Source organism: Moschus berezovskii, chromosome 8 (assembly GCF_049115385.1).
Source record: "Moschus berezovskii isolate FMDL1 chromosome 8, NW_MosBer_1.0, whole genome shotgun sequence".
NCBI classification, from domain to species: Eukaryota; Metazoa; Chordata; class Mammalia; order Artiodactyla; family Moschidae; genus Moschus; species Moschus berezovskii.
In genome coordinates this window covers 68,487,244-68,550,087 of record NC_142467.1, presented here as the reverse complement: position 1 = coordinate 68,550,087, position 62,844 = coordinate 68,487,244, and the positions used below count along the sequence as shown (strand labels likewise).

At 61.0% G+C, this 62,844-nt stretch overlaps 5 protein-coding genes and 1 long non-coding RNA gene across 16 annotated transcripts; 5 read left to right on the top strand and 1 right to left on the bottom strand.

Moving 5' to 3' along the window:
- Window positions 1–2,629: 2,629 nt before the first annotated feature.
- ATP5F1D (ATP synthase F1 subunit delta) lies at window positions 2,630–4,867 on the top strand. Its single transcript, XM_055429640.1, has 4 exons — window positions 2,630–2,892; window positions 3,515–3,668; window positions 4,149–4,237; window positions 4,328–4,867. Exons 1-4 carry the CDS (start codon window positions 2,752–2,754, stop codon window positions 4,448–4,450), a joined length of 507 nt encoding a protein of 168 aa, XP_055285615.1. The 5' UTR covers window positions 2,630–2,751; the 3' UTR covers window positions 4,451–4,867.
- A 3,048-nt stretch (window positions 4,868–7,915) lies between these two features.
- MIDN (midnolin) lies at window positions 7,916–15,578 on the top strand. Of its 4 annotated transcripts, XM_055429636.2 has the most exons (10): window positions 7,917–8,021; window positions 9,196–9,287; window positions 9,459–9,826; window positions 10,840–10,927; window positions 11,115–11,177; window positions 13,160–13,288; window positions 13,373–13,678; window positions 13,858–14,005; window positions 14,227–14,472; window positions 15,143–15,578. In XM_055429636.2, the coding sequence occupies exons 3-10, from the start codon at window positions 9,594–9,596 to the stop codon at window positions 15,418–15,420; spliced, it is 1,491 nt and encodes a 496-aa protein (XP_055285611.1). In that variant the 5' UTR covers window positions 7,917–8,021; window positions 9,196–9,287; window positions 9,459–9,593; the 3' UTR covers window positions 15,421–15,578. The 4 variants fall into 4 exon arrangements, with proteins under 4 accessions (XP_055285612.1, XP_055285611.1, XP_055285614.1 ...); XM_055429637.2 differs by having other exon boundaries at window positions 7,916–8,021; window positions 9,196–9,826; window positions 13,861–14,005; XM_055429639.2 differs by lacking the exon at window positions 13,160–13,288 and having other exon boundaries at window positions 7,918–8,021; window positions 9,196–9,826; window positions 13,861–14,005.
- A 1,501-nt stretch (window positions 15,579–17,079) lies between these two features.
- LOC148777088 (uncharacterized) lies at window positions 17,080–21,110 on the bottom strand. 3 transcript variants are annotated; one of them, XR_016038039.1, is made up of 4 exons: window positions 20,990–21,110; window positions 20,111–20,228; window positions 17,950–18,034; window positions 17,080–17,136 (listed from the first exon to the last, which is right to left on the bottom strand). It is a non-coding gene; the product is annotated as an uncharacterized LOC148777088 (long non-coding RNA). The 3 variants fall into 3 exon arrangements; XR_016038040.1 differs by lacking the exon at window positions 20,990–21,110 and adding an exon at window positions 20,694–20,801; XR_016038038.1 differs by lacking the exon at window positions 20,990–21,110 and having other exon boundaries at window positions 20,111–20,715.
- Window positions 21,111–26,165: 5,055 nt separating this feature from the next.
- CIRBP (cold inducible RNA binding protein) lies at window positions 26,166–30,951 on the top strand. Of its 3 annotated transcripts, none has more exons than XM_055430423.2 (10): window positions 26,166–26,309; window positions 27,382–27,490; window positions 27,576–27,682; window positions 27,776–27,914; window positions 27,991–28,072; window positions 28,157–28,224; window positions 29,748–29,862; window positions 29,986–30,036; window positions 30,452–30,585; window positions 30,743–30,951. In XM_055430423.2, exons 2-10 carry the CDS (start codon window positions 27,388–27,390, stop codon window positions 30,934–30,936), a joined length of 993 nt encoding a protein of 330 aa, XP_055286398.2. In that variant the 5' UTR covers window positions 26,166–26,309; window positions 27,382–27,387; the 3' UTR covers window positions 30,937–30,951. The 3 variants fall into 3 exon arrangements, with proteins under 3 accessions (XP_055286398.2, XP_055286397.2, XP_055286399.2); XM_055430422.2 differs by having other exon boundaries at window positions 30,740–30,951; XM_055430424.2 differs by lacking the exon at window positions 29,986–30,036 and having other exon boundaries at window positions 30,740–30,951.
- A 1,096-nt stretch (window positions 30,952–32,047) lies between these two features.
- Window positions 32,048–34,893, top strand: FAM174C (family with sequence similarity 174 member C). Its single transcript, XM_055430426.2, has 3 exons — window positions 32,048–32,345; window positions 33,643–33,759; window positions 34,526–34,893. Coding segments are annotated over exons 1-3 (387 nt in total). The 5' UTR covers window positions 32,048–32,076; the 3' UTR covers window positions 34,527–34,893.
- Window positions 34,894–39,353: 4,460 nt separating this feature from the next.
- Window positions 39,354–57,114, top strand: EFNA2 (ephrin A2). Of its 4 annotated transcripts, none has more exons than XM_055430513.2 (5): window positions 39,354–41,542; window positions 41,661–42,393; window positions 52,092–52,405; window positions 54,628–54,693; window positions 55,683–57,114. In XM_055430513.2, exons 2-5 carry the CDS (start codon window positions 41,858–41,860, stop codon window positions 55,802–55,804), a joined length of 1,038 nt encoding a protein of 345 aa, XP_055286488.1. In that variant the 5' UTR covers window positions 39,354–41,542; window positions 41,661–41,857; the 3' UTR covers window positions 55,805–57,114. The 4 variants fall into 4 exon arrangements, with proteins under 4 accessions (XP_055286488.1, XP_055286489.1, XP_055286487.1 ...); XM_055430514.2 differs by adding an exon at window positions 53,465–53,558 and having other exon boundaries at window positions 39,354–42,393; window positions 55,683–55,822; XM_088838691.1 differs by lacking the exons at window positions 39,354–41,542; window positions 41,661–42,393 and adding exons at window positions 42,401–50,989; window positions 51,328–51,411.
- Window positions 57,115–62,844: the final 5,730 nt, after the last annotated feature.

The window sequence follows — 62,844 nt, the reverse complement described above, 5'->3', positions numbered from 1 at the left end:
CTTTCCTGTGCAGTGAAAGTGGAAGGACCATTCCAACCTCAGGGTTTTGTACCAGCAGCTGCCAGGCCTGAACGACCTGCTCCCTGCCTTGCTTCCTTCAGCTCTTACTCTCACCCCATGTTCCCATGCCCTGCTACACTTGGCTTCTCTTCGAGGCCCTGCGTGTCGTTGCCTGCTGCTTGTTCCTGTGTGTTGTGTCCCTGCTCACCTCTGCCTCCTGACCTCCCAGAGCAGGAGTTCATTTGTGTTGGGTCCCTGAGCATATCCCCGGGGGGAACACAGTGGAGGGAACATGTGTGTTCAGTGGATGAAAGGGGGACACTGCCAAAGGAGGACAAGGGGCAGTTAGGGGGACAACTACCCAGGAAGGCTGGCTCTGGGCACGTGTGAAATGCATGTGCGAGGTCCCAGAGTGTGTGGGCTGAAGATGAACATGCCGGAGGAGCAGGGGGAAGCCAGTTTGTGGTTCCCAGGACGGGAGTGATATTGTCCCTCTTGGCTGTGCGTGAACGAGGCACTGTGGTGAGGCCAGGAAGGAGCGGTGGGGCCATCCAAGTCAGTAATGGCTGCAGTGGCGGAGCTGGGTGGAGGACCCTTGTTGACCGGTCCAGCAGAGAATTCCAGGATAACCCAAGGTTTGGGACCTGGATAACAGATAGCCCCGTCCCCTTGGCTACCCTGGAAGGGGAACTAGAGACCAGTCCAGTAGATGGGTTTGAGGCGCGGATTAGAATAAGCCTCCATTCCAGTAGGATCCAGGGCTCCGAGAGGCGCGTGGACAGGACACACCCCTAAGAAATGAGAGTACAGGTTCCCTCTGCGAACATCCAACTAGGGCTAGGATGCCCAACGCATAGGGACTGACTCCCTAGGACCCCTTAACAGCGCTGGTCTAGAGGGTCTGGCGGGGGTCTGGGCCCCAAGCCTCGGGCCTCCCTGGTGTGGGAGCCTCTATTGGACACAGCACCTGCGCAGCCACGGGCCCAGGTGTGACACCTCTCCCCTGCGCTCTGCATCCGTCCGCTCCTCAGCCAAGGCCCTTCCCGATGTAAGTCCCAGTACCGCGGAGGACGACTTCGCGTCTTCCCGGAGCCCAAGGTGGGGGCTAGGACCAAACCCCTGGAGACGACCTGCCAGAGCGCGGGGGCGGAGCGGTGACGTCAGCGCCGCGAGCGAGCGGCGCGGGCCGCGGTGACGTCAGCGCAGCCCTGGGCCGCCCGCGCGCACGCGCCCCTGCGTCAGCAACGCGCGGGGGCGGTGGCCGGGCGGGGCGGCGGGAGCTCACCTCTGGGCGGAGTGCGCCCTCTGCCGGCGCCCTTAGGGTTACAACCAAGAGGTTTCCGCTGGACGCTTGCGGGAACTGGACACTCTACCTGGGTTGCCGTCCCTGGTTCGCCGCCTGCACCTCCCACAGTCACAGCCTGTTCTATCCGGCCCTCGCCCCTTTGTTATTTTTATGTATTTGTTACCTCCTAACGTACTGCAAGGAGATCCAACCAGTCCATTCTAAAGGAGATCAATCCTGGGTGTTCATTGGAAGGACTGATGCTAAAGCTGAAACTGCAATACTTTGGCCACCTCATGCGACGAGTTGACTCACTGGAAAAGACTGATGCTGGGAAGGATTGGGGGAAGGAGGAGAAGGGGACGACAGAGAATGAGATGGCTGGATGGCATCACCGACTCGATGGACATGAGTTTGAGTGTACTCCGGGAGTTGGTGATGGATAGGGAGGCCTGGCGTGCTGTGATTCATGGGGTCGCAAAGAGTCGGACACGACTGAGCGACTGAACTGAACGTACTGCCCAATTTATAAACTATGTTGCACGCGTGCTAAGTCTCTTCAGTCGAGTCCGATTCTGCGACCCTATGGACTGTAGTCCACCAGGTTCCTCTGTCCACGGGATTCTCTCGGCCAGAATACTGGGACGGGTTGCCATGCCCTCTTCCAGGGGATCTTCCCCACCCAAAGGTCGAACCCGCGTCTCCTGCATTGGCAGGTAGGTTCTTTACCACTATTGCCACCTCGTACGCTCATATGTCGGAGAAGGCAATGGCACCCCACTCCAGTACTCTTGCCTGGAGAATCCCACGGACGGAGGAGCCTGGTAGGCTGCAGTCCATGGGGTCGCGAAGACTCGGATACGACTGAGCGACTTCACTTTCACTTTTCACTTTCATGCATTGGAGAAGGAAATGGCAACCCACTCCAATTTTCTTGCCTGGAGAATCCAGGGACGGGGGAGCCTGGTGGGCTGCCGTCTATGGAGTCACACAGAGTTGGACACGACTGAAGTGACTTAGCAACGCTCATATATTACGTTAACGTCTGTTAAACGTCCCCACCACCCCAAAATACAGCAGGAATCTCGCTACTTCCTTGATGTCTCCCCAGCGCCTGACATCCAACGAGCGTCCCCCAAATCTTGAATTAAGTGTTTCCGTAACTTCTCCCCGCAGGCTTCTGGTCCTCAGGGTGCAGAGCCGTGTAACCGATCTCCCTCACTGTACCACCAGGCTAGGAGCGTTCGCCGGAAGGAAACTACAATCCCCAGCATGCCACGCGCCCAGGTGGTGCTTCGTCTTCAGCATCGCGCGCAGCGCGCCGGGAGTCGTAGTTCGCGCCTGCGCTCTCGCCAGGATCCGTCTCCCAGAAGTCCTCTCGCGTCGTCCTCCTCGCCCTCCAGGCCCCTCGCGTTTAACAGGAGTGAGCTCGCCTCCGCGTTGCCTTCCGTTGTCCGCCAGCCGTCATGCTGCCCGCCGCGTTGCTCCGCCGTCCGGGTTTGGGCCGCCTCGTACGCCAGGTCCGCGCCTACGCCGAGGCCGCCGCTGCTCAGGCCCCTGCCGCGGGTCCGGGACAGATGTCCTTCACCTTCGCCTCACCCACGCAGGTTCGGACGTCCGCGGTGCTCGGGACCACATTCTGGACCCCTCCCCCATGTGACCCAGGATCCGAGCCCCCAATCCTCAGGTCGGCGACTCCCACGCCAGACCCGCGCCCCTCCTCCGTGTGATCCGGGATGCGAACTCCCAACCCTCAGGTCGGGGACACCCGTTCCAGACCCTCGCCCCACCTCCGTGTGGTTCGGGATCCGAGCCCCCAACCTTCAGTTCGGAGACCACCGCCATTCTGGACCTGGGATCTGGGATCCGAGCCCCCAGTTCTCGGGTCGCCTGCCCTCAGCCCCTGTTTCGACATGCACCCGTCTTCGCGGGGTTCAGAACCTGAGCCCCTTGGCCCTTCTGCCGAATTCAGTGTCTTCTCCCCTGCGGCTCGCTGGTGGTGCTTTAACCGTATCTGCTTCCGCGAAGGCTAGGGTGTCTGGGTTTCATCCTCAAGTAGAGGAAAGTGCTGCACTCCTCCGAAACATTGGCCGCAGCGGAGCCGCTTGTGCCCCCCCCCCCGCCCCCAGCTGTCAGTCCTGTTGTAGCTGTTTAAAATACAGAGGACATCGACTGCTGGGCCCCGAGGGACTGGCCTTAGGTGACCCTTTCTTCACGTGTGTTCTCTAGGTGTTCTTCAATGGCGCCAATGTCCGCCAGGTGGACGTGCCCACGCAGACCGGCGCCTTCGGCATCCTTGCAGCCCATGTGCCCACATTGCAGGTCCTGCGGCCAGGCCTGGTTGTGGTCCACGCTGAGGACGGCACCACCTCCAAATACTTCGGTGAGTCGACTGAGCACACAGAGAGTAGGGGACGCACGTCTCAGCAGACTGTTTTCAGTCCTGTTTTCAGGTGGCAGCTTGAAAAAGGGCACCAGGGACATAGACCGCCCCCATACGGGTTTGGAATGTGGTTTGGAATGTAACTCTCAGTGGTTGAGACTGACTGACTGGGGAAAGAGACCTAAGAGTGCTGCCTGGCAGGGGTCTTTTGGAGAAGGGGGTCCTTGGTTCTGTAAAGATCTCCCACCGCATGGTTCCTGTCCAGCAGTGGAATTCAGCTGGAGATCACCCCAACCTTAGCTCAGCTGCTGGGCAGAGAGAGGGGTCTCTGTCTCCATGTCCAACCCCCAGTGGATGCACTTGGTGGCCGCCTGTCCACTTGTGTGCTGGGGCCTTTCGACCCTGGAGCCAGGTTGTAGGGTCAGCCTCCCAGCCTCACAGAGGCTTGGGGGCTGACTCTCAAGCTCCCTCTTCCTGCAGTAAGTAGCGGCTCTGTCACAGTGAATGCTGACTCCTCCGTGCAGTTACTGGCTGAGGAAGCCGTCACCTTGGACATGCTGGATCTGGGGGTGAGTGTCCCGGGGGAAGCTTGGGTTTGGTGGGAACAGGTGCTGGGCTGGGGTCCCTGCTCAGCCCTTACCCACCCCCACCCCCTGCAGGCAGCCAAAGCGAACCTGGAGAAAGCACAGTCGGAGCTGTTGGGGGCAGCAGACGAGGCCACTCGGGCTGAGATCCAAATTCGCATCGAGGCTAACGAGGCCTTGGTGAAGGCTCTGGAGTAGGCGGTGCCTGCCTTGCACTGGTCCAGCCAGGAGACCGGGCCGGAGCTGGGCAAGGGTGGCCTGGCATGAAGACCCAGCTCCCGGTGGGTGCAGGCTGACAGGGAGCCGGCCTGCAGGGAGCTGTCCTGTTAATAAGCCGCTAGGGAGCAGCACAGTGCCAGTTTCTGCCCAGAGGGCCCTGCCCCTTTACGCTAAATAAACCCAGGGAAACAAGCCAGCTCTGGCAGGTCAGGTGGCTGGGGGCAAGCTGGGACACTTGCCCTGCCCGTGAGGAATGCTATCCCCCTGGGGGGGGTTTCTTGCCATCTGTACCACCGCTCTGCCCCTGCAGTGTCTGCTGCAGAGACCGCTGCTCCTAGCCACCGCCAGCAGACAGCCTGCCCCCTGCCCAGCCCATATTAAAGACCTAGGATCCAACTTGTTTACGCTGATTTTATCCTGCTTGGTGGTGGGCTCCGGATCCAGCCCAGCGTCTCGCTGGCTTCCTGTGTCTGCCCACTGAGGTGGGGCGCTGAACGCCAGCTTCAGCTTTCCTAGGGCCACAGACTGTCCTGAAACATCCTGAGTGTCTGCAGTAAGCTGGGGGAGGTGGGGGCACTGCTAGTAAAACCAGGCTGGGTTCTGGCCTTCACCCCGAGAGGGTGGGGACAGGCAAAGGTCACCAAGCTGGGGCTGGGGATGGTGGGCAGGGGTGTGGTATGCCACTTGTGGGCTGGGCCTGGGCTGCCCAGCGGACAGCAGGGCTTCACCAGGTTCCAGACTGACGTGTGCCCCGCAGGCGCCCCACCCTAGCTGCACTGGGAAGGGGCCGGCTCTGCCTGCTCCCACGGAGGCCCCGCCCTGTGTTCGCCTGGCCTGTGGGTGGCCCCAGCTGGCCGGGCGCCCAGTCCCTGGTGGTGTTGGCACCTCCGTGGCACCCCGGCCCCTGGAATGGCCCCAGATGGGTGGGGTGGCTGGGCGGGGGCGGTCCTGGCACCTGGAAGCTTCAGTGCTGTCCCACCTCCTTCAGCCAGTCACTCCTTTTTTTTTTTTGCAACCGAGGGGTGTCCCTGGAGCTGGCTTCAGGTGGCCGGCAGGAGTCGCCTTGCCCCCTTCCTGGCCCTGGGTCCAAGCAGAGCTGGCAGGGGATTCCAGGGGAGTGAATGTGTGGGAGAGCTTGGGCCTCCCTGTGTGTCACTGGCAGCCAGAAGGTGACAGAGAGGCCACTTCAGGGCTCTTCATTGGTACGGATGGGCTGTGCAGTCTTGTGTCATGGTCCCATGCGAATGACTGTCCCATAGCTGTTTCTGAGGCTTGATGTCCCGGGAGCTGCCTGCCAGCTTGCAGCTCTGAAGAGGGCGTTTGTCTGGTCTTGATCCTTCTGGGCAGGTGAAGCCCAAGCTTGCTCAGGAACCCCCAGCTCAAATAAGGCTGGAACTGCTGTGGGGGCTCAGGTGCAGCCCCACCCGCCCCCCGCCCCCTGGCTTAGGGCACAGGTTCTCCAGTTCCTGGCCAGCTCCTTATCTGGTCTGTAAATAACAGTGAGGACACGGCAGGGGGCCTGCGGAAAGAGACCATCGCCGACCACTGAAGCAGCGGACCTGACACAAGGGAACCTGCCTCCAGCCCCTCATCCTGAAGTCACATTCTGGGACTGGGACACAGCTGGGCCCCACAGTGCAGAGCATGCCCCCTGAGGGATGGGCAAGGCTTGGAGCCTGGCCTGGGGACCCCTGTGCTGATAGACTGCAGGGATGGCCAGCACAGGCCAGGCCCTGTCCTGTGGTCAGGGCACCTGGGGTGGGAGTGGTCACAGGGCCAGGAACCAGGGACCATGACCCCCTACTGAGAGCGCAGGCTAGATGGTGCCCAAGGGCTCATCTCCTTCCCAGGAAGGGATGCCCTCATACCTGGAGTGTGCCCGTAACCTGGGACCAGCAGCCAGGTGAGAGGGGTCTTCTGAGGAGAGCCTGAAGCAGGCTGATCTGGCACATTTATCAACTTGGACTTGCAAAGCCAGGCAGGGGCTGGTCCCCTCCTGTGTGTGTGACCCTTAGGGGGCCCATGCTGGGACCAGCCCACTCCCCACAGGCAGAGGAACCCAGCCAGGTGAGATCGGAGACCCACCTGAGGTCTCCACAACACCCCCACCCAGTGCCACCTGCTCACTTGAGGGTCCCACCTGGCCTGCCCACCCTGGAGCCCTACTGTGCTCAGATGCTGTGGCCTCAAAGCCTACATCCCCCATACTGCCTCCCTGCTCTCCCTGGATGCAGGCCAATGGCCTGGTCCCACACCTGACCTTGGGGCGCTCTTTCAAGCCTCTTGTGCTTGGCGTGGACTTGCTCCTCCCTGGAGCTCTTCTGTCACTGGCAAGCTCTTGTCCATCCCTCAGGCCCAGCCCTGACCCTGTGGGACTGGAGTGTCTGGGTGTGCCTGTGACAGGGTGGGGGGCAGAGGCTGGAGGGCCTTGGGTGGGAGCAGGATGAGGACTGGCTCCATCCTAGAAAGGAGCACAGCTCTGGGAGGGGCCCCAGGGCAAGGGTGGAGGTGGAGGTGGTTGGGTCAGATAAAGGAAGGCACAGATAAGTGGATGGGGGTGGCCTGGGGTCCCCTTCCTCTAGACAGAGAGGGAAGGAGAATGGAGAGGGCCCTGCCCTCAGTCAGGGTCACTCTTAAAAAGCCTCCTACATGAGGCGACCTGCAGGGACAAAGCTGCAGACGAACCAATGGCTGTATGCCTTCTGTTTCATCACCTGTAAGATGGGTAGGGTGAGTACACCCACAGCCAAGGCTGGACACCAGCAGGTGAGCTAACCTAATGGGCTGATGTCGATTGCCAGGCTTAGGTGAGGGCCCTGTATCCCTGGGGTTCTGGAGAGATCTGGTGTATTTTCTTACTCCATACCACAGGAGCTCACGAAGGTCACTGCCCTCCAGAGTCACAAAGCCCAGCAGGTAGTGACGGATGCACAGGGCAGGCCTGGAGCTGGTGAATCGCTCCATAAATACCCTCTGAGGTCACCGTTAAAGGATGCAGGAGGCCAGGGCAGCTGGCTGGGGCACCCCCACTGCAGGCAGGTGACTCGGGCCTGTTTTCCTGGACGCAGGCCGCTGACTCAGGCCCCCCTTTCCCGTTCCCCAATGCGGGTGCCCCCAGGCGGAAGCACCGGGCCTGGGGTAGCAGGAAAGGGGCAGGGCAGCAAATCCAACCACGCACCCCCAAACCCTATGGTGGGGGCCGGAGTGCGGGTGCCCTCAGTCGTCAGTGCTGCCGACCGTGACCCTTGATTCGTAGCATTCAAAGAGGGCTACACCCCTCCCTGTTTAAAAGGGCTAAGCTTAGGGGGCGTGTGGCCCAGGCCAGACAGTGCCCCAGGGCCCTCGCCGACAGGCAGGGGCGGGGGCCGGCCTGCGTCACCGCCCGCCCGGCCCCCCGCCCCCTGGCCGCCTAAACTCCACCCCGAGGGAAGGCGGTGCGGATAAAGGCTCGGGGGCCGCCCGCTCGGCCCCAGACCGGCTCCGCCACCGCGTACTCGTTCTGGACGTAGGTAAACTCACGACAGTTGGGACCTCGGACGGGCCACTCCCGGTGAGTGGGGGGCGGGACCTCGCTGGCCCAAGAAGAGGGTTCTTACTCTAGGCTCTTAAGAGTGCCCTACTTTTCTTTGTTCTTTGAGCAAGCAGGGTTCAAGGTGTCTCCAACTATGGGGAACCCCTTGGGACGTGGAATGGGAAGGACTCGGCGCTGCCGGCAGAGTCCAGTCTGGACCTCTGCCCCCGCCCCGCCCCCGGAGCACTCCCACTCCCCGCGAGTGACCTTGAGTTAGTTTCCGTTCTGGCCTCTGTTTCCCCGACTGTGTAGCCCCAGTCTACTCACACAGAGGTTTCACGCTCTTAGGCTCCCTAAATGCCCGCAGTCCGGTTTGACTGCCCCCAACCTCGGGCTGCATCGGCGCCCCCTGCCCGGGTCTCTGGGCATCGCTCCCGGGCGGGGCCGGCAGAGGGCGCGCCAGCGCTGCTGACTCACCGCAGCCCCGAGCGGCGCGCGCGGGCGCAGCCGGGGACGCCGCGTCACGTCACGGCTCGGGCGGGCGCGACTCGGGAAGCGGGCCCGGCCCGCGGGACGGGGGTGGGACGCGAGGTGGCACAGGCGCGGGAGGGGCCGTCCGGCAGCGGCCACGTCACCGGGATGCAGGCCCCGCCCGCAGCTCCACCCCTTGCAGGGGCTTCACTCTTCGGGAAAGGGGGCGCCGCAGGTCCTTCAGCGGGGACTCAGCCACGAGGCGCGGGGATCGCGTCCCGCTTCCGCTTGCAGCGGTTTCCCGGACGGGCGCAGGGGGAGGCCCCGGCTTCCTGCTCTTACAGCTTTGGGGCCGCCGCCTTATCCCATGGCAAGCCACCCCAACCCGGGATCTCAGGCCCGGAGCGCCCCGCCGCCCGCCGTTTGTTGAGGGTCCCGGCCTTATGAATGGCTGCGGCGGGGCGGGGGCGGGGGCGGGCCGGAGCGGCGCTGGCCCCGCCCCCGCCGCACTCGGCTTGGCCACCGGGTCGGGGGCGGGGCGAGGGGGCGGGCCCGTGCGGCCACGTGGGGCGGTGCCTCGGCGGCTCCCATTGGCCGGACCACGCTGCCGACTGGGCGTTCGGCGCACGCTGATTGGTCGGCGCGGGCCGGCGGAGTAAGTAGTGAATGGGAGGGGGCGGCGGCCCCGCCCCTCGGAACGTTGATACATTATAACTTTTTTTTCTGTTACTTTCACCCCCAGATCCTCTGGCGGCGGCGGCGGCGGCTGTTGCTAAGGGAGGGGACGCGAGGGGAAGCACGGCCCGAGGAGCAGACATCCTTGAGCGCGGCTGGGTGAGCGGCGCCCCCTTCTCTGGGACCCTTCCCCGAGCCCGTCGCCCCGGAAAGGAGTTGGGAGTGTAGTCCCCACCTAGGAAGGCGCCCCTGCGAGCCGACGCGACCTCGGAGCTCCACTTGGATTTTTGATTTCTGATTCGCCTTCCACTCCTGGGACCTTCTCCAAAGGGACGCTCGCTGCCCCCCGCTTCCAGGGACGCAGAGGAAACCAGTTTGGGATCTCTCCCCCAACCCGCCCTGCCCGGAGGCTCGGCGAGAATTGGCGGCGACCCGCGGACCCCAGCCCCTCAGCGCGGGCCGGGGATGGAGCCGCAGCCCGGCGGCGCCCGGAGCTGCCGGCGCGGGGCCCCCGGCGGCGCCTGCGAGCTAAGCCCGACGGCCGAGACGGCGCCCATGAGCCTGGCCATCCACAGTACAACAGGCACCCGCTATGAGCTGTCGGTGCCCCCAGACGAGACGGTGGATGGGCTGCGCAAGCGGCTGTCCCAACGCCTCAAAGTGCCCAAGGAGCGCCTGGCGCTGCTCCACAAAGACACGTAGGTACCGCGCGCCCCCAGCCCCCGCGCCGCCCCCTCGGGCCCCGGCCCCGGGGCGGGAACAAAGAGCGCGCCGCTTGGGGAAGGAAGGGGGCGGCCAGACGGGGGACGGGGGCGCGCCGCGCGCTCACGGGCGCCCTCTGCTCGGCCTGCCTGTCTCGGCCCCCTCCCCCGCCCGGGGTCGCTGCACAAAGGCGGTTGCGAGGGCGCCTCGGGTCGGGCTTAGGCGGCGTACCCCACGGGAAGGCAGGAGTCCCGGGAGGAGTAGGGGTCTCAGTTGCGAGAGTGGGGGGCTCTGTGGCGGCCTCCTCTGCCTGCGACCCGCCGGCTTCCGCATCTGTTCAGCGGCCCCCTCTGCGTCTGGCTGTTTCACCCCCACTCGCGTCTCTCTACCCCCCTTTGTTCTCGCCACCGAGTGCTCTCCGCAGTCTACCCCTCCCCCCTGCCATTTAAATCGCCTCCAGGCCGGGGAGCCCTCCCTCCGCGGGCCTCCCGGGACACGCAATGTCCATCCCCAGCGGAGGGGCCCGGTGGGGGAGGGGAGGGTGGGGGAGGGTCTCCTTTGTCTGAGCGGCGGAGGCTTGCGCCTGGGAGGGAGGAGGGGAGCCCGCCCGGCAAAGCCCCGAAAGGCTAAGCGCTTGGCCCGCAGGGACAGCCCAGGCCCGGGTGGTTGAATTACAAGGGGGCGGCCCCGGGGTGGGAGGAGGGTGCTAAGGGGCGCGCTGTGCCTGGATGGTGAAAAAGTGCCTTGCTGAGGCACAGTTGGAGTGTCCCAGTTCAGAACTGGGGTTCCTTGGAATAAGGGGTCCGAACTGCCAGCGTGGGATTCCCAGGGTCTGACCTCCACCCTCCACACAAACTCGGGGCCCTGGATCTGGAAATCAGGAAGGGGTGGGGGCGATGGACTCCTGTCTCTACCACATGAGCATGGCCCTCCCCCGCGGCCTCTGCTTCCGAGTCCCTGCCTTGTCTCGGCGGCATAGCCTCACCCTCTTCCTTCCTCCCCCCCTCAGCCGGCTCAGTTCGGGGAAGCTGCAGGAGTTCGGCGTGGGGGATGGCAGCAAGCTGACGCTCGTGCCCACCGTGGAGGCGGGCCTCATGGTAAATGGCTGGGGTTAGCGAGCCCCGAAGCCCCACGTTAGCAGGCAGCCCCCTCCCCTGCGAGCACACCCCCCAGCACTGACACGGAACCCCTTCCCCGCTGGGCTGCCCACCCCACCCCACCCCACTCCTCTCCTCCTCAGGGCCCACCCTCAGGGTCTTCTCTTCTTCCTTCCTCTCTCTGTAGTCTCAGGCCTCCAGGCCAGAACAGTCTGTGATGCAGGCCCTGGAGAGCTTGACGGAGACCCAGGTAAGACGCGCGCTAGGGCCCTCCAAATCCCTGGGGGCAACCGGCGGAGTGCCCGGCCACTCGGGAGAACTTAGGGGTTGTTTGTGCTCCCAGGAGGCCTGTGGGAAGGGGAGGGGACGCGCCGCTCCGCCTTCGTGCCAGCTTGGCCTGGTCACCCAGCTTCCTCTTCCTCCTCCCCACCCCCCCAGCACTCTCCACCTGACCTTGAGAGTCTTCTCTCCCACGGTGGCCTCCATGGGGGAGGGGGCCCAGCTTTCACAAGCCTGCCTGCGGGGTGACCTTGGCCCATGCTCTCACACCACTCCCACACATCAGGGCCTGCGTCCCAAGCCCCACCGGCTTTGTTGTGGAGCTCCCCCTGCCCAGACTGCGGTTTCCCCAGAGCAACCTTTTTAACATTTCTGATGGGGGGGTGGTTCTGGGTGACATTCCTTCCGCCTTCTGTGACCCCATTGTAAGGGGTGGGGAGTCACCCCTACTCCTCCTTCCTCTGGCCTTTGTTCTCTGCCCCAAAAGGGGGAGGGGGTGGGGGTGCCCGGCCCTGGGGCCAGCACAGCCCAGACAGGATGTTAGGAAAATATTTAGTAAGCGCGCGGGAGGGCGATGAGGAGGAAGGCTGGGGCTGGCCCACACAGGGTTCCCGGTTTTGTTGCAGCTTTTTTTTTTTCCCTCCTTTCCTCATTTTTCTGGCAGTGGGGCCCTCCTCCCAGGAGGGTGACACAGGCCTCAGCTATCTGCCTGCTGCCAGGGTGGGGGTGGCAAGTCCTCGGCCTTCCTCGCTGGGCTGGCCCCCGGCCTCAGAACCTGCTCAGCGGCTTCCCTTCCTCTTGCCCCGAGGCCCTCGCCCCCTCCCCGGCGTGCTGCGTCCTGCCCTCACCAGCCGGCTAGCATAGGGGAGGAGGAGGGGCCCTGGGAGCTGGGTGGTCCGCCATTGGGAGGGGCAGAGGAGTTGGGGGAGAGCTGGGAGCCAGCTGAGGGTGTGCTTTTTGGGGCAGATGTGACCTGAGCTCCCAGCTCCTGGGGAGGGGGGAGGTGCTGTGGTTGGCAGGGGGCCCCTGGGGCGTGTTGGGTTCACATCCGCCCCAGGGTGCCTGCGTCAGGAGGGAGCCTGGGAGGCGCTGGGCGGAGTGACTGGGCTCCCAGCACTGCTTCCCTGCCTGGCACCAAGTCATGCCTGCCCCTTCGCCCTCCCCTGGGAGGAAGTTTCAGGGTGGAGTGCGGGGGGGCAGCCACTCTTACGAAGCCACCCAGGCTCTTTCTGCAAAGGGCATCTCTGGGGCTGGGGAGGGCATATGCAGAAGGGGCTGCGGGGAGTGGGGAGTGCACTCTGTCCGCCTCCTTTGCCTCCTCCCCACGGCCCCCAAGCAGGGAAGGTTACACCAGCCGCTGCCAGCAGAGAGCAGGGAGGAGGTGGTTCTGAGTCATCCCGGCCTGTGTCATTTCTCAGAAACCTCCACCCCCCCCCAGTCCCGGCCCCTGGGGAGAGTGCAGTGCTGGCGGGTCCCCAAAGGAGGGGTCCAGTGCAGATGGGGGGATCTTACGGGCTCCTTACCTGCTCCAAAGGGGTTGCCAGGTTGGAGATACATGTTTGCATGGGCTGTATTGAGGCCTTGGGGGACTCAGGACACAGAGTGAATGGTCAGGGCCCCCACACTGCTGGCAGAGGCAACGCCTCCCCCTCAGCCTCAGCCCCGCCCAGGACAGATAAATATTTATCTTGAGAAAGCAAAGGTTAGGACAAGAATTTGTCCAGGAATTCCACCCACTCGCTGCCCAAGTAGCTTAGCTGGGAGGGGGCCTGAGCCCAGCCCCTGCAGTGTGCACAGGCAGAGAGAGGGTGGAGAGAGGTGTGAACTGGGGGTTATGTGAGAGCAGAGATGCCGGCTGGGCCCCGCCCCCTCTGGCCTCGGTTTCCCCTTGAAAGAACCAAGTTGGCCAGGGTAGGCCAAGCTCCCATCTCATCTGCCTCTGTCCCCCCACAGCCCCCAGCGGCTCCCGACCTGGGCCGGGCTGGCGGAGGCGGCTTCCGGAAATACCGATTCATTTTATTTAAGCATCCGTGGCACCGACAGGGACCCCAGAACCCACAGAGGGGCGGCGAGAGGCCCCAGGTCACACAGCGTTGGGGGCCGGGCTGGGCCGGGATGGGGGCACTGAGGGCTGGGGCCCTAGGCTTGACGGGCCTCTCTTTGCAGGTCAGTGACTTCTTGTCAGGCCGCTCGCCGCTGACCCTGGCGCTGCGTGTGGGGGACCACATGATGTTCGTCCAGTTGCAGCTCGCAGCCCAGCATGCCCCGCTGCAGCACCGCCACGTGCTGGCTGCTGCTGCTGCCGCCACCCGCGGAGACCCCAGCATGACCACCACCCCTGTGTCCTCTCCCTGCCGGCCAGTGTCCAGTGCCGCCCGTGTGCCCCCAGTGCCCACCAGCCCTGCCCCCACATCCTCACCTGTCACAGCCGGCTCTTTCCGCTCCCATTCAGCCTCTACAACCTGTCCCGAGGTGAGTCTGGGGAAGGGTGCAGCGGGAGGATGGCAGAGCCCCAGATATGTCTTCTGTATCCAGAATCCCATAGTTGTCCCCACAGCCTGGGCTCGTGTGGTGTGGTGGGTGATCTCCTGGCCCTGAACCCCAAGGGTTACCCTCGCACCCCAAGCTCATGTGCCCTCCTCCCCCATCAGCAGATGGACTGTTCCCCCGCTGCCAGCACCGGTGCCAGCCCCACATCCCCCACTGGGGGCAACCCCACCTCCCGCTCCCGCAAACCTGGCGCAGTCATTGAGAGCTTCGTGAACCACGCCCCGGGGGTCTTCTCAGGGACCTTCTCTGGTAGGTGTCAGAGAGTCCCCATGAGTGGTAACACACACACTAGGGATGAGACACTCCCTGGGGTGGCCATGCATGTGCCTGGCTATACAGCCGGCCACAGGTCCACCCATCGGGGTGCAAGTCCCCAAGTCAGCCAGGGGTGCCCTCTGTATATGTGGAACCCCATGCTGCCAAGGCCACACGTCCACCACTGCAGTGTTCTCATCTGTGTCTCCCCACAGGCACGCTGCACCCCAACTGCCAGGACAGCAGTGGGCGGCCGAGGCGAGACATTGGGACCATCCTGCAGATCCTCAATGACCTCCTAAGCGCCACACGGCACTACCAGGGCATGCCCCCATCACTCACACAGCTGCGTTGCCACGCCCAGTGTACCCCAGACCTCGGCCCCAAAACTACCTCCTGTGAGAAGCTGGCAGCCGCTGCCCCAGCCTCCCTGAGCCAGGCCCGCTTGTGCAAGCCCCCGGGTAAGTGTCCCCCTTGCACCCTCTCTCCATGGGTCTCTCAAGGCCCCCTCTGTGTGCCTCTTCCAGCAGCTGAGCCCCCGGTGGTGGGGAGGGGGCCGCCAGCTGCAGCTTGCCCTGCTCTGCAGGCGCTGGTAGAGAAGGGAGTGTGTGTGTTGGGGCACACAGTGTCTTTGTGCCCTCCAGAGGGGGCTCCATCCGCACTTCCTCCTCACCCCCCTCGGGCACCTTCTCCAGATGGTGGGTAAAGCCACTGTGAATGGCCCAGTCAGCCTGAGGGAGGGAGGGGGTTAGCTTCTCCTCCTGCTCAAAGGCAGCTTGCACCCCCCTGCCCCTACAAAACCTGGTTATTCCGGACACATTCCGAGTCCTTCAGAATTGTGAAGTGGGCCCCCAAGCCCAGGTTCTGAAGGGAAAACAGACACAGCCTGAGCAGCTAGTGTTTATGACAGCTGAGTCACTAAGGGGTGTCTTGGGCCAGCCCTGCCCTCATGGAGCTGACAGCCCCAGTTGACGGAAAGTTCAGCAGATATTCTTGTCCGGCTCCCTCTCTGGAGGGAGTGTCCTCGGTTGGGCCTGATATCCAGGGGCAGCTGCTGGGGGTCTTTTGAATTTGCTTGGGACTCTGGCCTCCAAGGGACCCTCAGGGTCACGCCCACTGCGTCCTCTGCAGGGGACCGGCTGCGGCAGACAGAGAACCGAGCCACTCGCTGTAAGGTGGAGCGCCTGCAGCTGCTGCTCCAGCAGAAACGGCTCCGCAGAAAGGCCCGGCGTGACGCCCGCGGTCCCTACCACTGGCCGCCCAGCCGCAAGGCCGGCCGCAGCGACAGCACCGGCAGTGGGGGAGGTAGCGGCCCCAGCGAGGCGGCTGGCTTGGGCCTCGACTTCGAGGACTCCGTCTGGAAGCCAGAAGTGAACCCTGACATCAAATCAGAGTTTGTGGTGGCCTAGGAACCCTGTCCCTCGCCCCAGCCCTGGGTAGCCGCCAGCGTGGCCTCACACGGGAGGGCAGGCTGTCTGTCGGTGCAGCAAGAGGCTCTCCCCTCCCGGTTCCGTGTCCTGGTGGTTTTTTTTTTTTTTAATTTCAATTCCTACCATGGATTTCCGAACTCTCCGTGGACTTGGGTTCTTGCCTCCTTGATTTGGCTCACGCTCCCCGCCCCTTCCTCCATTGCCTCATCTTTCTCCCGACCTGCACTGGGTCCCTCCCGCCCACCTTCCCAAGCTCCAAATATGTAGCAGTCTTTCCAGATGGTTGAGAGAGAGCGGAGACAAGGAAGCCGCCCCCCCCTTCCGTTCTGCCGCCCTCCCCACTCCTTTCAGGTTTAAGTCAAAAACGTAGATGCCTCATTATGCACTTTACAGACAGGGGATGGGGCCGCGGAGAGGAGAGCCCCCACTGCAAACCCTGGTTCTGAAACCACCGGGCAAGGAACCCCACAGTCAGGTGCGCATCAACCACCACCAAGCCCATGACGGCCAAGGATTGCTTCTCTTCTTCCATGTTCGAACTCTTGTTCCTGATTTCGTTTTCCATGTACCTTTTTCCTGGAAAAGAAAAGAAAAGCCGTTTCAGGGGAGAGGCTGGCCAGAGCCTGCCTTGGGGTGCGGGCTGGGGTGTGGGACCCTTTCCTGCCAGGAAAGGAAAGGGGGGGAGGAGCCTGCCTCCAGCCTTCGCCGCCGTCCACGCACTGTGCGTTTCCTCCCACCCCACCCCGTTTTTCTGCGCTTGGGGTATTTATAGACTATTAATTTTCTGACTGAGCCAATAGTGGTTGGGAATCTCTTGAAAAATAGGGAGAGAAATGGTTGGGGGGGGCGGGGTTGGTGCCCCACCCCCGGCCCTTCTTCCCCACCCAACCTGAGGGATCTGGGCCTGTGGACTGTGTCTGGGGGCCCTTCGGCAGCCAGGAGGGGCGGGGGTGCTGAGCTGTGAAACCCCAACTAGGGGCAAAGCTGTGTAGCATTAACCCCCCGTGGGGGGGGTTCGCTGCTGGTCTAATTTGGACCCCCCCCACTCACGCCCCTGCCCCAGGGGCATCTCCAGGGCAGAGGGGCAGACCTCCCCACTATTGGGGCCATTTCAATGGGGGGTGGAGTTATTTTTTCATTCACTTATTTTTTACTGATAATGGAGACGTTTGGGCCCTGCCCCCGACCTGTCAGTCTTGTCCTGGCCCCGCCCCTCTGCTGCGCAACACTCCCCCCACCCTCTGCCTGCCCCTCCTTGTTAGATGAACCCCAGAACCTCACCCTACCCCCGGTTATGTGTTTAAAATTAATGGTTTCAGATGTGAACATCTTGTGTTAACTGTAGCTCTGTACATTTTTTGTGGGGGGGGGTGGTGGGAGGGCAGGGGGTGTCAGAGGGGAGGGGTCAAGGATTTTGTTTTTATTTTCATTTTTCCAAAAAAAAGAAAAGGGCGGGTTTGTTTTTGAAACGCTGTCTTGGATATCTATTTAATGTGTGTTCTGATGATTTTTTTTTTTTTTAACGATTTTTAAATAACGTATGTGCCTCCGCTGGTCTGAGTGAGGGTGGAGGCCCCAGGCAGGAACTGTCCACCCTTTCTGCCCTTGGGAGGGCCCATCCCCAGAAAGCATTACCCACCTTCGGTGGGGGGGGGGGTCGGGCTGTGGGGTGTCCCAGCACCTTGCGGGAGTTTCCTGTATGAAAACATGAAATTGGAAAAGAAGCCTACACAAACACCATGACTTCAAGGAATAAACAGAAAATGAAACACAAGTGTACGTCCGGCCTGCTCGCCTGGAGGGTGGAGTGGTTACTGAGGGGGTTCTGAGTAGGAGAGAGGGTGGTCTTCCCCAGGAGGGCCACCAGATCAGGTGCTGCGGTAGCCCACCACCCCGGAGAGTGGAAGGGCTACGGGTGCGTCCCATAACAGTTCCCACACCCCCTCCCCGCCCTGGGGTGAAGGTGGGCAGGAAGCTGTCTGGCAAGGGAGGGAGGGGCAGGCCACTTCCCGGTACCCAAGGCCGGAAGTCCTGCAGGGTGTGGGCATGGGGCTGCCCGAGGGCTGTGTGCCCTGGGTGGGGCCTCTCAGTTCTAAGGGCTGCAGGCGAACCCAGAGACTCAGTCTCCAGGGAGACCTGGCCACACACTTGGGCCCACGGGTTCCCCAGCCACAGAAAGGGGGAAGTAGTTAAATCCGCCCGCCCACGCGAGGGGGGCGGGGGGTGGGCAGCCTGAGGACCCTTGACCCAAGGTCCATCCCTGGGGGGGTGGTGCCAGGCCTCCTGGAAACCCATCGCGCCCAGAGTCAGGCCAGGGCCTAGGGCAGGCACTCAAGTCCCATCAGTTTGGCTCCACCCTGGCCCTTAGTGGACTCCTTTCGGCCTGCCAGGTCTTGCATTCCAGCTCTTCCCCAGCCCTGACCGTTGCGATCAAGCCTCCAGGCCTTTGCTCGGGCTGTGCCCTACTCAAGAACACTCCTAGCGCCCCAGGTCTGGCTGGGAACTTACCCAGTCTGCGTCTTCCACCACTGCCCACCTGGGGCTCCCTGAGGGCCGGGCCAGGTGGCAAGTCCCACCTTCATCCACTTTGGGGCTGGGCAGAGACACACCATAGTACTGAAGATAGTTTTACATGTATTTTCTCACTTAGCGCAGTCACCTAAGAGAACTAATTATCCTCCCACTTGGTAGATGAGAAAACCCAGACCCAAAGAGAAATACCATTTGGTCCAGAGCACTGGGGGTGTTTGTTAAATTAGTGACCACCGTCCCTAGGCTCATTTCCTGTAGCCAAGACCCAGCCCTCCTAAGCCACAGTTCCAGGAGCCCCACCCAGGGGGAAGGGAACAGGTGCAGTCCAGGAGTGTCCTGGGAGCACTTACTAAGGCCCTTCTGCCCCTCCTGCCACCCAGTCACCCCCAAATCATCGCACAACCAGGCCGGGAAGGTAGTATGCCCGGGTCCGCCTTATCCCTTCAAACCTTAAGGTCAAAGCGCAAACGTCCCCGGAGGACCACAAGGTGGAGGGGATGGGACAGTTAAGGTCGAACACCCTGCCTACGCAGCCGAACCCCCGGAGGTTAGGGCTGTGAACCAGCTGGCCACTGCAGGGCTGGGTGGGGGATAAGGAAGGAGGGTGCAGATCAAGGCACCTGCTGAATCACAGGAGCTGTGTCTGCACGGTGCAGGGCAGGGGGCACTTGGTCTACCGCCGGGTACTCCTCAGCGCCCAGCCCTGAGGTCCGAGGGTCACAGCCCTACCCGGGAGTCCTAGAACCCCACCCCGGGTAGGGGCTGTGGCTTTTGGTCCCTTCCCGCTGTGGGGGCCTGAAACGCACACGCCTGCGAGGGGGGCGAGGAGGCAGAGGCGCCCAGCTGAAGGGGTGCAGCGACCTGAGAGTCGGCTGGTCAGGCTACATGGGCGTGGGCAGCACAGAAAGGTAAATTGAGGCCCAGTGTAGGCAGGGGCTGCGGAATCACAGGAGGCGGGGACGGCCCTGCACCAACCAACCCCTCCTCCCAGGGAGGAAAAAGTTGAATGGGAGGGGGCGGTCCCCGGAAGCCCGCAGGGATGGAAACGCGGCTTCCATGACAACGCGCCGCGAACCGGGCCTGACGTCACTATGGGGCGGGTGCCCCGCCCGCCCCCGTGCTAGCGTTGAAAAGCTCAGGCCCCGCCTACTCTTGGAACGCCTCATTGGCGGCCACCTCATCGCTGCTCTACTCGCACCAATAGCCGCGCGGGATTGCTGCCCGGAGGCGGGACTGCGCCGTGGCCAAGCCGAGTGCGCAGGCGCGACGCGGGGGCGTGTGCCCCCCCCCCCACCTCCTTTTCCCTCTGGCCGCACGTCCGCAATTTGGGGGCGGGAGGCACGCCAAGGGGTCTGACGACCGCTGCGGCTCTGAGACGGAAGAGGGGGTGTACCTGAGGGTGCCGCACGTGGACCCCCGCACGGGCGCGATCGCGTGCACCCGCCTTTCAAGCCCGGCCATTGTCTGTTGTCTCTTCCCCACGACCCTGTATGTGCGAGCTCCGGGCTAGGGGAGCACAGGGCGGGGAGCGGGAGAAGGGCAGTTGGACTGAGGCTCTGCCAAAGGAATAGGAGTTTGCCAACTACAGGAAGAGGGAAATGGTGCCCCATGTTGGCGGCACGGCATGCGCAGATGTCTGAAAACGTGAATGCGGGTGCATTTGGGAAATATCTGAAAGTCAGTTTGGGGGACCTAAAACAAAAGGCGACGGCAAGGACCCGACAGGAATGATTCCTGAAATCTGGATTGGGGGCGATGAGATGGGGACCCCAAGGAGGAGGAGCAGAGGCCGGAACATCCCAGGAGGTGTCTGGTCTGGACGCTCTGCTTAGACAAGCCTGGGAAGGGACAGATGAGGCATTGTCTGAAGGGGGCCTCTGGTTCACAGTGCGACGTCTGGCAAGGGGGCTGCAGGGAGTTCGGAGGCTGGGGACCCAGGAGGGGTCATAGCGGCAGGAAGACTTCGTCGCTGCCTGGCTATGCCTCAGTTTTGCTGTGACCAGTAGTCCACTCAGAGAAGGCAGCGATTAGTATGAACAGGGTGGCCTTTAACAGGTGGGGAGGATGTGAGCCAAAACCTCTGGTCCGAGGTTACCCCTGGGGCTAGCTGGGGCGGACAGAGAGCCCCGACACTTACATGGAGGTTGGCACTGGAGGTGTGGACAGGTGTGGCTGCCAAGGTGTGGAGTCCAGACAGAGGCCTGGATCCAGGTGCTGGCTCACAGATGGGCCGTGCTTCTGAGGTGATGAGGCAGCTGTGGGCGGGCAAGAGAAGGTCACTGGGGTCACGTCTTTTTGTTCAAGGCCAGAGTCCCCTGCGTGTGGCCAAATGGGTAATTGGGGCTAGCTGCACGGTTTTGAAATGCCAAAGGACGCGGCATTGGGGTGGCTTGGGAGGAAGGCTGGGAGAAGCCAGGTCTCTGAGGAGGTGAGGGTGAGTGTTGCGCCGCTGGGGCCAGCGCCAGCACCCCCAGCATCGGGCGTGTGCCCCAGCACAGCCACCCCCGCCCAGGCCTGGCGGGAACGCCCTTCTCTCCAGGCACCTTGGGAATGGGAGTTGCCAAGCTACAGCCAAAGGTGCTAAGGCTCAACTGAGGAGTCTCCCCTCCAGCCCCACCCACGGCCGCCCCCACCGGGCACGGCAGAGGACAAGGAGCCTCCGGTGTCACTCGGGACAGGTGAGCCGCCCAGCTCGCAGGTGTGGGCGGGGCCGCTGTCACCTGTGGCCCTTTTCCGACTGGCGATGGCCCCCAGCCCTGGCCTGCTGCCTCGGTTCCCCTCATCCACGTGTGCCCCTCCCCCTCCTCCCTTTGCGTTCTCCTTTCCTGTGTCTTCCTGTTTCTCTTTCTTTCCTCCTTTCTTGGTTTCTGGGTCTGTCCGTATTTCTGTCGGAGTCTCCATCTCTCAGCTGTCTCCCTCTATTTTCGTCCAGTCTCGGCCTCACCGGCTCCTCCTCCCGACCCCTCCCCCGCTTCCGCGCCCTCTTGGGGGGCCCCCTCCCTCACCCCCGGCGTACATTCCAGCCTCCGCCCCCGCCTCGCCGCCCCTCCCTGGAGCCAGCTGCTGCAGTGGTGGGTTCCCGAGATGCTGCGGGTAGGCTTGAGCTGAAGTCAGAGGTCGGGAGTCGGTGGGGGCTGGGGAGGGCACCCCCTAACTCCTCTGGAATGTGGGCTGGGCTGGTCCCACGGGGTCGGGGGAAGGAGGTCGCACGCCCTCAGGCGGAGCCGGCCGGAGACGACTGGCTACATCTGCCTTGCGCATGGCCCACACCCCGAACACTATCCACGGGCCTCGCGGAGAATCAACCCAACCCCGGACGCCCACGCAGGGCCCCTTACTGCCACCAGACCCAGACCAACCCGCCTCCCCGTCCCACACTCGCGCTGCACCCGCTCTGCAGTTCACGGGAGAGGCTCATCTCGCTTGCAGCACAGGGACCCCCATAGGCAACTCCCCCCACAGTCCCAAACCCGCCCTAACCTACACTTCTGGGTACCACAACCTCAGTCAACTGTGTGACCCTCAGAACCCGCTCTCACCCAGGGCCAAGACCTCCCTGACAAAAACCGCAGCATTGAAGGTCACATCAGGCAGCCCAAACTCAGACCCTCAGACACGCTGCTCAGCGGAGGCAGCACCCAAAGCCGGGGCGCCCCAGCCACAGACACTGCCTACGCACTCTTCCTCCTGCAGGCCCAGCCGAGCAAAGCGACCACTGGGATGGGCAGGTGCAGGAGCGTAGGTGTAGGTGCACCCTCAGAAAAAGTGGGGCTTCCTCCTGCACGGCGGACCATTCCCTGAGCGGCCTAAGATCCAAAGAAAGAAGAGAAAAACAGCCCTAGGAACCACTCCAGGGTGAGGCCTGGTTGCCTCCCTATGACCCTTGCTGACTCGGGGAAGTGCTGCTGTTGCATCCATTCTCAGCTGAGGCACCCAGACTCTGCCTGCCCTCACAGCTGGGCACCTAGGCAGTCGCTGACCCTTGAAGGAGGGACGGGGATGGGCGGCGGACAGGACATGTCCTTTGGGCACCTGTGTCTGCCAGCTTGGGTGTGGGGGTGGGGATGTGGAGGCTGCTATGTACATCTGCCTGGACACACAGGTCACAGAGATGTCTTTCCTGAGCCCTTGGCAGCTGCCCCAGGAGGGCGGGCTCTCCATTGATGCCACTCCCAATGTTGCCATGGAAACTCAACAGCCCCAGTCAAGGGTCCTTTGGCTGCTCTATGTGTCTGCAGTGAGCCTGTATATAGGGCCAAACTGGGCTTCAGTGGGACAGCTCCTCCTGCCTCTGCAGTGGGGCTGTGGACCACACAGCCCTGCCCCAGTCTCAGAAACCCAGGGGGTTGCCTCCCCAGCATCCCTACCCAGGGAAGCTTTGGGGTTTCCATGTGCATACAGTGGCTGCACCAGGCCTGCATTTCACACACACTTGATATGTCTCATGTGTGAATGCATGTATTGGTGTGGGTCTCCACGTTTCCCCTGGGGCCCTTCACAGTCTGCCTGCAGTTGGCGGGGGTTGTAGTCACTAGCATGGTCCAGGAGCTGCCTGACCTATGTATTCCTGGGATGAGGGACCCGGTAGGAGCAGAAGAGAGGCAGCCATCACATTCCTGGGCCGAGAGTCACAAGGAGCTCCACCCAGGTGCCCACCACGACCCCCTCCACCAGGAAGCCCCCTCCTAGGAACAGGAGGGAAACAGAAGCCAGGCTGCAGTCAGCTGACTCTCCTGTACTCACCACGGGCAGCCACCTGGGCTTCCTAGGGATCTCACATGTGCCCCCTATGCTTGCAGGTGGGAAATGGGGGACAGTTAACCTATTCTTCCGGGCTTCTGGCCTTTCTGTCACCCTCCTCTGCCCTAGAGGCCCTGGTTGCTGCTGACACAGCACATGGCATGTGCCCACCCCAGGGTTATGAGTCACAACACACCACCAGCCATGGGCACATATGATCTGGGAGTTCTCGTCCCCTGAGTCATGCACACCCAGCCCTTCTGGGCTGATTCCACATCCTGGTTTTGCACATACTTTGGGGTCCGTGCATAACCCCTCTGTTCTTGCACATAGAAAATAACTATGCTAACATGTTTCAATGTGTGCACATGCACGCACACACCTCCATGCCACTTTGTACATACACATACACGTGAGTTCTGTGCACACAATTCCACACCCATGTGCACGGGCACACCGCCACTTTCATGCTCACACAGGCATGGTCCTCAGATCCTGTTTCTCCATCTCTGCACCCACGGGTCCCCTGCCCAGAGGCACACATGTGCACCACACCTGGCAACATGCACATTCATCCAGTCCCCACTTCTCCCTCCCTGGCTCTGGGCCCCCGGGATCTGAGCCAGGCTGGCGGGCTGGAGTTTCTGCCCGGACCGCCTCACTTCTGCGCCCCCGCCGGGCGGCCGCCAGGTGCACCGGCCCGGCCCCCTCCTGGTCGGCCGGGAGGGGGCGGTAATTACGCGGCCCCGGGGTCTCTGCCCCTCCACGCGCCTTTCATCCGGGCCACGCCCGACCCGAGCCCAGACGCTCATTACCGCCTCCCGCCCGGTCATTAGCCGGGGTCGGGGGAGGACCCGGCGTCCGGCGGGCCCGACCCAGCGGGGAGGCCTGGGGGTTCCGTGCGGAAGCGCAGTGGCCACGCCCCCGTCTCCGTGGCAACGCGAGTGGGTGAGGTGCCCTGCCCCGTGGAAACGGGGTGGTCTTCGGCGGGCGCCTGTGGAGGGGCGTCTTGTGAATGCGCAAAAGTAGACCTTCGGCTTAATCCCCGTCCCGCCGGGCAGGCTGCAAGCCGCGCATCGCGGCCGCGAATAGCAGCTTCGCCCCCGCCCAAGGCTATTTTAAGCCCCCTCTCCCCGACCACCCTAAGCGCACGGGCTGAGGAATGGAGGGGGGCCTGAGGGCCGGACGGGAACCCCTCCCACGGCAGTGCTCCTGGCAGTCTGCTGGACCGCGAGGCGGGCCCGGGAGCCCCCGGCTAGGCTGACAACGAGGCCGCAGCGCCCCCTTGCGTCCTCGGGGAGAACGTAGAGCAGGGCCGAGGCAGGGAGGAAGGTGGTCCTAGCCCCCTGCGACCACCCTCCCAACCCCACCGCTCACGGGGACAAACAGTCCTTGTTACACACTGAGTCACAGGGACATGCTGACAGCCAGGTACGGATACAGGTATCACACCTGAGACGCAAGCACACACTTCCCACACTGTGCCCGGGGCAGGCGCACCTGAGGACAGGTATCCATAGGTATAGGTCCACACTGCGATGGGAACCCAGGACAGTCGTGGGTACTTACTCAGCCCTGTACCAAGCAACAGCCTCGTAGTAAGTACACGCTGAATAACTGCTGGTGGAAAAATGAATGAACCAAGATACTTCATAAAACCAGGAGAAGGCAGATTAGGAACCACAGAACAGTGGGGGCGGGGGACAAAGTGATGAGGGTAGAACGCCGGTGGGTGGAGGGGGGGATTACCCTCCGGCTAGGCATGCCCGGCCCTCCGGCCCCACCATGGGCGCGGCGGGAGGGGGAGCTGAGCGATGAGTCCCTCTGCTCCCTGTAATAACCGCCCTGCGTGAGTGGCTGACGCAGCAGCTCCTGCTGCTGCTGACAGAAAGTTGTATGGTGGGGGCTGTGGTGTGGGGGACGAGGCGCAGAGAGACGGCTGCCAGGAGTCACAAACTACTGCCTGAGCCTGGGAGGTGTCCCAGCGACCTTGTCACAGGAGACAGTGTCCATGCCCCTGTCCCTACTGCATCAGCTAGACCCACCTGAGTGTGGGACCGAGTGTGGGGCTTGGGGAGGCCTGGAGCTTGCCTGGTATGTGTGTGAGGTCTCTCTTCTCAGATTCCCTGTTTTTTGTTTTTTTTTACACCTCAATTTGGGGCATATGGGATCCTAGTTCTCAGGCCAGGGATTGAACCTGCACCCCTTGAATAAGAAGTGGGGAGCCCTAACCACTGGACAAGCAGGGAAGTCCCTCAAATCCCTCTAACTTTTAGCAGAATGTCCGCCTTTGAAGACCTTCTGGAGCCCAGGAGTATTACCTTGGGCCTCTGGTCTGGGGAGGCAGGGGTCTGCACTAGCTTCTTGCACCCCATGGAAGGGTCCAGGGCCACAGAAGGTAGTGTGAGCCAAGGCCTGGGCAGGGGGAAAGGGGTTACCACAGGAAGAGAAACTGGGAACAGCCTTGGGGGTGAATATCTCTGCAATAGCAGAGATCTCGGGACCCCCAGACAGGACAAAGATTCATGGGGAGGAGCCAAGTGGCACGCCCCTGGCATGGGCAGTGAGTGGGCTCTAGGTATGCAAAATAGTGTGCTTCGAGGAGAGGGGAGGGGGCTGGAGCCCACAGTGAAGTTGGGGGCTGAGCTGAATGTTGGGGTGCAATGGAGACTCCAGGGCTGGGCACAGAGCCCAGCTCTGTGGGTTTGAGAACCCAAGTCAAGGTGAGCCTGTAATCTAAAGCTGGGATGCACAAAAATGTCTGGCCGGCTGACTGTGGGGTATGGATGCCACCTACCAGACCTGGTGAAGTCAGGGTTGGGGTGGGAATTAGGAGTGGATGCAGTCTGGAATTTGTAAGGAAACAAAGTTGGGAAGCAGGAAGAATTGGGGTCGTGGAGAATACTGGGGTCCACATAAATGGAGTTGTCTCAGTGTTAGGGTTTGGGCGGGCTTTGGGGCGGACCACTTGAAGTGGTGTATTCAGGACACTTGAGGTTCTAGGAGTTTTGGGTTGTCCGTTAGTTTGGCAAGTTTATAAGGACTGATGCCGGGGTTCAGATGAAGGTGGGATGTCTGAGAACTGGATCTCGGCTGGTTCTGGGGACCTAAGTGAGGTTGGTTAGTCGGTAACTGCTGGAGCACCGTACAACTAGGGGTTTCAGCCACCCCCAGAAGGTTCCCAGAAGATGCTCTGGCAGCAATCCGCCAGAGCCCCTTTGTTCTCCGCCACAGGCCAGGGGGCCGGCATGCGGAAGTAGGTCCGCTCCGCCCCTCCGCGAGCCTGCCCCGCCCCCCACTCACGGGCTGGGGACTGCGGACCCGGCGCATCCCTGTGGCCAGCGCCCACGCGCGGGAGGGGGCGGGACCGCTACAGGCCCGGCCCCCCCAGCTTATGAATATGAGGCACAGCTACGTTCTCCAGGGCCTGGGATTGGCCGGTGCAGCGCGGGGAGGAGAGCTCAGGGGCGGGGCCTGGGGGCGAAGTATATAAGGCCAGGCGCACAGCGCCCCCCTCCTCACTCGCGCGTTAGGAGGCTCGGGTCGTTTTGGTGTCCTGTCTTCCCGCCTGCGCCAGGGACCTGCCCAACTCAGTGGTGAGGGCCCTGGCGGCACCGGCTCCACGGGCCCGGGGCGGCGGGCGGCCTGCGGCTAGCTGGACGAGGCGGGGCGGCGGCGGCACGCCCTTGGGCGGGGGCGGTGCCAGGGCGGGCACGGGGTGGAGTCCGCCCCGCCAGCGGCGAGGGGCAGCGTAGACCGGGTAGAGCTGTGGCCGGACGGTGTTCCCTGTGGGCCAGGCCTGCCGCAAGCGTGACATCTCCGTAAAATGGCGGCCGCGAGCGCGAGACAGCGCCTATCGAAATGGCGGGAGTGCCGATACCCGGATGGAGTGGCGCAGGACGCCCACGGGGGCGCATGCGCATGTTGGGCGTGGCCGGGCCAGGGCTCCTCCCCGCTTTCCTATTGGCGTTCTGCGAGGGCAACACAGCCGTGGTGCTGCCCACGGCTTAAGTTTGGGTCCTAGTTTTGCGGCTGCAGGTCGCCTTCTGGCCTGTTTCTGGCCTCTCAGCGGAAACCTGTGCCCCATAAAGGGTCAATCTTAAGCACCGCCCCACAATCCCGCCCTGCATTGGCATCCCAGCGCAGAACCCCCGGCACCCCTTGCCGCTCCCTGCACAGTACCCTCCAGTGGACCGAGCACTTTGCCTTGATGGTCTGGTTAGGACTTAGTCCTCTGGTGTTTGCAAAGTGCGGAAGCCAGGGTGCACTCAGCCCATGGCAATGGTGGTCGATGCCCTCTTTAAGGGTCCAGTGTTAAACCTCCTGTGAGGGTGTCACCAGGCTGGAGTTTTGGGGCCCCATGGTCAAGCAGCAATGAGCGCGGTAGAACCGCGGTGTGAACCCAGCTCTTAGAGCTCCGAGTATTGGCTGAGAGGGGTGGACTTGGCCCATGGACAGAGTAGAGGCCAGGGGCCCGAAGTGATAGAGAAATTAAGGACTTGTTTGAGATGAATTACTGGGTGTGGACTTGGGACGGTTAAAGGGCTGGAAAATAATTTCTCACGGTTTCCCCCATGAGCATATGTTACTTGTATAAAGTAAAATAGGGAGGGGTAAGTTTGGAAGCCCCTGCGGGACCTCAGAGTATTTCAATGGTGTTTGCCTCAGGCCACCATGGCATCAGATGAGGGCAAGCTTTTCGTCGGAGGGCTGAGTTTTGACACCAATGAGCAGTCACTGGAGCAGGTCTTCTCAAAGTATGGACAGATCTCTGAAGGTGAGACTGGTGCCAGCGGAGGTGGCTGAGCAGGGCTGCACACAGGGAGGGCGGGGTCCTGATCTCAGACCTCTCTACTGCACAGTGGTGGTCGTGAAAGACAGGGAGACCCAGCGATCCAGGGGCTTTGGGTTTGTCACCTTTGAAAACATCGACGATGCCAAGGACGCCATGATGGCTATGAATGGGAAGGTGAGGGGTGGCCACTTTGGGGTCCGGAGGGTCTGGGCTGCAGACCTAGGGCGGGAGGTGCAGAGGCTTACCGTGTTTACTCTTGGTCTCCAGTCTGTGGATGGGCGGCAGATCCGGGTGGACCAGGCAGGCAAGTCATCTGATAACCGATCCCGTGGATACCGAGGTGGCTCTGCTGGAGGCCGGGGCTTCTTCCGCGGGGGCCGGGGCCGGGGCCGTGGTTTCTCCAGAGGTGAGTACCACCTGTGGGGATAAGGTGGGGGGCATTGCTGCAGGAGCTGACATTCTTCCTCCTGTGCCCTCTGTAGGAGGTGGGGACCGCGGCTATGGGGGGAGCAGGTTCGAGTCCAGGAGTGGGGGCTACGGAGGCTCCAGAGACTACTACAGCAGGTGGGGGCAGCGGTCCTGCAGAGGGTGGGGGCTGGTGGAAACCCCCTGAGGTGCACTCCATGCCCATCTATGTCCTTCCTGCAGCCGGAGTCAGGGTGGCGGGTACGACCGGAGCTCTGGCGGGTCCTACAGAGATAGCTACGACAGTTATGGTAAGTGGTGCTCCAAGGGCTGGTGGTGGGAGTTCAGTGCGCCTCGGTGCGCTCTGCCAGCCTCGATCAGAGCTGGTTACTCTGCTGACCCTGTAAGGGACAAGACTGCCCTCTCAGGTCTCGGTGCCAACAGCCACTTTTTCTGACCAAGGAGAAAAGGGAGATCCAGGCCCTCCGAGCACAGTGGGCAGGCAGTGTCCGTGCGTGTGGGCTACCGCCACCCTCGGCTGTGGGGGGGTTGGTTGCTCCTGAGGCTGCAGGGCTGGGCCCCCAGGGCCAGGCCAGGCGTGGACTGCTGCCTCTTGCCGTCTGCTTCCGCGCCTTTACACTTTGCCTGCTTCTTGTTCTCAGCTACACACAACGAGTAAAAATCCTTCCTGCTCGAGATCGTCCTTCCAATGGCTGTGTGTTTAAGGATTTGGGGAGCGCCGCTGCATCGTTAGTGTGTAGTGACCACGCCTCCTTGTGCCCACTTCTGTAGTCTTGTCGGTTCTGATCTTGTTAAACACAGCCTGACTGCTTCTGACCCCCAGATGGCCTCACTGCTGCCCTTTGCTTTTTAAGGAAGTGCATTCTGTTTTTAAGGGTTTTTAAATCGTTCTGAAACGCACTTCCAGTTTTACTTTTAACCTTTTTACCACTAGCCAAGAGATTTTTTAGAAAATAACTGGGGGTTGTAAGGGTTTTTGGTTGTGTTGCCATTTTCGTTTCTTTTCAGCGGGGTCAACCCCGTGAGGTTGCTCTTTTTTGAGGTTGAACGAACTCTGGATCCGCTCTCTTTGTCGGAAGCTGAGCAAGCTGTGGCTTTTTTCCAACTTGGTGTAACATTTCTGAGTGTAGTGTGGTCAGACCGTGCAGGAGGCAGTGGAGGTGCCCCGGCTGCCCGCCTGTCTGGGTGACCCACAGTCCCCAAGAGGTTCTTGATAATGTGTGTTTATATTGTCTTTTTTACTGGAAGTCATACACATATGCCATCACTGTTGTATTTGAAGTGGTTGAGGAATCCTTGTATGCCATTTTCTTTGGTTTCACGAAGCTGATTAAAAGACTGTCTGAATGAACCTCGCTCTGAGCATCTCCCTTTGATCGCACCACACGCGTCCTGCTGCCAGCTTGAGGCAGGCAGAGTAGAGCAGAGCTGGCAGCTAAAGGACTAGGGCTGCCATCCTGCTTGCAGCTCCCAGAGCTAGAGGAGGAAGGTAGAGCCAGTGACGCTGGCTGGGCCCCTGTGACCACTGACTGCCGCCACCCAGTTAGGCAAGCAGGTGGGTGACGGGAGTGGGCTCTTGGACCGCAGGGCAGCCCCGGGATTCTTCTGGCCGTGGCAGCTGGAGGGCTCGATGGGCGGGCAGCCTAGCAGGGACAGTGGACATGGGGGCACCCAACGCTGACCTTGAGCCCCTTAATCTAGAATCAGGCCAGAGAGCAAGTGGATGCAGACAGTGTCCCTGGGTGACCACAGACTGACTGGCTCATTAGCTAGCTCTGCTGTTGCTTTACAAGTTCTGAGCATTCTCTGCTAGCCTATGGAAGCTGCAGCCCCTCGGAGGACAGAAGTGTTGTGCGCCCAACAGAACCCTCTGAGACGCAAGCCGCTCCCTGGGCTAGCTCATATGTGGAGATAGTCCTGTCACCGAGGTAATTCCTTTTGCTCGTCCGCATTCCTCCTCTCTCGGGCGCTCATGAAAGTAAAGCCATATTACCTGGGGAATGTTCCTTTGACTTTTTTGCTTTTCTATTTTTTTTTTAAATAAAAACAAGGTGGAACCAAAGGCAGGCCCTGGCCATTTGCCCTTCCCCACCTGCAGCCAGGTGAGCAGCTTGGGCAGTTGAGCTTCACCGGTAGGTTCCACCCGCTAGTAGGATTGGATACCACCAAATGCCCTGCCTTTTGGAATTTTTTGTTCATCAGTTGACTGTCTTTTCCAGACCTCTTTAAGTCACACTCCTAACTAGTTCTCTACGGTGTCTGCTGCTGCCATGACATTTTCCCCAAGCTTGTGCCGTTTTCTAAGCAGCTCCGTCCCAAGTGGTTGGCTGGCTCTGCTTAAGAGTGAAAGGTAGCCTGGCCCACCTTAAAGGCTCAGGCCTACCCGTGGCGGGGCCTCAGGTTGGCCCCAGTGACTAGCTTGAGACCCTCCCAGGAGCTGTGGATTGTTCGGGGGAGGCAGGGAGGGGAGCTCAACTCTGCCAGGGGGTAAGGGCTAACACTCGTTTGCTTTGGCAGGTTGAATGGAAGTCAGTGTGACCTGGAGGAAGTGTGGCCTGAGAACAGTGTTGACCTGGGGTCCCTGTCCCAGGAGGGACTCTACCCAGGATCGAGCCAGAGGCACGGATGCCTGCCCTCGCAGCCCGTCGCCTGTAAGTGCTTCCTGGGGTGGGAGGCATGTGGCCCTTTGGCCCAGGCCCTTGCAGTGGGTTCTCCCCTCCTGGCAGCGTGCTCCATTGGGGACAGCATCTTCGCCTCCTGCTGGAGTGGCCCTTGTGCTCCCTCCAATCCCTCCTGTCTTTCCAGCAGATGTTTTACTGGCAAAGTTGGGGCACGGGGTTCAAGGTGCTCGAGGAGGACAGGCCTGTGGTGCTGGCACGGCGGTGGGTCCTCACCCGCGATGTGACAAGAAAGCGTGGAAGTTGCATTTGAATAAAGGGATGGTGTGTCCACCCACAAATCTTGCGTCTCGTTTGGGGCATGGTGTGGAGGGTGGACACTGATCCTGCAGGGGTGGTCCAAATGGAAGGGGCATGGTGGAGAGTCTACTGGAGAAAACCTTTTTCGGCCTTTGTTCTGGGCATGAGCTGGAATCAAACCAGGAAGACCAGCTTGGCAGCTCATTGCCGCCTTGGGCAGTTCCCCTGGGACTGTTCTCTCAGGGTCTGAGAGGGTGTGGCCAGTCTGAGCAGAGGAGGAGGTGGTCCTTTGGGCCCCCCATCCCAGGGGGACAGGCATCTCTCCCAGAGCCCAGGCTGAGGTCTTGGCAGTGACCCTGGGCATCTTCATCTTTGCAGTCCACTAGGCTGGCCTTGCTCCCAAGCTGCTTGCTTTCTGCCCCGGTCTTGGGGTGCAGAACCTTAGGGTTGAGCCCTGGTTCCACTGCCTCGGGTTCTGGGCTGGTTGTGTCAACTCCGAGCAGGGTGTGGCCCTGTGAAGTCAAGATCACTGGCTTAACCGCCCCCCTTCTCCCCCCGCCGCCCCCAAAGGCAGGATGTGCAGGTTCAGGGCCTGGATGTCTCGACCTCCACGGGAGGATCAGGCCCAGTGTGCCACCGCGCGGGTGTCACCGTAGCCCGGGGCGAGTGGAGTGGGGACCCAAGTGTTCCTAGGGCCCAGGTGGGAGGAAGACCCGCCGGGGGTCGCGAAGAGTCGGACACGACTGAGCAGCTTCACTTTCACTTTTCACTTTCATGCATTGGAGAAGGAAATGGCAACCCACTCCAGTGTTCTTGCCTGGCGTATTCCAGGGAAGGCGGAGCCTGGTGGGCTGCCGTCTATGGGGTCGCACAGAGTCTGACTGAAGCGACTTAGCAACAGCAGCAGCAACTCTGCATCAAAGTCCCTGACGCTGGTGGGTGTTCCCGATAACCCGCCCCCGACGTGGCGGGCGGGGCGGCCACGGTGCTCACGCTCCGGTCGGGGACAGGGCTGAGGCTCTGAGCCCTCTGGGGCAGGCTGAGCGTGGAGCCGGCGGGGAAATTTAGGGGCCCAGGTGAAGTGAGGTGAGGGGCCGGGGGCGTGGTTAGGCATTTCCTGCTACGAGGCCACGCCCCTGACTCCCATTGGCTGACACTGCCCCGCGCCATTGAATGACAGCCCCTAGGAGGGGGGCGGGGCGAAACTAGCGCTTCCGCCGGGCCATGGGGCGGCCGTCGCTGCGGCTTCTGCTGCTGTCGGCGCTCTTGCTGCCGCCACTGCTGTGCGGAGCCGAGGACACGCCCCCGTCACCACCGGCCACGTTGTCGCCGCCGCCGCCCGTCGTGACGAACGGGAGCCAGCCGGGTGCACCGCAGAACACTACACACCCGTGGCCGCTGGGCTCGCCGGGCTCGCCGCTGCTGCGCTCTCTCTACGTGGTCACGGGCCTCATCGTCCTGGCCGCGCTTTACTTCCTCATCCGGGCATTCAGGTGCGTCAGGCGCACGCCGCCGCCGCCCGGGCGCGGCCAATCCTTGCGCGCCTCGCGCCCCACGTGCTTAGGCGCCTGAAGCCCTGTGCGCCAGTATCACGTGGCTGGCTGGCTGGCTGGGTGGGGCGGCGGTAAGAAAGTCACGTGATGCGCTGTTATTTTTCTGAAGTTTGGGTACTGTTTCTAGTTTTCCAGAGGGAGCCACGGAGGCGGGAGGTTGTGGGTTGTGTAGAGCACCGGGAGTCTCCGGAACACTATGCGGCTCCGCCAGCCTGGCCACCAATCCAGTTTGCGTATGCGAGCCGGGGCTGGCCGCATCGTTCCCTGTAGTTAATGCTCACGGCCCGGCGGGTGCCAGACCGGAGCCTGCCCCTGCGCTTTGCGGCTCCTGTTCAGTCCAGGGCTGGCCATGATTATCGGTGTCTAGGTTCTGCCCATGCTCCGCCAAGAGTTGAGGACCCTTTTGCTTTCCCCGTCTGCAATAAGGGAGACCTGGGTTCGATCCCTTGGTTGGGAAGATCCCCTGGAGAAGGGAAAGGCAATCCACTCCAGTATTCTTGCCTGGAGAATCCCTTGGACGGAGGAGCCTGGCAGGCTACAGTCCATGGGGTCGCAAAGAGTCGGACACAACTGAAGTGACTTCACTTTCTTTCACTTTGCTTTTCCCGAGGCATACCCCCTGCCTGGTGCAGGCCCTTTGCCCCCTCCTCGGGCTCCTGACCTCCGCATTTGGCTTCTTCTCTGGGGTTGATCTCCAGAGAGCCTGTGTCCCACAGAGCTGACCATGTTCAGGCGCTCTCAACGGACATTTTCTGTCTTCCTCGAACACTGCTGTGAGTGCACAACGCTTGTCACCATGTCAGTGCACGCTGTATCCATCGTAGAGGCCTCATAAAGACTTCACGGTTTCCTTGGTGGTGGTCAGGAGCCAGAGCTTCTGTCTGAGACAGCTCTCCATTTGATGTTTGTGACAAATTTAATACTTTCTCTGAGACTCAGTCTTCTTATCTGTATACTGGGATAACAACACCACCACCCCATCCCCCACCCCCACCAAGGGTCCTAGCTTGGGGACCTGCCAAGGGAGATGTCCACCTTTTGTTATTGACGTAAGAGCAATTGATGATCGTTGTGACCATTGTGAAAAGAAGTGTAATTAGGCCGGAAAGTACACTGCAAGGCTTTGGGAGTCGTGCAGAGGAGGATTACGGGAAAAGGTGGGAAGCTGGACAGGGGATCAGCAGCTTCACGGAGAAGTGGTGAGAGGGTCACTGAGTGAGCCTGCACCTGCTTTCAGATTGAAAAAGTCACAGCGGAGGAGATACGGGCTCCTGGCCAACACCGAGGATCCCACTGAAATGACCTCGATGGACAGTGACGAGGAGACAGTCTTTGAGACAAGGAATCTAAGATGGTAGGGTAGCACTCAACACACTTTCAGGGGCTCCTTGGGTGGGTGGGAAGTGGAATCAGCAGGAAGAGAGTCAGGTGGACCACCTGTGCCTGTGCTCAGCATAGTCTGCACCCAGCAGCAGGGGGTGGGCCTGGAGTGAGCACTGCTTTGCTGTCACAGGCTGCGTGGCCTCATCTGAGGCCCCTGTCTCACAGTTTCAGTTTCCCATTTCTTTAACATGGGAACCAGCTGCGTGGCTGGAGTAGGTGAGCACTTCTGCGCCTAGCACTGAAGGCCAAGATCAGTGTCAGAGATGGAGGATGCCTGCCAGGTGCTACCACAGCTGGGGGATGGGTCTGAGACTGCCTCTCCACTGCCCAGCCCTAGGAAGAGCGTCCCAGGCACAGACAACTGAGGTGACCCAGGGGCTCTGGGCTCAGGGTCAGCGACTGCCTGAGCTGGATTGATGGCCCCTTTTAACCCCAGCATGTCACGGGCTCAGGCCCAGAAGCTTGGAGACCGTAGGACAATACTGACTTTCCAGCCCCACCTCCCAGCCCCAGAGGGAGCCGTGGATATGGTCCGCGAATCCCTCTGGTGTCTGCATCTCCTGGCTAGGGCACCTACCCCTTTTCCCCCCAGGTCGGGAGTCGGCAAGGCCTGCAGGCTGGGGGCGGGGGCTGGAGGGGTTAGAGGGCTCAGCACTCAGCCTCAAACACAGCTGGGTGGGGGCAGAGTGGGGTGGGCTCACCCACATTTCTCACCACCTTCTACTCCTCCTTTCCAGATGTTTGGTTCAGGAAGGCAGCATTTCCAGTGGCTCTGGGGGAAGGATGAAAGGCAGGGGCCCTCCCAGTGCTTGGAACACTCCGCCTGGACCAGAGAGCATGTGTGGGGCCCTCCTGGCCCACTGGAAGCCAACTCAGCCCTCCCTGCAGACAGGACTGCCCAGGTTACCAGGTGGAAGCGAGAGGGGCACCAGCAGCCCCACACAGGACTGAGACCCCTGGCCATGATGTGAATTATACCAGTCATCCTCCCTGGTGGGGATGCGGCAGCCCCAAGCTGAGGCCTGGAAGGCGGGCAGGCTGGGTGTCCTGTCTGGGGGCACCATCCCTCTGGGGCAGGGACAATAAAGACAGCAGTGCTTTTGTAGCCGGTACCCAACTCCACAGCGGGCCAGACCCAGCGCCCTGGCTCACAGGTGGGGCTGCTGCTGCTGCTGCTAAGTCACTTCAGTCATGTCCGACTCTGTGTGACCCCATGGACGGAAACCCGCCAGGCTCCCCCATCCCTGGAATTCTCCAGGCAAGAACACTGGAGTGGGTTGCCATTTCCTTCTCCAATGTGTGAAAGTGAAGTCGCTCAGTCGTGTCCGACCCATAGCGACCCCACAGACTGTAGCCTACCAGGCTCGTCCATCCATGGGATTTTCTAGGCAAGAGTACTGGAGTGGCTTGCCATGGGGGCAGCAGATCTGGGTCCATGTCAGCCTCAGTTCTCCCACCTGTGACCATCTGGATCATCCCTAGCTGTTCAGAGGGTCCCATGGGGGAATCCCACAAAGGAGGGGGAGAATGGGGGAGACCTGCCCCCACCTGCCCGGAAGAAGACCCTGCCACTATTTACTTCTAGGTTTAGTAAAGGAGAACTCCTATTCGTCCACCAAACTGCTTAAGGGCTCCCCTTCTAGGCTGACTTCAGCCCAGGGCCCCTCAAGGGCAGTGTCCTTTGCTTCACCACACACTACTTCTCCAGGGTCATTTCTCACAGAGCCCCAGGCTGCAGCTTCCAGGTCTGGAGCCAGCCAAGGCTCCCCGTGCCCACCCTGCCTCTGTCCTTTCAGCCTTCAGTGAAATCACTGGTGAACCTGATCCCCCATCCCAGGCAATCTGTGCTGGCACTCAGGCCTCTGTCTTGGCCTCCTGAATCCCATGGGGACACCTGAATTCCACAGCGTGTGGTTCAGTGCCCATCCTGGCCACCTCAGTCCCATATTTGGAACTTGAACCCCTTTCAGGCATCTCAGTCCCATCAGGGCAACTGTTCCTCATTCTGGGTACCTGAACCCCTAGGGGTACCTCAGCCCCCATCCTGATCATCTTGGATTCATCCTGGCACCTGACCCCATGGGGGTGTTTCAGTCCCCATCTTGACCATCTGAGGCCCATACTAGTCATCTGAGTCCCACTGGAGTACCTTGGTTCCCATCTCTTGTGATGGGCTTGATGAGTTCCTCTGTGGGCCTTGTTTCTAGGCAGAGTCTGGCTCTGGCCTATTCCCCCCTGCACCCTATAAACGTGGTTGTGGGAAGCAGGACCACTGTGGCTGCCTGTAGCTCTGTACCCAGCCTGAGGTTATCCTCAGGCCGCTGGCTGAGAGCATGGAGGCCACGTTGTTAGAAGGAGCTATCATCAGAGGGAGCTGCCACGAGGTGGCAGCCTTGTGCTGCACAGTCTACCCAGGTGTGGCCTGAGTTAAACTTTGTGCAGGTGGGGAAATAGGTTCGGCTGGGGGCTCTGTTTCTCACACCTCAACTCCACCTTGTTGCCATGTCCACCATGGGATGGTCTGAGCTGCTGCCCACTCAAGCCTTGTCAGCCCCTCTGGTCAGTCTCCCTCAGACCTGCTGACCCTTCCTGCCCAGCCTGAGCCTGGGTTCCTGAAGAAGCACCATTTCTGTCACAGTCAGCTGGTCCCCCCACCCTCCAGCCGGGGTCCTTTGCGTTGGTCCCCAGTTGACTTCCGTCTCTGTTGGCAATATCTCCGATCATGCCCCAAGGCTGTTCACAATTCCTCTTCCCCTTCTGATGCGCTACTGCCACCTCCAGGAGGTCTTCCCTGACTGCCCACTACCATTCTTTGGGAGAGCCCTGTACAGAATGGCCAGCAGGTCCCCAGTAACCAGGGAAGGTTGAGGAACTGAGGCCACAGTCCCAGGGAGGCACTGAGATGACATCCCCCAACCCAACCCCCCTGCTCTCTCCCCATCTGTTCCCCCTGTGGGTCCACGCATCTCTGCTTTTTTTGTCTCTGTGTCTTTATTTGATTCTGAAGCCTTGCTCACCTCCCTATTGGTGGCTCTCACCATCTGCACTGCCTCTCCCTCGGCCCCCACTCCGTTTCCGTCTGTCCCTCTCTGTCACTCGGGCTCTCTCTGTGCCTGACACTGGGACACGCTTTTAACAGGCATGCAGACACCATCCACGGCCCCCCCCACCCTGTGATTTGCGCCCCTTTCCCACAGCTCTGAGCGATTTCTCCAGCTTCAAAAGGCACATTAATTACTCTAATGAGGTCAGGAGAGACCCTGCGCTCTGCCATCCGGAGCCGGGAACACACCGCGTGCCCCCCCAGCCCTGCGCCTCCTGCCCACCCCCCTCGGGTGAGAAGGGGAGCCCCGCCTGCTACCCGGCCCCTGCACCTGTCAGCGCAGTCAGCGCGTACACCCGCGCCCCCCACATTAGTGTCGAGTAATTGGCAGCCCCCGCCAAGGTTAATGCACTATTAGCAGGAAGTTCTCGGCGGCTAAAAGCCGGGAGAGGGGCCTGTCAGAGCCAGATGAAAGGCCCTGGGGCCTGGCTGCTGGAGGGACGTGTATGCGTGTGTGTACGTGTACATGTCGGATCGGGAGGCCTTCCAGCACCTTCTTCCACCTTGTGCACTCACGCACGTGCATAGGCATGACACAGCCACGGGGACATGCGACATGGCAGCCACGCATGCAGGATGCACACACAGGACACAAGCCCACACTCGTGCACGGGTGTCGCCCGCAGCCGGTCCCAAGCCGGTGCCAGGTGTGGGTGCGCAGACCCACGGCCTGTTCCCTCGAGGCCCCTCCAATCACTTTCGTCCCCTCCACTCTACCCAGGGAGTGCCCAGTGTCACACCGCAAACCAGCCCCTCAGCCCGCCAGGGCCATATGGGAGTCTGGCTCTTGGGTGGCTCGCTGTGCGCAAGACACTCTGCCCCCAACTTCTTATCTCCATCTGGGGAATGGGGCCAGGTGGGGGCGGGGGAGGCTGGACACTTTGGGCTCAGAAAGTGGGTAGCCAGCGGTCAAGGCCAGTCATCTTCCCTGGAGAGCAGGTTCCTCTGCCGGCTCTAATGTGGGTCTCCCTCCAACGTGGCCCCAGCACCCAACAGGGCCACCTCCTGCTCACCTGGAGTCAGCAGGCAAAGGAGCTGTGCCCTCTGGATGTTCTGGGACCTCTCCCCTGATCCCGCATTCTTCCTGTGGGACTCCGGGTCCCCCATCTCCTGCTCTCTGGGCTGTCTGAAACACCACCTCCCTCCTGGTGGCCCTTCTTGTCTAGGTGCCCACCGAGCTGTGGCTCCACCCACAGCTGTGTTGCCCTGTGGACCAGCTGTTTAGATGTACCTTCACTGAAGTAGGGCTTCCCTGGTGGCTCAGAGGTTAAAGCGTCTGCCTGCAATGCAGGAGACCAGGGTTCGATCCCTGGGTTGGGAAGATCCCCTGGAGAAGGAAATGGCAACCCACTCCAGTAATCTTGCCTGGAGAATCCCATGGGCAGAGGAGCCTGGTGGGCTACAGTCCACGGGGTCGCAAAGAGTTGGACACAACTGAGCGACTTCACTCACTCACTCACTGAAAGTTAAGTGATGTTTAAAACCCTGCTCCTTATCCTGCTGTCACATGTTCTGTGCCCAGTACCCACACGGAGCTACTGGTGGTGCGTATGTTGGACCCAGTGGATCTGAAACTTGGCCATCCTTGTGGGAAGTTCTTTTGGACAGCAATGACCTGTGGCACTCCAGCCCATCGGCAGAATCGCCAGGGCTGGGAATCAGTGTCCAGGGCACCCTCAACCTTCAAAGGCCGTGGTGCCTTGGAGAAAGCTAAAAATATGCAGGGAGGAATTTCTCATTACAGAAAAAAGTGTAGTCCCCAGACTGGCAGGTGGTCCTGAGAGGAGGGGTCTGTGTCCTGGGCCCTGCGACTGGGAGGGTGGACCGAGAGTAGGGAGGAGGTGGGGAGAAGGAGGGAGGAACATTGCAGGGGAGGCACCTGGTTGGTTGGGCTCTAGCCTGGTTGGGGGGGTTACACGGGATATTAGATGTGAGCTGAGATGTATCCTGACTGGACACTGGACACAAGGGTGGGAATTTTAATTGATCAGCAAGAGAAAGGGACAGGTGTGTTTATTTATTCTCAGTAACAGCCTGGTGAGCTCTCCTTGAGACCTCTCCAACATGCCAGCAGATGCCTGCTTCCCACTGCCCGTGGGGACACACACCACACCCCGCTCTGACCTGGGTCTGTGGAGCTCCAGACCTGCCAAGGCCCCCATCCTCCCAGCAACCCCTTCCTGCCTCCTGAAAAACTCTTGAGCTGAAGCAGGTGATGGATTTGGTCCACTTTTTTCTGTAATGAGAAATTCCTCCCTGCATATTTTTAGCTTTCTCCAAGGCACCACGGCCTTTGAAGGTTGAGGGTGCCCTGGACACTGATTCCCAGCCCTGGCGATTCTGCCGATGGGCTGGAGTGCCACAGGTCATGGGTGCTAGGTGGTGGGCACTGGAGTTGGGATCAGTGGGCGGGTGATGGGGGGTGGGTGATGTGCTGGGGGTGGTTGGCCGTGGTTGAGCAGGGGTGGGTGCTGAGACGGGCTAGTGGGCACTGGGCTGGGGATAGTGGGTAGTGGGTGATCGGTCACAGTTGTTGGACAGTAGGCGGTGGGTAGTGGACCAGAGTTGATGGGCACAGGCTAGGGGCAGGTCTGGGCCTGGCTCAGTTGAGACCCTCCCAGAGTCTGAGGCAGAACTTCAAGCCTAGGAGAGTAGACCACTGTGAACAGGGACAGACCCCCATCAAAGACCTCGTCCTGGGTTTGAAGCTGAGGCCGACAGTCAGCTCTCAGTGACCCCTGTCCCTGACTGAGCCTTGAACTAAGACTGACCCCTGTCTCCAGAGTGAGCCTGACCTCTGACCCTTGACTCTATGACCCCTGACCTCAGCTGACTTCCTGATGGCTGGTCTGGAGGCCAGAATGGCCACCCATTCTGGAAGGGGACAGAGCCTCCTGGGCACCCACAGCAGTCCCCACCAAGCAGGGGTCCCTGAGGGCAGCTGGGCAGCTGTGCCTCCGGCCCCATCCCCACCTTGCCTGGGGCCAGGCCATGGAGTTACCCTGCCCTCCCCTCCCCGGGCCCCCTCCTCCGGGAGCGGCCAGCGGGCGCAGGGAGGTTGAATGGGGGACGTGCGCTTTGTTCCTGTCCCCGCTCGGGCTCTGACCTTGAGAGAGAGACGAGAACAGAAGGAAAACGGAGCTTCTGCTCAAATCCTCTCAGCAGCGGCAGCGGCGGCGGCTCCCGCCTCGGTGGCCCCTGCATGCAAATGAGTCGACCCATCCCGGCCTCAGCCAGGGCATCCCCTTGCCCGCTGTGCCCTTCCGACACCCCCACCCCTGCAGGTCCTGCTGGGTGTGACAGAGGAGACCCCCCCACCCATGAGGTCTCATGATATGGGAGGGGGCTCTCATCCCAGGGCAGTGAGAGCTTCCAGGCAGTCCCCTTTGGCAGCCAGGCCTGGCCCCCTGGCTCATGACCCCTGACCCTGGGCTTGGGCCCCACACCTCCCTGAATGGCCACCCTATCACTCCCCAGAGAGCCAGACCAGCCAGCCTGGGCCAAGCCTGGCCTATGTGGCTGTAGCCCCAGACTCAGGCTCCAGTGGTCCAGACGGACTGTTTAGAGGCCTTGCCAGGTGAGCCTGGGCCAGTTCTGGTTCTCTTTCAGCCTCTGGGCCTGCCCCGGCCACCGCTGGGGGCGGGAGGTGGGGGCACGTTCCTACCTTCCTGTGTGGAGCCCTCTAGGCCAGGTTTGGGACTTCAGACTCCAGCAGTTACAGTCAATGGACAAGATCCAGAAGCCAGAACACCCCAAACAAATGGGCAGAGTTCCCTAGAAGGCAGAGAACAGACAACCTTGCGGGTGGGGCTGGGGGTGAGGAGGGCTGAAACAAGGGGAGGACAGGCCTTGAAGGAAGATCTGAAATTTAACAGGAGGAAAGGGGAAGGCCTCCCAGGGAGCGGCCTGAGCAAAGAGGGGTAAGTTCCGGAGGAGAATGCTCAGGGAACACCTGGCACATTCCCACAGCACATCCGAAATGCATTTACCCTCCCTACCTGGCTGTGGTGAAGCTCTGTCCTCTCCAGTGAGTTTTCTGCAAGGAGTTCTGATAATCCCTCACGCATGACCTTTCATCTCTAGGCTCCCAGACTCTGCGCCAGGCCAGGAAGAGAGAAACAAGTCCAGAGAGGTAGAACCTGGCTGGGCACTGCTGACACTTTCCAGCCAGCACTTGGTGACAGTATACCTTCACAAACTCAGAGTCTGGGGAGGGAGAATAAGAGCAGAAATGAAGAACAGGACCCCAGTTCCTGGCCCACAGTCAGCCTCCTCCCAACCAACTTGTTCCCCACACCCAGGAGTGGTCACTTTGAGTGCCCCAAACGGGTCAAGCACTCTAGCCCTCTGCTCCACCCTCTTGCCAGACACCCTTCCTGCCCTTTGCCCTGGCCAGACTCCCTGTCCTCCCACTTCCTGCTGGCCTGGACCCCAGTCTGGGCTGCTGGGTGTACTGGGCACCTGCTATGCCTGGTACCCTTCGTAGCTGAGGTCAGGATTTCTGTTTCCTTTCCTAGATGAGAAGACGGACTCAGTGAGAATTGACCACCCCGGTGAAGGGTGGGGGTGCTGTTCCAGGGTTCCTGCAGGGAGGCAGCAGCTGCTGCTGACTTCCCATTTTGGGCAATGAGACTGCAAAACCCTTCACCAGGTTGGACAGGATGGCTCGGTGTTGGGGGAGCCAGGGTTAGGATTCTGGGGTCCAGGTTTGAGTGTGGGAGGGCATAGGGCGGTGAGCCATTTCTGGGTCTTCTGTTCCCTTTGCCCAGTTGGCTCTGTAGACCAGATTGCTGGCTTGAATGGAGGTGGTTGAGAACAACTCGGCGACCCTGGGTCCAGCCCCCATGATGACGAAGGTGCACTCAGGTCCCCACAGAGTTGGGGCGACAGGGGCAGGACCTGGGGCAGGGGGTGCAAGCAGCCCGACCAAGAGAGGCCTCCCGGATGGTCTGGGCGGGGCAGGGGGATGGGGAGGTGGGGGCGCGGTCGGGGCTGCAGCCCCCCGCCCAGCCCCCGCGTGGCCGGGGCACGGCAGGAGGGGGCGCCCGCGGCCCTCCCGGCGTTCGGGCGGGACAAAGGCCGGAGCCCCGGCCCCTCCCCGGCGGGTGAGGTGGTGACGGCCCGCGCTGTTAGTGTCCGCGCGGCCGGGCCGGCGTCCGGGGCGACCCCGGCGCCCCGCCCGCCGCCGCCTGACTTCTCGGCGCCCGAGGTCGCGCGCGCTCAGGCGGGGGCGGCCGGGGATCTCCAAGCACCGGCGCGCCCTCCTCCCGCCCGCCCCGCGCCCGCCCGCTCGGCGGCGGCGGAGGAGGCGGAGACGGCTGGCAGGCGGCGGCCAGGCGAGCTCGGCGGCCGGACCGGGGCCATGGCGCCCGCGCAGCGCCCGCTGCTGCCGCTGCTGCTGCTGCTACTGCCGCTGCCGCCGCCGCCCTTCGCGCACGGCGAGGACGCCGCCCGCGCCAACTCGGACCGCTACGCAGTCTACTGGAACCGCAGCAACCCCAGGTGAGCGCAGCCGCGGGCGGGGACCGCGCGCCGGGAGACCCCGGACTCCCCTCCCCAAGCCTGGCCTCCCACCCCGGGCTCGGGGCGCCCCTGCGCGCTGCCCCCAGGAGTGGGGGCGCCCGCTTTCCACGGGAGCCTCCAGGGAGTTCCGGCCACCGGAGTTTGGGGGACTCACTCTGCGTACATCTCCCCCCGGGGCGCCCCTCCGCCTACAGGTTTGGGAGACTTGGCGCCCTGCATGCCTCGGAGCGCCGCCGGCCCAGGAGTTTGAGGATCCCCTCTGGCACCCTCAGAAGCCGTTTGGCCCTGAGTTCCCTCCCCGGTCTTGGGGGACCCAATGCTCAGGTCTCTCCGGGGACCTCCGCTAGCTTTAGAGTTGGTGGGAATGCCCAGGAATCTTGTCACTGAGCCGCGCCCAGAGGTGAGGGACTGAGGTGGGGGACCGTGGCACCGCAGGGGAAGATTCCTCAGGCGCTTTCTGTCAGAGGCTCCCCAGATGAACTTGGGGAAGTTGGAATGTCCCTCCCCATGGACCAGTGTCCACATTTGCTCCAGTGGGTCCCTGGTTCGGGGTCTCAAAGGGACGGAGAGACTGAGGCACTGAGGAGGCTCGGGGTCTGTCCCCAGAGTCCTGATCAGGAGGTATCCTCCGCTGTCCTCCTTACACTGATTGGGAAACTGAGGTGCAGAGGGGCCAAGCAGCTGGCTCAAGGTCACGGTGAGGGGAGCAGAGCTGGGGCTAGGACCCAGGTGGCCTTGTGCCCAGCCTGCCACGCCCGGCCCAGGTGCCCCACCCGCCTGCCTGCAGACCTCCTCTAGGTCGGGTACTGAGTACGGTCTGGGTTTGGGGGCAGAGGGAGCCCCTGCTACTCGAGTGAGAAAAGTTTGCTGGGGACTGACCACATCCTGGTCAGCAGTGGAAGCCTCGGACTATCTGGGGTCTGGGAGGCGGGAGTGGGCTGGGGGTCCCATGGGAGATGGAATCTAGGGTCCTATAGCTCCCGGTCCGCCCCACCATCAGGGTCACGGTCATATCCAGGCCAGCTGGGCTGCATGTGGGGGCAGGGGCGCCGGCCTCCCTGCCCCCTGATCCTCTGCCTCTAGTCACTTTTTTTCGGTTCTCAAGTGCCAGCTGAACTGCCTGCCTTCCAAGCCAGCAGTCCCCCGCCATCCCCTCACCGTCCCCTGCTGTCCTCGGTCCTCCTGCAGAAAGTTGCATAAAGGACCGTCTTTGACCTGGGACACAGGGCTGGCCTGTGTCCCAGGTCAGGGCAGGGAGCCCACCCAGACACCCCCTTCATTTGCCTGGCTGTGGGGTCAGCCCCAGGGCTTAGGGCAGAGACCCGGGCCGAGGAGGGACGGCCGAGCCGCTGTGGAGCGGGTTCCCTGCGCCTCCCGCCCCACTGGTCACATGTGGGTTTGATTATGGTTCTTCCCTGCGGCCGAACAGGGAGCCCAGCGGGCAGTGCTTTCCCGGCCCAAGTTTTTGGTTTCAGCCTCGGAATCCCGTCCCAGCATGGCCTGTCCTTTGTTCTAGCAAACGACAGACCCGCCAGGAGCTTCCAACCAGGACGGAAGGGGATTGCGGGGGCCGGCCACTGCCCCACCTGCCACAGGGCTGCAGGCAGGATGCCGGCTGGGAAGGAGGCAGCCCCCGAGGCTGGCTCTGTCCAGCCGCTCAGCCTCCTGTTGCTGACCCGACAGCTCTCTCTGACCAGCCGCCCGAAGGGACAACCTCACTGTCCAGCACAGACCCTGGCGGTCAGGGCTGGCCTCTCCTCTGCCTCCTCCTGCTTGGGACGTCCTGTGTGGGAGGTGACCTCCCCGACTTCCTGCACCAGGGAGCCCTTCGCCTGGGAAGCCCGGTTGGGTCAAGAATCAGGGCTCCGTTCACCGCCACGGTTGGGGGTCTCTGCTAAAGGGTGGCCCCCTTGGGAGGTTGGGTATCCTGGGGTGTCTGGAGCGGAATCTGTGTCCAGTGACTGGGTGAGTGCTGGGCACAGGAGGAGGGTGCTGCCCAGCCTCAGGCTCTTAGGGCACCCAGAATGGACATTTCCTGAGGGTGCCCAGTCGCGGGGGCAGCTCCCAGGGTGCAGGGAGAGGTTTGAAGTCGGCGGGTGGGCCTGATGTGGGAGGCAATGCCTCGGGCAGAGATGAGAGACAGGCCTGTGCGGGGACAGGTGAGAATGGGGTCGAAACAGGGAGACTGGTGGCGGCGGCCAGCAGAGGAGCCAGGAAATGCAGGGACAGGCCATGCAGAGAGAGAGAGGGGGGCGCACACAAAAGGCACCGTGTGTTGGGAAGGGGATCGAGCCAGGGCTGGGCTGCCTCGGGTGGGGTCCCGTCAGGCAGCAGAGGAGCTATGGGGATGCATGCGTGTTGGTGGAGGACCACCAGGCCCAGGCAATGCTGCGGTGAGGCCGGCCATCCTTGCCTGACTGGCCTGTACCTGCGCCGAGGTAATGAGTGTGTGGCTGTGTTTCCCCAATTGCGTTCTCCTGCTGTGCCGTGGATTTCCTGTGCACACGAGGCTGGCCGATGCTGCCAGGGAGCCCCGCACCCACCTCCACCACAGCTGAAGGGTGGAGACCCAGTCCAGCCACGGACCTCTGCACCCTCACCGGCCAGCTGTTCAGCCATCTATCCGTCTGGTCCCTGCCTGAGCTGGGCACTGTGGGTCTGGCTGCCGGGCATCTCTGGGCCTGTCTGTGGCCGTATTGGCCTGGGCCGGGCATCCTGGTGGGCTGCTTCTGGGGCCGTGGGGACGCAGGGACACCTCGGAGGCTCGCTGGGCTGCAGGGCATGTCTCCCCGTAGCTGACTGTTCTTTCCCATGCTGTTCGGGGGACCCAGGGCCCGGGAGGTGCACAGCTGTGTGTGTGGAGCACACACACTGCCCCCCCCCACTGCCACACAGACACTCAAGTGCCTACATTTGTTTGGCAGCCCTGGTCCTGTGTGTCTACACACGTTTCTGCATGTGTGTGCCTGGAGAACATGCGTGTGCGGGGTGCATGTGTGTTTGCAGCTGTGTGTCTGGGTGTGGAGTGTGCATGTGTATCTGTGCATGCAGGTCAACACCTGGGGAAAAGGTGTGTCTGTATGTGGGGTGCACGCGTGTCTTTGGAATGTCTTCATGGCACGCACACATGTGTCTGTATACGGCCTGGCTCTAGGGGCCCTGGTGAGGGGGCTGACAGCCCACACCAGAGGGGGGTGGTCACAGCTTGCCGTCCGTACCCACCTGACTGCTCCTCCACCCCCTCCTCCAGCCCAGGTGGGTCCCTGCTGGGGGTATGTGTCCGGGTCCTGTGGGCTTGGCTCTTTGCTGCCCATGGTGCAGAGGGGCCATCGAGGTTCAGAACTGGCACCGGCAGGGACCCTCCTGTCCCTGAGTCCCCCACCTGGTTGGAAGTCTGCAGCCTGGGTGGACCCGGTGGTGCAGACCCTGACTGGGGCCCTGATTGCCCTTGGGTGTGGGCAGCGGCCACATTCCATCTCAAATGACCAGGGGGAAGATAGTGACTAGGACTGTGTCTTCCCTGTGGGGGTGTCGGGCACCCCTGGTGCCTGCCAGCCATGCCCAGGCCTCCAGGGAACCGGCTTTGAAGGGGGCGATGCCATATTTTGCCGCATGAGGCTTTTTTGTTTTGTTTGAAAGAAGCTCATCCACTCGACTTAAGGGGGACTTGAAGAGTGAGGACCCATGGACCCAGGAGTCTTGGGGTCCGAGGCTGTGGTCTGGGGGGCCATGGAGGGCTGGAGCTCAGACCTGGGGATCTGGGAAGCCCTTGGGCTAGTGGCTTGGCTGCTCAGAGCCCCTGCGTCGTGTTTCCTCTGTGAAGTGGGGCGGCGGGCTGTGCCCCTCTGCGGATGGCAGCAGGGCGGGCACAGTGTGGACGGGTGAGGCATGGATATGACCCCAAGGGACCAGAGGCCCCCGAAGGGGAGGGGAAACGGAGGCCATTCCTGCCTACAGGCAAGCAGGGAGGCTCCAGACCGGCCCGCAGTGTATCTGCAGCAGCAGCGAGGTTCAGGTGGTTGTGCAGGGGGGAACCACAGTGCTGGGGTGGGGGGCAAGTTCTGAGGCGCCCCCACCTGCTGGCAGCTTGGGCCCTGAGGCTGGGACCCACAGGCTCCCTTTCCCCAGCCTTGGTCCCCACGGTGGACAACTGCCTTCCACCCCCACCCTGGGCAGCTCAGCATGCAGAGGAGGAAACTGAGGCAGCAGCCGAGCTGAGGACTGGGAAAAGGGGAGGGACTGCCTGGGAGCTGGGCCCAGGGAAGGGGCAGCCATCTCTGACCTCAGGGGTCCTCAGCAGATGTCCCCTGAGGGTCATGGGTCCCTTGAGGCTGCAGGTGCAGAGGTGGCCGACCTTGGGATGCGCAGGTGTGTGAACGGGGGTCTGGGAGGCAGGGTTCCTGCAGGGTCGATGGCTCGTTCTGCAGCCCCTGAGCCAAGCCCAATGCAGGGTCCTGCCTCGGCAGCAGGTTCCCTCCGCTCACCAAGGCACCCAGCACGGATCAGCCTTGCCCCCCATCCCCCTGACATTGCTTTGGGGAAATTGTCTGTGGCAGACAGTTCCATAAGGAGGGCTCGGCTGTGTCCCCTGCCCAGTGGGCCAGGCAAGGAAGGGCACAGCCACCCATTGCGGGCACACAGCTGAGAGCTTGGAGCACACAATCCAGATTCCAGGCTCTGCAGGCTGGCCCTGGTGGGGGCTAACCCCCATACCCACTCCCATGCGGGTCTTGACTTCGAGGGGCTCTGTTTGCCACCCCAGCCATGTTGCCCCTCGCCCCCCAACCGCAGCCATGCACCCTCTCATCTCGCCTGTCCACTTCATGGTTCAGGCTCCCCATTATGCCCCCATTTCATGGACCTGCTGCTGCTACTGCTAAGTCACTTCAGTCGTGTCCGACTCTGTATGACCCCATAGACGGAAGCCCACCAGGCTCCCCTATCCCTGGGATTCTCCAGGCAAGAACACTGGAGTGGGTTGCCATTTCCTTCTTCAATGTGTGAAAGTGAAAAGTGAAAGTGAAGTCGCTCAGTCATGTCCGACCCTTAGCAACCCCACGGACTGCAGCCTACCAGGCTCCTCCATCCATTGGATTTTCTAGGCAATACTACTGGAGTGGCTTGCCATTGCCTTCTCCGTTCATGGACCTAGGGAAAGTGATTTACCCATGGCCAGGAAGAAGTTATGTCCAGTGGGGGTCCCCCTCTGAGAGGCATGCAGGTCTGGGGCTGGCTGAGAAGTGCGGGGACACCATACACATGGTGGGGGCTGCGGAGGGCAGGGTGACCCAGGCAGGCATGCCCCATGGACTGGGGACCCGGGCCTCCTCCTGCCTGAGACCAAGACCCGAGGCGGGGAGTGTGGGCTGACCCTGCGGCCCTTCCCTCACCTTCCCCACCCACCCCACCCCATTTGTTTCACCTCTTGCTCCCCACGGTGGGGCCCGTGCCTCAGTTTACCCTGCACCCACAAGGCCATAATCATCCTTTCTCGGCTGATGCTGCACTATCGTGAGGCCATGATTTTCTTTCCTTTTTCTTTAAAGCCTTTTCTTATATATTTATTGGGCTGTGCCAGGTCTTGGTTGCAGCACGCGGGATCTTCGAGCTTCTTTGTGGCACATGGGATCTAGTTCCCTGACCAGGGATGGAACCCAGGCCCCCTGCATTGGGAGCACGGAGTCTTTAGCCACTGGATCCCCAGGGAAGTCCTGAGGCCCTAATTTTCAGTGAGGTCCCAGCCTTGGCCTTTGGGGGCCCTGCTGTCCATTCGGGCAGGCCTGGGTGTCTCTTTGCTTGGGTCTTCATTGGCATCTCTGAGCCCTTTAGTAGGAGCTGTGAAATGGCTCAGACCAGGGAGACAAGAGACAGAGAGTCGGAGAGTGAAGGGACAAGACTCCCCCGCCTGCCTGCCCCTGCCTCAGTTTCCAGGTTTGGAAGGCAGCCCCGCACCCCACTCCCATTTTGGGTGAGACTCCTAATTAGTTTCTGTGCTGTTAGCATCTAATGGCTTGACTGTCGCCTGACTGGAGCTAATTAGCTGCAGGCTGGGTGGTTGCCAGAGGAAGGGGTAGTGGGTGGGGTTGGAGTGGCTGCCTGCAGAGTGGACATTGGCAGGGGGCGGGCAGGGTGAACCACTGGGTGTGAAGGTGTAGAGGTTGGGGGCGGGGAGGCCTGGAGCCTCGGGGAGCCCTGTGTCTGGGAACCCAGACATCCCAAGTCAGTCATTAACCCCTTAGTGAGAATTTCGATCTGTATCTACTGCTCCCAGGGATCATTTGCATATCAGGCCTCAGCACTGGTGGAGGAAATGAAGGCTTTGTCTTGCTCTCACCAGGCTCGGCTTGGGGTGGGGTCCACCTCCCCTGCATTGATGCCACCCTGAGCAGGGGCAAGGCGCCAACTTGGAACTGGGAATGCCAGTGCAAGGCCATGGCTATTTTAGAGCAGGGAAGGGAGAAAAATGTCCATTTTGGCTCCCAGAGCTCAGGTGTGGGGGTGGGTGGGGGGGCTTCTCCTGGGATCCTCCTGCCTGGGGTCCTGGTTTCCCCACCTTGAGGCAGCTTTCTGCTCCCAATGACTCTAGCACCTCAAAGACCTCGAGCGTTTGGCCTTTGACCAACTAACAAACATGTATTGAGCACCACTGTATACTGGGCTCATACTGGCCACCAAGCAAGGTACAGAGAAGGAGGCTGACCCCCGGAAGGCAGACAGTGGACTGTGTAATGGTATAAATACAATGATGTCCAAAAGAGATGAGTTGGGGAAAGTAGGGAAAGGCTTGTCAGGCTGAGGGAACAGTGTGTGCAAAGGCCCTGGAACAGGAAAAAGAGCAGCCCCGAGGCTGGCATGGCTGGAAGGGAGTGAGCTGGGGAAGTTAGGGGGCGATGAGGTTGGGGTGGGGGCCATATGAGGCCCCATGAGCCTGGGAGGACTGTGGATTTTGTTCTGAGTGATGGGGAGCCAATAGAAGGCTTTGAGCCAGTGGATGGCGAGGTCTGATGGACACTCAGAAAAGTGAGTCCTGGATTTTGGGGGGCCCGAGTGGGACCTGGGTGTCCAGCCTCTGACCCAGCAAAGCCGCTTTGGCCGCTGATATTCTAATGAAGGTGAGCTGGGGGGACCTGATGGTGCTGGTGTCAAGAGGGGACGAAGGCCAGCATGATGGGGAAAGACAGGCAGCTGAAAGGGGAGACAGTGCAGCCTACCTTTTCTCCAGAAGTGCCCTTCATGGAGTCATGTTCTCTTTCAGACTGAATGGACATCCCTGGCATCAAGCCAGGGACAAGAGGGAAAACTGAGGTCCAGAGGCCAGGACCAGGACTCCCCCACCTCTGCCTATGGCTCCCCTTCACAGCCTCCCCTGCAGGGTCTGAGGGGGTGAGGGTGGGCCCCTGGGCGGCTGCTGGGCCGTGGCTGTCATCGATTGGTTGATCAATTGGGCTTTCAGTGGGGCCGGGAAGGAGCGCAAATGACTTTTCAAAAAGCCTGGAGCAGCTTCTGCATCGATCATGCCCAAGGGGCCGGAGGACGCGGCTGGTCAATGAGACGCCTGTGCCCGGCTAGCCGCGGAGCGGCCCATGGGATGGGCGGGCTCCTAGCCCCACTCAGGGCCGCCCTGCATCTATGGGGCACCTGCTGTGTGCACAGCTGAAGTTCTCCCATTTGACTCAAGGACCATCTCCATGACAGAGTTGGAAACTGAGTCTTTGAGAAGAGAAGGCAAGACCCAGCTGGGCTCCATCCTGGGTTGGAGCCAGATGTGGTTTCTCGGCCCCCAGCGGACCTGCACTGCTAGACACATTTATTCTGCAAAGGCCTTCCCACCTCTGCAGGAGGGAGTGGGCAACCTATTCCTGGGTGAACCCAGTGCAGCAGGGAAGGGCTGGGAGTGAATCCCCTCCCCCTACTCCTCGACCTGAAATTCTCCGAACCTTGACTTCAGCCACAGACTTGAAATCATCATCTGGCGTCCCTCCTGATGGGTGGGGAAACTGAGGCACCATAGGCCAGTCCTCTGCCTGCCTTCTTCCCAGCTCGAGGGTCCCTGGAGCCCTTGCCCCTGCCTGACACAGTCCTGGGGTGGCAGGGGGCCAGCCAATGCCATCTGATCTTCCAGCCGCCCCCTCAGGTGCTGGCTTTGTCAATTAGTGCTCCTGGTATGGGGGCTGCCTTGCTCCCTTCCGCAGTCCGGGGCAGCTGGCACAGGGGCACAGAGGCAGTGGCAGGGCCGGGGTCCCATTGGCCTCGCCCTCCCTTGCTGCCGCCATCCCTCACCAAGCCTCAGTTTCCCTGCTGGTGTGAGGAGGGAGGAGGTGGGGGAGCCTGCCCCAAACCCTCCACTGTCAGGCCTTTTATGTGCTAATAATCCCCTCTTGGGAGGCCCCCTTGTCCCCCCTCGGTCCAGGCCGCGTTTACATGACAGGGGCCCGGGGGACTGCGTCCCGAAGATCTAAGGGCTCCTGGCGCTGTAGCCGGAGGCATTGATGGAAGGGGAGCTCCCTGTCCCTCGCTCAGCTGACCTCCATCCTTGCCTGATGAGGCTGGGTCAAGGGGGCCCCCAGGGAAAGGGGTACAGGCTCTGTGACAGCTGAGGAGACCTCCAGGGCCAAGGCTGGGAGGCAGAGCTGGTGGGCCAAGGCATCAGGGGTGGGGAATCAGGGAGTTTTGGGGTAGCTGCCAGATTTTGGAGGCTCTGGAGGGAGGAGCAGTGTCACTCAGGGTGGAAGGGGTGGGGCTGAGGGGGGTCAAACCCAGGGCACCCCTGAGTTGGACTGAGGGATGGGGGTGTCTGAGCATCCTTCATGTCAAGCCCCGCCCCCTCTGGGGATACAGGAGAGGGGCCAAGCTTGTCTCAGAGAAGCAGGGATCACTGACCTCTGTCCCAGGTACACTGGGTCTTCTTGGCAGGCAGATCTGCAGAAGGAAAACAGGAGGCTGTCTCTGGGGATGGCACGGAGGGCTGCCTGGGGGAGGGGGCATTGAAGTCAAGCAGTTAGTTTTTGGATTGGGACTTCCTGGTGGGGGGATATCTTGTGCCAGGCCTGTTGTGGCTGAAGGGCCCAGATGTGGATTCTGCAGGGGATTGGGGGTCTGGGGGGCTGTGAGTCACAGGGTGCCTGCTTGGGTGCATGTGGTTACCCAGAATGCCTGGGGGCAGGTCCTCTTCCCTGGGACAAACCTCACTGTGTGCCTGGGGCTCAGGACTAGTCTGGGTCTCCAGGCTCCTGCTCTGGCCTTGGTGTGGCAGGGTTGTTGTGCCAGGCAGGGGACCATGGGCTCAGACCCTGGCACCTGACTGTGGGCAGGGTGTCCCCCCCACAACCCCTCGCCCTTCTCCCATCTCCGACCTACCCTTTTCCCCTGCACTGACCCATCACCCACACACCCTCCCAGGGCTCCCCATCCCCCTCTGCTGACCAGTGGCCCCTCCCCATTTACCCTTTCGCTGACTCTGCGCTTGTCTCTTGCACTGACCCATCAACTCCACACCCTCCCCGGGCTCTCCATCCCCAGGCACCGCCCCTTCCCTGCGCTGACCAATGACCCCTCCCCATTTACCTCATCCGTTAACTTTCGCTTTTCTCCTGCACTAACCCGTCACCCTACTCCCGGCCCCTGCTCCGCATCCCTGAGCCCCGCTCCCCAGCTCTGACCGCCGGCCCCGCCCCCAGGTTCCACGCGGGCACGGCAGACGACGGCGGTGGCTACACCGTGGAGGTGAGCATCAACGACTACCTGGACATTTACTGCCCGCACTACGGGGCGCCGCTGCCGCCAGCCGAGCGCATGGAGCACTATGTGCTGTACATGGTCAACGGCGAAGGCCACGCCTCCTGCGACCACAGGCAGCGCGGCTTCAAGCGCTGGGAGTGCAACCGGCCCGCAGCGCCCGGGGGCCCGCTCAAGTTCTCCGAGAAGTTCCAGCTCTTCACGCCCTTCTCTCTGGGCTTCGAGTTCCGCCCGGGCCACGAGTACTACTACATCTGTGAGTGGAGGCGGGCTCCCTCCCCTCCCTCCCCTCCCGTCCCTTCCCCTCCCCTCCCCCTCCCTCCTCTGCCGGGGCCTCTGGTCTCCATCCTCGCGCCCTCGGCCTGCGGGTCAGCCTCTGGGCCGCTGAGCCAGTGGCTCCACGGTCAGTTCGTCTTACCCTGAGACCAGGGTGGCCCACCGCATGTTGCACTGAGGCTAGAAACTAGGCCTGCCTAGTCTGGTCGGGGAGGAGTGATGGAGGACACACCGTGAACCGGGCAGGCATCTCCCAAGCTTACCCCCGTCTCTCCCCCTCTCACCCGAGAGCCCAGATTCCCAGAGGAGTGTGGAGGCGTTTCAAGGTCGGAGGCAGCCTTGGTCCAGGTCCACTGGGCATTCATGCTGTGCTGTAGGCCTGGGGGCGGGGTGGCGGACGGGTAAACTGTCCCCGCCTCTGCTGGGCGTTAGGGGCTCCCGAGGGGCCCCTTCTTCCTCCTCCCCACCAAATGCCAAGGGCTGGGCCTGGCGTGGCGGCGTGTGCCCAGGGTTCAAGTTCCCACTAGCCAGGCCTCAGCAGCCCCTAGTCTCTGAGAACTTAAGAACAGTAGGGTCCTGCCATAGCCCCTACCAAGATGGGGTCCCAGGAAACCCACCTGGGCCCCAGGCGCTGGCTCTGAGGGGTTGTGTGGTCCCATTTCTCAGCATCCTGGAGGCTGATGGGGAGCAGGTGGAGAGGGGGAGGGGGGCCTGCCCCCACACCCCCCAACCCAACCCCCGCCCCGGGCTTCCAGAGGGACCCAGCGCCTCACCACCCAGGTTCCCGCTGAGTCAAATTAAAGTCTACGAGGCTCCATTTCCTCCTTTCTCTGCGCTATTTGGATTTTTTCCTTTTAATTCAGGGAAGAAGAGGGTGGGGGAGGGGAAGAAGGTGTTTAAATTAAGTCCCTGTAATGTAAGAAAAATTACATTTTTCTTTCCGAGATGAGAGTTTCATAAAGATAATTATTGTAATTATTCGTCCTATCTCTGTGACGAATGTTATTTTTATTACGTGCTTTTTATCTTCATCTCCCAGCACGAGGGACTTCTGGGGGGCAGGCAGAGGTGACGGCCACAAAGAGGACCGGCCAAGAACACAGGCGGGGACAGGCCCAGCCGCAGCCATGTGGGTGCGTGCGCCTGTTCACCTGTGTGAACCCCGCCACCCGTGGGACCTCAGACCTCCCTCCCTGCCCCCATCCTGGCCCCCAAGCCCCTCTCTCCTGACTCACGGCCAGTGCTCTTGGACCTCCCCTGTCCCCCAAGTGGACCAAGAAGCAAGGAACCCTATGGTGGAATTTTAGGTGTGAGGACTCAATGCACTTCAACTTCCATGTGACCCCGGGCCTTGTGGCTCACTGTCCAAGGGAAGCCAGATGCTGCTTCCTTCCCAGGCCTAGTGGGCTCAGGCAGTCACCCAGTTGGGGCTTCCCTGGTGACATGGTGATAATAAATCTGACTGCCAATACAGGAGACACAAGAGATTTGGGTTCGACCCCTGAGTAGGGAAGGTCCCCTGGAAGAGGGCGTGACAACCCACTCCAGTATTCCTGCCTGGAGAATCCCATGGACAGAGGAGCCTGGTGGGCTACAGTCCATGGGATCACAAAGAGTGGGACACGACTGAGTGTGCATGCACAGCAGAGCACCTGCCTTGGGCCACATGAGGCCTAGATAGGGGTTGACTTGCCAACGTCGCAGATCCCTGAGAGAAGGGATTTGATCTCAGGTCAATCATTTGTTTGTTTGTGGGTTTTTTTGCTATTTGATTTTGTTTTGTTTTGGTTTTGGCTGCACTGTGTGGCATGTGGGATCTTAGTTCTCTGATGAAAGATGGAACCCCTGGACTGCCAGGGAATTCCCTTTATTTGCTTATTGAAAACATACATTTTTATTCATCACCTTTGAACCTTGCCCTGTGCTGCCCTGGGGTAAGATGGAGTCAGACATAGATACCCCACCCCCACCTCTGGGGTTAGAAGTCAGAGAAGTGAGGGGCAAGGGGAGCATGCAAGAGGACTTCTGGGAACTCATGGGCATTATGTCAGGGCCTTTGTTGTATGATGAGGAGTTTTATGTGTGGATTCCCCTACCTGGGGTCAGGCTTGGGTCACAGGCATGGGGAAGGAGATGCAGTCCCAAGAGGTCCCAGGCACCAAGAGTCCCCTGCCCTACTAATCCCCAGCCCCTCTTTTCCAGCTGCCACACCGCCCAATGCTGTGGACCGACCCTGCCTGCGACTGAAAGTTTATGTGAGGCCAACCAGTAAGTGCTTGGGGGTCAGTGGGGTCCTCAACTCACAGAACCCCCTGAGTGTCAGTGAAGTCAGGAAGGAGGTGGTGACAGCGTACCCTAGGGAGTCCCACAACCTCACCAATGGCTGGGACAGGCCCTGCAAATGGGGCCATGTCAGACCTTCAAGAATGAAGTTTTGGGGCTTCCCTGGTGGTCTAGTGGTTAAGAATCCTCCTGCCAGTGCAGAGGGCGTGGGTTCGATCCCTAGTCTGGGAAGATCCCACATGCTGTGGAGCAACTAAGCCCGTGCACCGCAACTATTGAAGCCTATGTCCCTAGAGACCATGCTCAGCAGCAAGAGAAGGAGCCAAAATGAGAAGCCCACACACCGCAATGAAGAATAGCCCCCGTGTGCTGCAACTGGAGAAAGCCTGTGCAGCAATGAAGACCCAGTGCAACCAAAAGCAAATAAATTTAAGGAAGAATGAAGGTTGAAGTCTGCAGCTGGGCCTCCCTGAGGCTGAAGCCCTCTTTACCCAGAGTGGGCTTCAGGAAAGTTCTCTAGAATACCCATGTTCTGAGCTCTTGAAACATTGTGATACTCAGAGGGAAGGGGGATTCCGGTGGCCTCACCACTTCACCTGGCTCCAGGCACATTTACTGGGCTCCTGCTGGTTGCCACACTTTGTATTGGAGGCGTTGCCCCAGAGGTACAGGGACATAGATCCCTTAGAGCAGGGTCATGATCTCAGGTCAGTCATCTGGTTACACTGTTTTTTTATTTTTGCTGTTTGATTTTATTTTGTTTTTGGCTGCACTGTGCACCGTGTACAATCTTAGTTCCCCAGTCAAGGATCAAACCCGTGCCCTCTGCAGTGAAAACCTGGAGTCCTAACCACTGCCAGGGAAGTCCTGAAACTGAGATATTTAATAACATTGGGTCTTGATGAGGTCTAGGAAGCAGGGTCGGGGGTGGGTGTGCCTGCCACTGACCACCCTGTCTCTTTGTCCCCCTACAGATGAGACCCTGTATGAGGCCCCTGAGCCCATCTTCACCAGCAATAACTCCTGCAGTGGCCTGGGCAGCTGCCAGCTCTTCCTCAGCACTGTCCCTGTGCTGTGGACCCTCCTGGGCTCCTAGCCCGCCACAGGACGCCGGCTCCACCTCGATGGCCCGCCTCTGAGACCAAATAGAGATGCCGCTTTTCCTGCCACTGGCGCTGCTCTGTCAGGCAGGGCTGTCCACATGTCCCAGGCTGGCCGGGGTGGGAGCAGCCGAGGCTCCCCAGCCCGTGCCTGAGAACCTGGTTGTTCGCCCAGCTCGTGGCCACCCCGTCTTGTCTGGAGGCCCTGGTGAACCCAGGGACCTCTTGGCAGTGTTGGATTTTTGTTTTGTTTTTAGTGTATTTTTCATGGTTGGATCGGAAAGACTTGAGTTTCTAATTTAATTTATTCCTTGCTGTCGCCTGTGACTTTGAGAAGGAAACAGAATGGATGGATGGGGCAGGGGTTCCTGGCCCACTGGGAGAAGGGAAACCAGGGACCCCTGGCCTGGTCATTCCATTTGTTGGTCCTGGCTGGAGGTGACCGTGGAGTGGACCCCCAGGTGCCCTGGGACAGGCTGGCCGAGGCAGAAGGGGCAGGTGGGTAGTGAGTTCCCCTGACTCTGGTCCCCAGGCCCTCAGACCCCCGTCAACCCAGCTCTCCCCTTCTCCCTCCCGGTCATTGTCTCCCAGAGCAGAAACCACGGGGTATCACTGGAGGTCACCATGGAGCCCTGGTCCTGGGAATCCTAGCATCCTAGTATCTTAGCGATGTTTTTGGCCGGCTCCTTCCCTCAGCCTCGCACAATCGCCCCAGAGGCAGAGAAGATGTTACATTTCTGTAAATAGAGCCAGCAAGTATATACTGTGATTTATTTTTACTGTATTCCTGAGGATGGACTGGAATGTTTCCTTTTTTTCTCACCCCTTCATGTCAGGGGGGAGGGTTTTTGTTTTGGCGGGGGGGTGGGGTAGACTTTTTAGCGTAGAAGCCGCACTTCGCAATAAGCTCCTTTGTCTGTCAGACCCCCTTCCCTCTCCTCTATGACTAATGTTTGTAAGAAAAAAGGAAAACAGGACAAAACAAAACTGGGGGGAGGGGGACATTGAAAATCACCACCCAAAAGAGAAACCCCCTCCGGAAGACACTTTAATGAAGTAAACAGCTCATTTATACAGATTTCATATTTCTACCCGCCTTTCCTGATCTGTGTTTTATATATATTATATATAAATATATATGGTGCGTGGCCGCTGGGAGCCGGCTCAGGCACGCCGGCAGTGGGGGGGCTTTTGTAGGGGTCGTGGGTGGGCGGCCTTGCCACGCCTGGAGCTGGCGACGGGGCCTCCCCCACTCCGTCACAATCAACTTTGGATTCTGTATTTTTTTATAATAAAATGAGCGTAAGCATCCAGGATGTGTATTTGTATTTGGGGCCTGCCAGTCCTTGTTGGAGGGGTGCTTTGAGCTCATAATTTGGGGTTGGGTCTGGGATCTGCTGGGGAGTGGTGTCTGCAGACCATAGGGCTGATGGCGAATCTTTGCTTCTGGGTGTGTGTCATTTGGGTGCAGGGCCTTGGCATGAGCATTTGTGGGGTGTTGTGCCTTTTTTCACCTCCCTGGGAAATGGAAACAAGCCCCTTCTCCCCGGGGTAGCTATGGGGAGGCCGGGAAGAGGCGGGGCTGCCTTTGAGTACACAGCAGGGGCTTATGTCCACCACCTGATGCACCTGAGCAGGTTGGAATCCCCAGACCCCAGGGCCAGTCGTTTCTCATACCCTTCATCCATGCTAGGGGGCGGTCCCCAGGTTCTACGACAGGTCTCTTAGCATCCTACCAAGTTCTATGTGTGGTGGTCCACTGCCTAAGACTCTGAGCTCCCAACGTAGGGGGCTCGGGTTCAATCCTGATCAGGGAACTAGATCTGACATGCCACAGCTAAAGATCCTGAGTGCCGCAGTGAAGACTGAAGATCTCTCATGCCACAACTAAGACCTTCTGCCAAATAATAAAAATGGAAAAAAAAAGTTCTATGTCATCTTGGTCACCAAGCTCTGCCAAAGTGTGACTCAGTGTCCCCAGTGACTCCAGGCCAGTGTGGAGGTTTGTCTGTCATCTCAGATCCCTTCCCGGCTTCCAAGTGGCATGGATCAGAGGGTTCTGGAGTCCCAGGGGCCTTCACCCCAACCTGGCCCAGGAGAGGCACAGAGTGGGGCTGAGGGAGGGGGCCTCGGGGATGCTCCTTGCCTCAGTGCCACCCGAGGGGACTGTAGCATTCCAGGCACAATGAGTGGAGAGGAAAGGCTCTGGGCTAATTAATTCAGCCGTGCTGGGTCCGGCGACGGGGGCTGCCTCTTAATGAGGCCAGCAAGCGACACAAAGACTCTTGTGTGCGCCCCACCCGCCCTGCCCAGCATCAGGGGATGCAGGGTGGCCACTGTGCAGAGTGCCATGGAGGGAGAGCCGAGGGACCCCTGCACTCTGAGGCTTCCTTTGCCTACCCTTCCCAAGACCCCTCACCCAAACACCCCAACTCAAACACAGGGCTGGAGGGAACTGGTGAGAGAGGGTTAAATGTGAGGATTGTGGGGCAGAATTGTAGCAGCTCATTTTGATTTTGTTACTAAAACTTTTATTGAGATATAATTCACATACCACACAAGCCATCCGTTTCAAGTACAATTCCACAATTTCTGTTCATTTGCAGGGTAGAGCAACCATTACTACTATCTGATTCCAGAACATGCCATCATCCCCGAAATAATCCCACTCCTGCCCCAGCCCCTGACAACCAGGAACCCACTCTCTGTGTCTGTGGATTGGCTTGGATGCTTCCCATCAGTGGAATCACACGCTGTGTGTCCTTCTGTGTTTGCTTCTGTCACTGAGCATAGTGTTCTGAGGGACCATCCACATGGTAGTGAGTGTCAGGGCTTCTCTCCTTTTCAAGGCTGAGTAATATTCCAATGTTAAAGCTGAAACTGCAATACTTTGGCCACCTCATGCGACGAGTTGACTCACTCTGATGCTGGGAAAGGTTGGGGGTGGGAGGAGAAGGGGACGACAGAGAATGAGATGGCTGGATGGCATCACCGACTCTGTGGACATGAGTTTGAGTGAACTCTGGGAGTTGGTGATGGATAGGGAGGCCTGGCGTGCTGTGATTCATGGGGTCGTGGAGAGTCGGACACGACTGAGTGACTGAACTGAACTGAATATTCCAAAACGTGGAAGGGTGACATTCTGTCTATCCACCAGCTTACAGACATTTGGGTTGTTTGCTTTTAGCTATTATGAGGATTTTGTTATTTTTGAGACAAAGTTTTAACACAAAAGGTGACATGGGATGGGTAAGTACAAAGAGCTCTGTTCGCACTTTGGGGTCTTTGCACATGTTGCCCCAGCAGACCACACGTGGCTCTCTCCCCAACCCCCTTTAAATAAGTCCCATGTCCCCTCTTGACCTCCCTGGTCAAGCAGCCCTCACCCCACACCCCCTGCTGTCAAATCTCTGATATTTTTACTTATCTATCCATCTTCCCTATGGGCTGAGAGTCCCCAGAGGGGAGGAGGACTGGTCCACAGTTGTGTCTCCCCCGGGACTTGTCATCTGCCACGGGCGCAGACACACATACACACATATGCAGAGAAACCACACAGCCTTGCCCACCTGTGCACCCCCTGTATGGATAGGTGCTTGCATTTGGGGCCTAGGTCTCTCAGGAACCACGCCATCACTGGCCACTGGTAATGGCCTTGAAAGCCCACACCAAGATGCAGGGTGGCCCCCACTCCTGGGCTGCACTGGGCACAGCAGGTACCCCAGGCGGCCATGGGTATGTGGGTCCCGTGTAAACCTGGAGGTTCCCCACGGAAAGAGGGTTGGGAGGCGGGGTGGGGGAACCCTGAGGTTTCCCTCACATCATGACTGTCACTCTTGGGTGGAGCTGGGCTTCCTGGTAGGGTACCTCTTTGATTTGTAGACATCTTGGTTTGGGGGGTCAATGCCCACAGTCACAGGAAGGCACCACAGCCCCTCCCCTCTGGGTCGCTGTGTCCCCATCTAGTCTGAGAAGAAGCCCCAGGCCACGCCTTGGGCCCCCAGCTCTGGGACCATGACGGAAGGGGCTCACACATTGCTCTCCGGACTGATGGGGACCACCCTGGCTTTCAGGGGGTCTGATCAAGTCCCTTGACCACGCCACGCAGTGGGTCATATCGGAGGAAAGGCCACGGTTCCAGAGGCCCTGGGCTCACTTCCCCTCTCCAGGTGCCTCCACCCCTCCTCCCTCCTGACACCTGCTCCCTCAGGGACTCTCCAACATGATGCCCCACTGTCCACGTTTCCCACGTCAGTGTCAGCATCCCCGGCGAACATTCAGTGAGCACCTCCTGTGTGCAGTCAGTGCTGAGCCCTCCCTCAGTCAGGGTCAGGGCGAGGACGCTGAGTCCTGCCCCGGTGGTCCCTGGGCCCCATATTTGGAGGCATATGGGTCATGGGAGGAGGCCACAGTGATGGGTACCCTGGACCTAGTTGCAGGTGGCCATGCACAGACAAATAAAAGTTAGTTCACAGCCTGGGAGCCCCCAAGGAGCCATAAATCACCACAAGATGACACACAAGCTGGAAATTAAGTGGCTGCAGCTGGGCTAGTGAGGCCAGTGGGGCTGAGAGGGGCAGTTATAGTGGACGGGAGCCAGGAGACCCTCCCATCCTCAATTTCCCATCCCGGCTTGTAGGCAATGGCCCTTATTGGACCCTATACTGGAAATGATCACTAGGGCTGGGGTTGGGTGTGGACGGGGGCAAGGCAGTTGGAGAGGGGAGGGAGGGGCTCAAATGTGGGGCTCAGGGCAGGTGCAGGACAGGGACAAATTGCTGGAGATCCGGGCACTTCTTTGCATGGTCTTGTGGGAGGCTGGGAGGGAGGGGGCAGGGGCAAAGCAATGGCTGGGGGGTGATGCACAGGAGGCTCTGGGGCAAGACTGGAGGCCAGGAAGGAGGAGTGAACTCTGGGTGGGGTCTGCTGAGCCTGAGGCCTCAGCTTCCCCCCAGGGAGGTGTTCGGGAGGCCACTGACCCTCCCTGTCTCCTGCTGCAGGAGAACTGCACCCCAGCCATCCTCTCCTCGCTCTCGGGAGCCAGCTGGGAACCTTGGGGTGGAGGCAGGGAGGTTGAGGGCCAGACCCCTCCCTCTGAGGCCAGAGAGAGAGACTCTCCCAGGGGCTGCCCGCCCAACAGCCCCTGACTTGCCCCATTGATCCCGAAACAGAGACAGGCCCAGAGGCGATCTATGGGCCCTAATGGACGATGCAGTCCCTGGGGAAGGGGATGGACGAGTGGTGGAGGAGACCCCTCTCCTGTGCAGAGGGGGAAACTGAGGCCCCACAGGTCAATGAGGGTGGATCGAGGGTGAGCCCCAGGCCTCCCTGAGGCCAGGAGTTGGATCTGAGCTGGACCCAGGGCAGCCGGAGATGGACAAGGCCTGGGTCTCCCCACAGCAGCCAGGGTGGGTGCCACCCTGCAAGTCCTCCAAGAAACACAGGTTCTCCCACCAGGCTGTGCGGGGGCGGAGGGGGGCGCACCTCGGGACCTGGGCCCCTCAGGGCCTGACTCCACCAGTTCCCCGCTCCTCTGTGCAAGGATGGCGCGCAGAGAGGCAGAGGCCGTGGGGGGGCTGTTGTCTATAGCGCCCCCAGAGTCTCTGGTCCACCGAGCCTCCCTCCTCCGCGGCTTCCCTGATTCAGGGGTCTGCACTGACCTGTTGAGGCGGCGGGGTGGGGTGGCGGGGACTGAGGCAGCCTCGGGGCGTTGTCCCACCCCCACGGCGCCCGATGGGAGGAAGAAGAGGCAAGAGGAGGTGCTGGGCCCCAGGGACTCTTGGGTAGGTTGGAGTGGGGGCCGGAGAGCCAACCGCTCCCCTCCTAAAGTTTGCGGCTCTAACTGCTGAAAAGCCTCCTGCGGCCCCTGGGATCCGCGGGCCGGCGGGCCGGCAGTGGGGACTGAGGCTGGGGGCGCCCTCACCAGAAAAGCCCTTGACCCTGAGATAGGAGGGGCATCCGGGCACCCCACCCCACGCCGCGGAACCCAAGGTCCCGGCTCCCGCACCCCTTCCTCTGCTCCAGTTCCTGCGTGGCTCCCCAACACTTAGGACAGGACCCCACCCCTCCACTGAGGCCCCCCCACTGCGCCCCACCGCCCAGGCGGGTCCCCCATCCCACCCGCGCCACGGTCCCCTGCACGCCTTCGCTTGCGAAAGGGCTTCACTTCGTCCTCGAAGACCCCGCTCTGGGCCTGTTTCCGCGTTTACGAAGTGGGGGCGTGAACTCCGGTGTTGCGGGTGGGGGAGGACGGGCAGGCACGGTCGAGCAGTCGGCTTCCCCAGGACTCAGTTTCCCCAGGACTCAGTTTCCCCAGGTGTGCGAAGTGGTGCAAGGCCTGGGTCCCAGCCCCCACTCAGCCTCTCTCTCCACTGGGACCCCCCCACTCCCCTCTGGGCCTCAGTTGACCTCTCTACTAGCAGAAGAGACCCAGCTGAGACCCATTTTACAGATGAGACGCCGAGGCCGGAGGAGGGGGCCCCACAGCTGGGACCAGGCCGTCAGCGAGGGGTGGACGAGGAGGGAGGCAGCCAGCGGCTCAGGCGGGTCCGGAGTCTTCATTATGGACAGAACCCTCCGCAGCGGCTCGGCTGGGGCGCCTGAGTAGGCGGGGCGCGGCGGCAGGACCGGCGTTGGGAGTCCTCCTTATGCTGCAAAAATGAGAGCCTGCTATTACCCTGCTGCTGGGGGCACGCCGAAAGGGCCCTCCCTCTGAGCTTCTGCCTCTGCGCCGCCCGGCAGGCGCGCCAGAGTTATGGTTTGCAATATCCTGCTCCCCTCCGGGCCGAGTGTTAATGACGCAGCGCCGCCCCCGGCCCCGCGCACCCGGGGGTCTTTATTAGCATCATGCATCATGCAGCCCCGCTGAGGTTAGAGACGTCCGGTGGCCAGGAGGGGAAACTGAGGCACAGAGAGGTTAGTGCCCCACCTGGCCGAGGGCATAGCTGTAGGCACCAGACAGACTGGGGTTCTATCATAGCGGCCTCTGCCACCCACGATGCTTGAGTCATCGCTCTTTTCAGAACCTCAGTTTGCT

Excerpts from the sequence above, each read along its gene's own strand:
- ATP5F1D (XM_055429640.1), top strand. The coding sequence starts at position 2,752 with ATGCTGCCCGCCGCGTTGCTCCGCCGTCCGGGTTTGGGCCGCCTCGTA. Across the intron at positions 2,893-3,514 it reads CCTTCGCCTCACCCACGCAG|GTGTTCTTCAATGGCGCCAA; the intron begins GTTCGGACGTCC and ends TGTGTTCTCTAG. Across the intron at positions 3,669-4,148 it reads CACCACCTCCAAATACTTCG|TAAGTAGCGGCTCTGTCACA; the intron begins GTGAGTCGACTG and ends CTCTTCCTGCAG.
- MIDN (XM_055429636.2), top strand. The coding sequence starts at position 9,594 with ATGGAGCCGCAGCCCGGCGGCGCCCGGAGCTGCCGGCGCGGGGCCCCC. Across the intron at positions 9,827-10,839 it reads GCGCTGCTCCACAAAGACAC|CCGGCTCAGTTCGGGGAAGC; the intron begins GTAGGTACCGCG and ends TCCCCCCCTCAG. Across the intron at positions 11,178-13,159 it reads AGAGCTTGACGGAGACCCAG|CCCCCAGCGGCTCCCGACCT; the intron begins GTAAGACGCGCG and ends GTCCCCCCACAG.
- CIRBP (XM_055430422.2), top strand. The coding sequence starts at position 27,388 with ATGGCATCAGATGAGGGCAAGCTTTTCGTCGGAGGGCTGAGTTTTGAC. Across the intron at positions 28,073-28,156 it reads TCCAGAGACTACTACAGCAG|CCGGAGTCAGGGTGGCGGGT; the intron begins GTGGGGGCAGCG and ends TCCTTCCTGCAG. Across the intron at positions 28,225-29,747 it reads AGATAGCTACGACAGTTATG|CCTATGGAAGCTGCAGCCCC; the intron begins GTAAGTGGTGCT and ends ATTCTCTGCTAG.
- FAM174C (XM_055430426.2), top strand. The coding sequence starts at position 32,077 with ATGGGGCGGCCGTCGCTGCGGCTTCTGCTGCTGTCGGCGCTCTTGCTG. Across the intron at positions 32,346-33,642 it reads TTCCTCATCCGGGCATTCAG|ATTGAAAAAGTCACAGCGGA; the intron begins GTGCGTCAGGCG and ends ACCTGCTTTCAG.
- EFNA2 (XM_055430513.2), top strand. The coding sequence starts at position 41,858 with ATGGGGAGGTGGGGGCGCGGTCGGGGCTGCAGCCCCCCGCCCAGCCCC. Across the intron at positions 52,406-54,627 it reads CCACGAGTACTACTACATCT|CTGCCACACCGCCCAATGCT; the intron begins GTGAGTGGAGGC and ends CCTCTTTTCCAG. Across the intron at positions 54,694-55,682 it reads AGTTTATGTGAGGCCAACCA|ATGAGACCCTGTATGAGGCC; the intron begins GTAAGTGCTTGG and ends GTCCCCCTACAG.